The sequence below is a fragment of the Symphalangus syndactylus genome, chromosome 1, assembly GCF_028878055.3.
Source record: "Symphalangus syndactylus isolate Jambi chromosome 1, NHGRI_mSymSyn1-v2.1_pri, whole genome shotgun sequence".
Lineage (NCBI taxonomy): Eukaryota > Metazoa > Chordata > Mammalia > Primates > Hylobatidae > Symphalangus > Symphalangus syndactylus.
The window spans coordinates 26,632,478-26,704,566 of NC_072423.2; the positions used below are offsets into that span (position 1 = coordinate 26,632,478).

The following is a 72,089-nucleotide window of genomic DNA, read 5'->3' on the forward strand; positions in this document are numbered from 1 at the left end:
AATGCTTCAAAATAGAGCGTGGGGTCTGTAGAGGATCCATGGAGGCTCATCACAGCTTCCTGGTGGTGAAGACAGACAGCGCCTGCTTCAACTGGTCCCCTTGTCCCCAGCCTCACTCCCACTGTTCCCCTCTTCAAGTCTTTTCTGTCTTGGACTAGTAGATTTATCTAATCTTCAGCGATGGAAAAACTGACTCCCCTTGACCACCTATTCTTCTCAATCTTTTGCATCTTCCACCTGGCTGTTAGCTTTTAAAACTAAAAGCCAAGAGTTTGATTCTTATTTCTCGAGTTCTGCTATGACAACTGTCCCTTGAGGCAACAGAGCTTGGTTTCTCTCTGCCCAGCAGCAGGAGGTTCATGGAGTAACAGAGAATATCACACACACTAAAACCTCTCTTAATATATCAAAGCATATTCCTGCCAAACATCAAAATAAAGAGCCAGAAAAATTTTACCCCTTTTATGTTTGTTTTTGGGGAAAAAACAACCAAAGAAACTGCACATTATCTAAGGAAACATTTACAGACAAATGCAATCTGTTCTCTCATGGGAATCCCTGGCACAAAATCCAATGACTGATGTGGTCACACTGTACTCTACAGAGAGGCTGCGGCTATCGGGTGAAACAGAACTCCTCACAGAGGCCAAACAAGGTTTGTGGGTTACCAGACACTGGTGTTCTCTTACAGACAAAGTGTGGTCTTGTCAGGTGACATTCCAAAGGCGCACGTCATCTTGGGTGTTCAGGTTGAAGCTACCATTGTGGAGAAACCTCCTGTTTAGATGACAAAACAATATCAAGCACAGCTTAGAAATTCTACATTTGCAAGCCTGGCCAACCTGGTGACACCCGTCTCTACTAAAAACACAAAACTTAGCCAGGCATGGTGGCATGTGCCTGTAATCCTAGCTACTCAGGAGGCTGAGGCACGAGAATTGCTTGAACCCGGGAGGCGGAGGTAGCAGTGAGCCAAGATCGCGCCACTGTACTCCAGCCAGGATGACAGAGGGAGACTCCATCTCAAAAAAAAAAAAGAGGCCGGGCATGGTGGCTTACGCCTGTAATCCCAGCACTTTGGGAGGCTGAGGCAGGTGGATCACCTGAGGTTGGGAGTTTGAGACCAGCCTGACCAACATGGAGAAACCCCGTCTCTACTAAAAATACAAAATTAGCCGGGTGTGGTAGTGCATGCCTGTAATCCCAGCTACTCAGCAGGCTGAGGCAGGAGAATCGCTTGAACCCAGGAAGCGGAGGTTGTGATGAGCCAAGATCACGCCATTGCACTCCAGCATTGGCAAGAAGAGCGAAACACCATCTCAAAAAAAAAAAAAAGAAAAGAAATTCTACATTTGACATAGAATTAAACTATTAGCCAATTCAGAGTGGCTTATTTCCCTCTGTTTCATAGAAAGTTGATCTAGATAAAAGTCAAACTCATGGTTTGTGTTTAAATAATTAAAAACTTGAAATGATGTACAAGTAGCAGTAACTGACCAAGCTTCAAGGACAAAATAGCCTAAAATGCTCTTATTTTAAGACATTTTGGGCCAGGGGTGGTGGCTCACTCCTGTAATCCCAACACTTTGGGAGGAGGCCGAGGCGGGTGGATCACTTGAGATCTGGAGTTCAAGACCAGCCTGGCCAACATGGTGAAAGCTCGTCTCTACTAAAACTACAAAAACTAGCCAGGCATGGTGGCACGCACCTGTAATTCCAGCTGCTTGGGAGCCTAAGGCAGTAGAATTGCTGAGGTGGAGGTTGTAGTGAGCCAAGATTGTGCCACTGCACTCCAGGCTGGGCAATAGAGACAGACCCTGTCTCAAACAAACAAACAAAAAAAAACTGGATTTGAGACATCAGGAAGCCACCAAGTGACTATCAATATTTTGACCCCAACTCTGAGTATTGTTTGGGGTAGGTTATATCCTCAGATTTTTTTACCCTTCCTTGCCAGTGGGAGCCTCTAAAAACGATCAGAGAATCTTCCTCCAGTTCAGAAATAGCCAAAGATCAGCACAAACTAACACAAAGCAGCAGGAAGAACTGTTTTCTACTGCTGGAATACCAGAAAATCTGAGCAGGAGACAAGAAGTGTTGCCAGGACATGGCTTTACTGGTTGGGTTGGTTGGGTAGGCAGGTGGTTTGGTTTGGTTCTTTCCCCTGTGTTCAACTTATAAATTAGGTGGCAAATGACAAGAAAATTGGCCAAGATGATGAATCATTCATGAGAGTTAAGGAATTACCCCCGCCCAACCTAACATTTTCTAGACATAGAAATTGACATCTGGAGAAGGAGTGACTGTCCACCATCCCTTAGCAACTTAGTTGCAACACTTGGAACAAGAACCCTGTTCTATCTCTGAGTCCAAGACTGTTCCCACTTCAAAAGTGATCATGGGCTTCATCATAAAAATCTACCTACCAGCTCTGAGCCTAGCCATCTTCCCTCACCCCCACCACAACCACAAACCACAGCTTCTGCTTGACAGCCCTACTATATCATCATGATGAAAACTCAGGAGAACAACAGCATGGAAGTTCAAGGTTCAAACTGAGACAGAAACTGGATGTACAGCATGTAGTAGGTGGTGAATAAATAGTTTATTAATAAATTAATGAGCGATCATGTGAATAAGGTTGGTGTATTGTCAGGGCATTAGACACATAATGAGAGCAGCTTACAGTGTGTAATGGGCTTCCTCTTAGGGTTTACTTTCTCAAAATATTTGGATAAGGGTTACCTGATAATGCTAAACATTCATAACGGTAAGTATAGACTTCAAATTAGGCTCACCCCACTGTTCAAATTCTTTAAGTAAAATGTCAAAATTCAGAACATCTGGGATGCAATAAGGCTTGGTTAGTCTTTGTAATTAAAATACTCTTAAAATTATATTAAAAATCAGGCCAGGCACCGTGGTTTACCCCTGTAATCCCAGCGCTTTGGGAGGCCAAGGTGGGCAGATAACCTGAGGGCAGGAGTTAGAGACCAGCCTGGCCAACTTGGAGAACCCCATTTCTACTAAAAATACAAAAGTTAGCCACGTGTAGTGGTGGGCACCTGTAGTCTCAGCTACTGGGGAGGCTGAGGCAGAAGAATCGCTTGAACTCTGGAGATGGAGGTTGCAGTGAGCTGAGATGGCACCATTGCACTCCAGCCTGAGCAACAGAGCCAGACTTTCTCTCAAAACAAACAAACAAAAATGATATTAAAAATCAAAACGGTTTTAAATGTATTAGTGGTTGTTGCTGGGACTGCCATTAGGGACGTATTTCTCCTCCCTTTTTTTACCTTTCTCTATATGCTGAATTTTGTAATATTAAAAATAAGATTTAGGGCTGGACGCAGTGGCTCATGTCTGTAATCCCAGCGCTTTGGGAGACCGAAGCGGGTGGATCACGAGGTCAGGAGATCAAGACCATCCTGGCTAACACAGTGAAAGCCTGTCTCTACTAAAAATACAAAAAAAAAAAAAAGTAGCCGGGCTTGGGGGCGGGCACCTGTAGTCCCAGCTACTTGGGAGGCTGAGGCAGGAGAATGACGTGAACCCAGGAGGCGGAGCTTGCAGTGAGGGGAGATGGCGCCACTGCACTCCAGCCTCGGTGACAGAGCGAGACTCTGTATTTAAAAAAAAAAAAAAGAAAAAGAAAAAGATTTAAAAGGGCAGGCAGGGCTTGGAGCTCATGCCTGTAGTCTCAGCACTTTGGAAGGCTGAGGTAGGTGGATCACTTGAGGTCAGGAGTTCCAGACCAGCCTGGCCAACATGGTGAAACCCCTTCTCTACTAAACATACAAAAATTAGCTGGGTGTGTGGTGGCACACGCCTATAATCCCAGCTACTTGGGAGTCTGAGGAAAGAGCATTGCTTGAACCAGGGAAGCGGAGATTGCAGTGAACCAAGATCGTGCCACTGCACTCCAGCCTGGGTGACAGAGGGAGACTCCTCTGTCTCATTAAAAAAAATAAAAATAAAAATAAAGGGCAACCCAGTTTGAGAACAAACTGAAAGAGGTCAAGCATGGCAGCCCCTATTGCCTTGCCTGCCAGCTTCTTGATCTGGGAGATACAGCAGTGCATGGAAGAGCCCAGGCTTTGGCCCTCAGGGCCCTACATTCAAGAGAGGACATCAGATGACCAGCAAATGAGCAGGTCTATATCAAGTGGTGAAGAAGAATAAAGCAGGTTGGGATACAGTGAGTGATGGTAGGGGGCATAGTCTTTCAACAGGTACTCAAGTGTTCTCTGATAAAATGCCATTTGAGCAGAGATCAAAGAGGAGTAAGGGCAGAAGTTGGAGACCAGTTAGGAGGCCTCTATAGCACCCAAGTATGGAATGATAGTGGCTCTGTGTCCTGGGCAATAGAGAAGGGTCATACTCTGTCCATACTCAGAAGACATAGCTGTCAGGATTTGCTGAAAGAGTGACAGAATGTGAGGTCTATAGAAAGAAAGGGTTTTGGATGAGGCAAGATGCCTGAGCTTGGCCTGAGCCTCCTTTGCTCCAGAACCAGTCCATCCAAAATCCAGGTAGCTTGTGAAAGATGAATGAAGCTTCACTTTTTGAGCACCTGTTACTTTTCAACACACCGTCCCCATCCTTTCTCTCGTCTGGACTCACAATAGTCTTTTAATAGCTGAAAAAAAAGATGTTATCCCAGACTACATAAATCAGCCATGATCACACCACCAGTAAAGGATAAAATGGAGACTAAAACAAACAGGTCGCAATTTCCCTGGGTGGTCCCCCTAGAGGATACTGAGCCCTTGATAACAGGGGCCACATGTTTCAGCCCTGCATTCTCCACCATGCCCAGCAAAGCACCTGGCATGCTGTAGGCCCTCAACAAATGCTCACTGAATTAACTCCCCACGGGGAGAGGCCACGGGTGGCTACATTGTGAGGCTTGAGGACATGCATTAGAATCAGACCGTTCTAATATTTGTCACTACCTCTGCATTCAGTCCTCTGACTTTGAGCAGGCTTTTAAACCTCCTAATCTTCAGTGTTCTCTCTTGTTTTTTACAAAAAAAAAAAAAGAGAGAGAGAGAGAGAAGAAAGAAATGAAGATAATGATACTTAGCCCTCAGAGTTGGTGGAAGGATTAGATGAAATTATATTTGCAAAGCACTAGCTATAGAAGTTGGCACACATCAAGGAATCCGAAAGTGTAAACTATTATTAAACCAACGACCTCGAGACTATGCAATCCCTCCTCACTCCTCAGCCAGTACTTCAGTTCCTACCAAACCTGTTAGAAGACCCTGTAACTTAAAATAGAGCAACTGGGGAAGATCTCTTCTGCTCCATTGCCCTCAGCCCCACCCTGCCTGGCCTCGCTATGTTGGCTGCAGCACACAAGCTGAGTCATGCCAGCTGCCGGCAGGGCAATTTTAAGTCCCAAGGGGCCATGTCCGTCACCCGATCCACAGTACAGCCACACCTAGCTTTCCTGTCTGCAGAGATAAATGGCAAATGGGGGAGGCCATGTGTCTTTCTGGGTATCTGGGCCATCAACTGTGGAATGGCCATTTTATTTGAGCGTCTATCAGCCTTATCAGTTTGTGTATCGGTGTCAGAGAGACACCTGGATTATACAATGTCAGTCTGCAGACAACAGTAGAGAAATGCGAATCACTAGATTATTTTTTGTGGATAGCTAATTAAGCAATTAATGCTAATCTCCATATCTAGCATAAGAAACTGAAAAGGCTGGGGGCAATGGCTCATGCCTGTAATCCCAGCAATTTGGGAGGCCAAAGCAGGAAGATCACTTGAGCCGAGGAGTTCAAGACCAGCCTGGGCAACATAGGGAGACTCTATTTTTTTTTTTTTTTTAAGATGGAGTCTCACTCTGTCGCACAGGCTGGAATGCAGTGGCACCCTCTCAGCTCACTCCAACCTCCACCTCCGGGGTTCAAGCGATTCTCCCGCCTCAGCCTCCTGCGTAGCTGATTACAGGCACACGCCACCACGTCCAACTAATTTTTGTGTTTTTAGTAGAGACAGGGTTTCTCCATGTTGGTCAGGCTGGTATTGACCTCGTAACCGCAGGCGATCCGCCCGCCTCAGCCTCCCAAAATGCTGGGACTGCAGGCATGAGCCACCGCACCTGGCCTCCTGTCTCTATTTAAAAAAACAAAAAAGAAACTGAAATATTTTTCAGTCTTAGTAACTTGTCTGTTCATTTGATGCCCTTCACTGGCTCATTAAAAAGAAACAAAAAAATGAAGAAAAAACACTTCCTGAAAAGTAACCTGCTGAGTCACCCTCCAAAGGCAACTATGGCCTGTGCTCGGGAGCTGGCTCACTTTTCCGATTCGCACTGCATAACCCCATCCCCAGCACCTCTTGCTTGCCACCCGCTTTCTCTTTGACATTCCCCCTCCCACTCTGGAGGCTCGCTTGGCAGCCCCTTTGGCCCTCTCAGTGCATCCCCGTTGAAGCTCCACAGTGACTTCCTCTGTAGAGCTGATTTTCCCTGAATGCACAGTGGTATGGGAAGCAAAGGAGAGATGCCCCAGGAGCCAGCTCCCCACCCCAGTGCAGCAGAGGAGTACAGCAGAAGCCTAAGAGAATGTCTTGAAATGCATGCCAGAAGTATATTAAGTCCTAATACTCAGGCCCTAAACAAGCCCTCTCCCCAGGGCAATGGCAGTTTTGATGGGATATGCCATATTATTTATGTAAAGAGTAGAGAGCATCAGAATCTGAATATTAGTGCCAAAAGGGTGGGTGTAGGAATCGTCTGGTGCTGTGGTACCCAACTCAGCTGCACACCAAGATTACTAGAGGAACTTAAAAAATACTGATGGATAAGCCCTCTCCCAGACCAATTGAATAAGAGTCTCTGGGATTCAGATGGGGCATTTGCAATCTCTGCAGGTGACTCTAATGTGCAGTTAAATGCAGGAAATCCAGTCCAGTGGCTCTTAAGTGTTACTGAGTCACAGACTCCTGTGACAAGTACAATAGATTTCATCTAGAAAAAAAAACACAAACAACTCTTTTATGCACAATTTCAGGGACACACTGACATCCTGAGGCTCCCCTATCAGGTCAGACTTTTCTTTGGGCAAATGATGAGTGAGGCCAAGAACAGTTAAGAAACCTCAGCCCTTCGTAGTGGCTCACACCTGTAATCCCAGTACTTTAGGAGGCCAAGGCGGGCGGATCACCAGGTCAGTAGTTCAAGACCAACCTGGCCAAGATGGTGAAACCCCATCTCTACTAAAAACACAAAAAATTAGCCAGGTGCGGTGGCAGACGCCTGTAATCCCAGCTACTCAGGAGGCTGAGGCAGGAAAATCGCTTGAACTCGGAGGGCAGAGGTTGCAGTGAGCCGAGATAGCACCACTGCACTCCAGCCTGGGCGACAGAGTGAGACTCCGTCTCAAAAAAAAAGAAAGAAACCACAGCCCTAGGCCAGGTATGGTGGCTCACACCTATAATCCCAACGCTTTGGGAAGTTGAAGCGGGCAGATCTCTTGAGCCCAAGAGTTTGAGACCAGCCTAGGCAACATAGTGAGACCCTATCTCTACAAAATGTTTAAAATTAGCCAACCATGGTAGTGCATGCCTGTAGTTCCACCTACTTGGGAGACTGAGACAGGAGTATCACTTGAGCCCAAGAATTTGAGGCTGCAGTTAGCGGTGATCATGCCACTGCAGTCCAGACCCTGTCTCAAAAAAAGAAAAGAAAAGAAAAGAAAAAAAGCCTCAGCCCAGCCAATAAGGCCTGTGAGCTAGCAAAGGCCAAGGCCAGGCCAATATGTTTTCTCCTTTCTCAGTGATGAGCACTTGTAAGAAACAGTTTTCTCTGACCTAACATGGCACCATAGATATGGAGAAAAGCAACGATTACCATCTGTCTTATCCAATTCATTTATTGAGCAGATGTCAGGCGAATCCTATAATAATACTAAAATTCATCCATCTACTGAAACTGTCCTTAGTGAAGTTTTACTAATTAATTTTAAACAACTCCTGTTATGAGTTGAACTGTGTCCCCCAAAAAGATATGTTGAAGTCCTAACTCCCAGTCCTTGTAAATACGGCCTTATTTGGAAATCAAGTCTGTATATATAATCAAGTTAACATGAGTTCATTAGGATGAGTCCTAATCCAGTATGACTGGTGTCCTTATAAGAAGACGACAAAGCGAATGGAAGGCCGAGGCACACAGGGGAAATGCCATGTGGCAACAGAGGCAGAGGTTGGAGTGATGCATTTACAAGCCAAGGAACGCCAAGGATTGCAGAAACCACCAGATGCTAGGAAGAGGCAAGGAAGGATTCTCCTTTTCAGGTGTCAGAGGGAGCATGGCCCTGCTGACACCTTGATTTTGGACTCTAGGCTGCAAAACTGTGTGAAAGAAGAAACTCCTGCTGCTTTAACCCACCCAATCTGTGGTACTTTGTACAGTTACCTTAGGAAATGATAGACCTTGGGCCGGGCACGGTGGCTCACACCTGTAATCCCAACACTTTGGGAGGCTAAGGCGGGAGGATCACAAAGTCAGGAGTTCGAGACCAGCCTGACCAACATAGTAAAACCCCATCTCTACTAAAAATACAAAAATTAGCCAGGCGTGGTGGCACGTGCCTGTAATCCCAGCTACTCAGGAGGCTGAGGCAGGAGAATCACTTGAATCCGGGAGGTGGAGGTTGCAGTAGGTTGCAGTGAGCAGAGATCACGCCACTGCACTCCAGCCTGGGCAACAGAGTGAGACTCTATCTCAAAAGAAAAAAAAAATGGCAAATGATAGATCTATTAATTGTTCCAAGCAAGCTGGGACACCTAAGCCACAGAGGAGAGCTGCTAGGAATCTGCACCCCAGCCTTCCTGCCTGACTTGGTAAAAGAGATTTCCTTGATGGAACCTCTAAAACTGTTCCCCTGCTCTGCTTTTTAAAAAGATTCCACTTGAATATTTTGTGCCCTCTTAGTTTTGCTCATGGCACTTTCTGCATTTACTTTGGGTACTTGTAACTATCTCCAAGGTCCATCTTACCCACTGGACTATAACTTCCCTAGGGGAAGGAAAAATGTCCGTCTTGTTCATGGACCATACCCAGCTCAGTGCCCAGTAAATAAAGAATTGAGTGAATGAATGAATGTGAAAGTGGCATTCAATCTTTATCCTGTTGGATTTCTCTGCTGCATCTGACCACCTCTCATCCTTTGACTTGAATGATGGGATCTTTCTATGTTTCCCAGACTGGCCTCAAACTCCTGGGCTGAAGCTTTCCTCTTTCCTTGGCTTTTCAAAGTTCTGGGATTAAAGGTGTGAGCCACTGTACCTGGCCAATATTTTCTCTTGGTATTCATTTCTGATTGTTCCTTCTTATTCTTTCAGCTCTCTCTTTCTCTGTACATTTTTTTTACATCCTTCTATTACCCAGATTCATTTTCATCTCATTCTCTGTTCAACTATTCTAGTTGTACCCACCACTGATATTTATATGACTCGCAAACTTGGGGCTAAGTTCTTTCCTGAACTTCATAGATATATATCCACATGGTCTGAAAGACGTTCTCCCTAAGTGTCCCCAGATGTAACAAATAAAATTCAACCCACTTTACCTTTTTGATATCTCAAGCCTATTTCCTCTTCTCCTACCCTAAAAGACTGCCAACACTGAGGTCTTCATCATGTTTCTATAACAATCCCCATTTGGCTTCTCAGATTCTAGATTTATCCCTTTCAAATCTATCTTCTATCTAGGCACCAGATTGAGATATCTAAAATGTCAACTTTCCAGTTACTCCTTCTCATACTAGCCCGATGAACTTACAAGATAAAGTCCAAGCCCCTTCATATGACAAACCAGGCCCTGCTTAACTCTCCAGCCTCGAATCCTTCATCTCCTACTTTAAACTTTAAAACCCAGGAGCACCAAAGTGTCTCCTATGCATGTTGCCATATGTATTCTCTTCATCATGCATTTGCCTGAGCAAGATGTCCTGAGTTAACTTCTTATTCTTTAAGACTCACTGTGGTGGCAGACAGCCTTTAATAATGGATCCTTGGTCAGGCACAGTGGCTCACACCTGTAATCCCAGAACTTTGAAAGGCCAAGGAAGGAAGAAAGCTTGAGGTCAGTAGTTTGAGACCAGCCTGGGAAACAGAGAGAGATTCCATCTCTACTAGAATTTTAAAAAAATATTAGCAGGGAGTAGTGGCATGCACCTATGGTCCCAGCTCCATGGGAGACTGAGATAGGAGCATCACTTGAGCCCAGGAAGTCAAGACTGCAGTGAGCCGTGATCAAAACACTGCACTCCAGCTTGGGTAACAGAGTGAGACCCTATGTCAGAAAAATGAATAAATAAGCATAAAATTTTAAAACCTTAGCCAGACATGGTGGCACACATCTGTGGTCCCTGCTACTTAGGAGGCTGAGGTGAGAGGATCCTTGAGCCCAGGAGGTCAAGGCTACAGTAAGCTATGATTGTGCCACTAAACTCCAACCTTGGTGAAAAAGCAAAACCCTGCCAAAAGGAAAAAAAGAAAAACTCAAGAATCCCCAACTCCTACTTTTCACATCCTGTGTGATCCCTTTTCCTCAAGTATAGGTCTGACCTGGTGACTTATTTCTAGGAAATAGAATATAATGAAAGGGATGAGAGGTCACTTCCATGATTAGATTATACATGACTGTGACTTCCATCTTGTTTGTACTTTTTCTCTCTGGTTCTCCTCAAATGTTTGTGTAGAGGAAGCAGGCTGGAGAGGCCTAGGTGGCAAAAAATAGAGGATGGCCTCTTGACAACTGCCAGTTAGGAACTGAGGCCTTCAGGCAACAACAGTGTCAAAATCAAGTCCTTCCAACAATCACAAGAGAGCTTAGAATGAATCCTTCTCCATTGGAGCCTTCAGTTGGGACCACAGCCCTAGCCAACAACTTGATTGCAGCTTTGTCAGAGACTCTGAAGGAGAAGATCCAGCTAATCCACGCCCAGAATTTTGATCTACAGAAACTATGAGACAATAAATGCATGCTGTTTTATGCTGCTAAATTTCTGAGTAAATTGTTACAGTAACATGTAACTAAAACAATCATTTCAGGTAACCTCTATTCCATGAAGACTTCGATCCCTCCTGCCAGACTCACACACACATACACACATTTTGTGAGCCTCTTCAGAGCTTCCACAGTGCTTTCTACTCACCTCCTGGCACTGTATTTAAAGGTTTAATTATAATTAAGCCTTTAATTAATTTTTGAATTGTTCCCACTAGACTTTGAGACATTTGAGGCTGTAGTATGTCCTCCTGGCTACTCTATCTCAGTATCTCTATGTCAAATAGTTCTTGGCACATCTGGTCAAAAATTATTTTATGGATGAGTGAATGAATGAGTGAACAAATGAATAATAGTCATTTTGCTAAGTGAAGCAGGGGGAAAAATAAATTAGATCTATGTTGTAACTACAGGAACATATAATCAAGTTGAAGAGGCAGACAAAACCTATTATGCCTATAATTTCATGTGCTTTATTGTATTGTACAAGTCTTTTTTTTCAAATGGGAAAAGAGGGGTATTTTTCTGACAAATTAATGAATGTGTGTTTCTTGAAGACAGCGCACGTGGGAGCCTCCTACTAAAAAGTAACCTTCGTGAAATCAAAGAATTTCATAATATAACCACCCATTTGTCCCTGCCAGGTGCCCAATACTTGTCCATAATGAATCAACAATGAAGTAAGGATCTGGAAAAGAAAAATGTGCTATGGGAATCTAAAAGATAAAATGTCCTTTCTGTTCTGATCAATCTGAAAAGAATTATCAGAGGAAATGGATTTTGACATGGACCTTGAATGATGACAGAGCTTTGAGCAGCAAAAATGAGAAAAGAAAGAAATCCAGAGCTGATAAAAAGCATAAACAAATCCTTAAAAGGGAAGCAGAGAGACAGAGCTTGGGAGAGGGGGAGAGAAGCCAGATGAAAGATGAAAACTGGAAATCAGTTAGCTTAAAGAGGGCACATGAGGTCATTACTCTTAGATAATACGGTTGAAAGATGAACCTTGTGAAACTTAAGGAACAAAAGGGAAGAGGAACTTGCTAAGTAGAGTTAAGAGGGCTCGAGGTGCATGGAGACAAGAGCCAATCACTTTACATGAGTTTGAAGGAAGAGATGACTCTCAGAGGTTTAGCATGATGCAACGTAAAAAGAGGCCTTTGGATGCGGCAATTAGACCACCAGTGACCTTTAGGAAAACAGTAACTGTGGAAAAAAAAAATGGAGATGCAAGACAGATTACAACATGGCAAAAGTACAGTATATTTGAGGAAGTCAACAAAGCAACTAGTTTTTGGGAAAGCAGTCCCAATAATAACTTGGTAGACCTGCTCATTAATTAAGTCACTAGTGATTTTGACAATAAAATAACTTATCTGATTATGAAATAAACATCTTTCTTTACCTGAAATAAAAAGTAACTGATATTACCTAACTTTTTTTTTTTTCTTATTTTGAGACAGTCTTGCTCTATGGCCCAGGCTACAGTGTGGTGGCACGTTCTCAGCTCACTGTAGCCTAGACCTACTGGACTCTGGCCATCCTCCAGCCTCATCCCACCAAGTAGCTGGGGCTACAGGCACACTCCACCATGCCGGGTAATTATTTTTAATTTTTATTTTTTGTAGAGACAAGGTTTCCTCCTGTTGCCCAAGCTGGTCTTAAACTCCTTGGCTCCAGTGATCCCCCGACCTTGGCCTCTGAAATTGCTGGGATTGCAGCAGTGAGTCACTGCACCCAGCCATTTTTTCTTTTTTCTAGTGAATACTTTCTTGGCTTATAACTTTGAGTTCTGAACCATTTGCAGATATTTCATCTGGTTGGGTTCATCTGTCTTCTCAACTGTAAAGTCCATAAATCAGGAGGAATGCCTTTATCTCTTCACTCATTTTGTACTTAATAATTCCAACAACTATGATAACATCTGGCTTTTGTAAACTCTCTGTAATCCTACAGAATATTTTTTTTAGCCGTTTACTGGTGGCTTATGAACAGTCATGCCGTGGGCTGAGAGCTTTGACTCTGTGGTGTCTTTTAATCCCCTAGTGAAACTTGTGATAGGCAGGGAATAATGATTATATCCTTCTCACAACTGAGTCAAAAGTGCTGAAAAAAAGTAAGTGGGGGCCGGGTGTGGTGGCTCACGCTTGTATCTCAGCACTTTGGGAGGCTGAAATGGGCGGAGGTCAGGAGTTTGAGACCAGCTTGGCCAACATGGTGAAACCCTATCTCTACTTAAAATACAAAAATTAGCCAGGTGTGCTGGCACTCACCTGTAATCCCAGTTACTAGAGAGGCCAAGGCAGGAGAACCCCTTGAACCCAAGAGCCTAGAGGTTACAGTGAGCTGAGATTGTGCCACTGCACTCCATCCTGGGTAACAGAGCAAGACCTTGTCTCAAAAAAAAAAAAAAAAAAAAAAGTTAGTAGGATATAGCTACTTAGATGTAGATTCTTAGGGTTAAATCTACTAACATTTCACATGGAATCACATTACAACCTTACAAGGGTGACTCACCTGATTTGCCTGGAAGTGAAAGCATTTCCAGGACATGGTACTTTCAGTTTTATTTTATTTATTTATATTTTATTTTATTTTATTTATTTTATTTTATGAAATGAAATCTCACTCTGTCTCCCAGGCTGGAGTGCAGTGGCATGATCTCAGCTCACTGCAACCTCCACCTCCCGGGTTCAAGCAATTCTCCTTCCTCAGCCTCCCAAGTAGCTGGAACCACAGGAGCAGCACCACCATGCCTGGCTAGTTTTTGTATTTTCAGTAGAGACAGGGTTTCACCATATTGGCCAGGCTGGTCTCAAACTCCCGACCTCAGGTGATCCACCCACATCAGCCTCCCAAAGTTTTGGGATTACAGGCATGAGCCACCACACCCAGCCTGTTTTTATTTATTTTATTTATTTTTGAGACGGACTCTTGCTCTGTCACCCAGGCTGAAGTACAGTGGCTCGGTCTCTGCTCACTGCAACCTCTGCCTCCCGGGTTCAATCAATTCTGGTGCCTCAGCCTCCCAAGTAGCCGGGATTACAGGCATGTGCCACCACGCCTGGCTAATTTTGGGATTTTTAGTACAGATAGAGTTTCACCACGTTGCCCAGGCTGGTCTTGAACTCCTGGGCTCTTGTGACCCGCCCGCCTTGGCCTTCCAAAATGCTGGGATTTCAGGTATAAGCCACAGGCACCTGGCCAAGGGACTTTCAGTTTTAAAAGCGAGACAGTCAGAGGCAAGCCAGTACCAAAGAAATTTCCATATTCATTAAGGATGAAACAATAAAAAGCTTTCATAAAGAAAAGGGCCAATATCTGTGGCCTCCCACAATATTTTTAAAGAAAAAATTTCAGTGTAAGTGTAGGATAACTTACAGGAAAGTATGTTTTAAGCAAGTATATATACTTTTTAAGTTAGCCAATTTATTCTAAAAATAGTATGGTTGGCAAGTAACACACTGACGCCTTGTTACTGCCCTTTGTCCTTGTTTACGTTAATTTAAAGTTCAGAAAAAAAGCCTAGATTTATCATCCAGACTAGGTGCTTTCCAAGACTCCAGGAAAGGTCACTGAATACCAGGGTAGCCCAGGAGTCATTGATAAGTTATTAGCCTGACTTCCTTCTATTCCTCTATAATGACATTTTGAAAGTTAAAGTTCTAGTCTTGACTTGCTAGTTCTCAGAAACCTGTTCATTTTAATATAACATCAGTAAAGATTTCGAAAGGGGTGAGGGAGCTGTTTTCTTACTTCAGTGGCCAGCACTGTATTGTGTCATTTGTATTCAGATAGGAAAAGGGGAGTGTTTTCCTGATGAATCAATAAATGCGTGTTTCTCGAAGACAGCATTTGGGAATCTCTTACTAAAAATGCAGGCTTTGTAAAACCAGAGGATTTCACAATATAACCACCCGTCGATTTCTGACGGGTTCCCAACGCTTGTCCAAAATGAATCATCACAAACATACACTGGTTAGTCTAGATATTCTCTGTTGTTTGATTTTTGTTAAAGTAGTGGCAGCCGTTTATTCTTCCTTCCTGACTTCTACCTAGACTTGCTGAAATAGGGTGGATACTGCAGGGGAGCCGAAGAAACACACCCGTTGCTGTTTTGACTGGCTTCTTTTAATAACTTTCTTTCCATTTACAAATAGCTCGTGCAGGTCTGTTTTGGCTTAAGTTGGTAAAAAGCAAGCCCATGAATGCTGTTTCTTTCAGAATTAATTCTATTCTCCTCCACCACAAAATCCCTCTGGGAGTGAGATGCCGCATGACTGTGGCTGACTGGCTTGCTCTACCTACCTTCTTGGATTAACGTGAGACAGTTTATAGGGTTAGTCTCATTTATTGCTGTGGTTTGGAAAGCCCCTATACCAGATGAGTGCAAATAGGGGCTGCAATGATCAGTCTTTTTTTTGCCTATCAGCTGGCTTAATCATCAGCCTTCCTTGGAACACCCAGAGGTGTAAACCTTGGTTGTAATTAATGACATGCAGGATGGAAAACAAACTAGCGTTGCTCTGGGACGGGGATCCTGCCTCCAGCCCCACACTGGGAAGCAGTCGCGTTGTGGTAGGAAGATAAAAGAATTTTGCGTTCAGAAAGACATAAGTTCAGGCCAGGCGAGATGGCTCACGCCTGTAATCCCAGCACTTTGGAAGGCCGAGGAGAGCGGATCACTTGAGATCAGGAGTTCAAGACCAGCTTGGCCAACATGGCAAAACACTGTCTCTACTAAAAATGCAAAAATTAGCCAGGCATGGTGGTGTGAGCCTATAATCCCAGCTACTCAGGAGGCTGAGGCACGAGAATCGCTTGAATCAAGGAGATGGAGGCTGCAATGAGCTGAGATTGCACCACTGCACTCCAGCCTGGGCAATAGAGCTAGGTTGTCTCAAAAAAAAGAAAGAAAGAAAGAAAGAAAAGCCCAAGTTCAAATCCTGTGACTTCTCCTCATTTGCCAATTGACTACTTTGGGACCTTGAGGACACTACTGATTCTCTGAAGCTGCTTCCTAGAATGAAAAAGATAATCATACCTTCCGAATAGGAGTGTCTGAGCACCAGATGGATTAATAAAGTTATGTTTTGAAAGTATTTGGCACATGATGGGTTTGTCAGTGAGTAGTATTTATCTAGTGGAAGTTTTGCTCCTATTAGTATATACTCATATGTGTATATATGTACATACATGTATATGTAAGTATATATGAGTCATATGAGTATAGTGTTAACGTAGCAGTGTTGCACCCCTGTGGATGTGTGCAACTGACTCCCTAAAGCCAAAAACAAAGGCAGCTGGGGTTTGACCTGTGTTTTCCAAATTAACACTTCTTTTTGGTCTTATCTCAAGGAAAGCATTTCAAGATTCCCTCTTGAAAAATTACTGTACCCAAATCTAGCCTTACCCCAGTCAAAAATAACTAGACCGGAACTTTCTTTCTACTTCCTGAGATGTTATTATGTAAATCAGGACCTGAATTTTTATATGAATACATGCAAGGGGCTTTGGACAATTCAATAGTGCTTGTGAAAGCTGTTGTATACCAGGTGAAAAAAAAAAAACGGTTTACCATTACTAAGAGTTTATAAATTAAAAGCAGATGGCCTCATCAAGGGAAAAACTGCCACTTCCCCTCCAGTTACACCACTGCCCTACCCGTCTTTCCTTTGAAAGGTTTCGTTTCAGTCTAACAACCTTAATTGGGTAAGATCTTCCATAGCTTTGTAAGAAAGCTAATCTCTAACCCTCCCTCCACCTTGTCAGGAAAGTTAACTCACACTTACTGGACACTGACTGTGAACCAGGCACTATATTCATCTCATCTAATTTGATTTTCAATGATGCTTTGAAATAGATATATTTTAGACCAGTTTATAAGAAAACAGAGATCCAATATTTATCCAGAGTTGCACAAACTGGCAAAATGACAATTCTGAAGCCAGAGGCAGAGGCAATGACAGCGACAATTGTGGGAGAGGGACATAGTCGTTTTGAAAATGGCTGAGTAAAGATGTGAATTTGGAAATGGGCAAATGTCATAGGCTCTGCTAGAGATCATAGTGAGAGAGCATGAGAAGAACAATAGAGGCCTTTTCATAAAACACAAGAAATATCAAGGAGTTATTTGCACATTCTTTGTCGTTCTATTCTATCTTATTGCACAGTGTAAATCCAAGCTGAGCCTTCTCGCACTGAGCAATGTCTAATGGCAGAGAGCATAGATTACACGGACTGTATCGGGGCGGGGGATGGTTGGGAGGTGCCCAGAGCATGTGGTTAATTACTTGCTAAATTAAAGAATCCAAAATCCCCATCTATAACTCTTATCAACTCTCCTGTTTTTCTGGTGATTTGAAGAATGGTATATTTGGAAGAAAACCATAAGGGAATAGATCATGAGCATGAATGTATCACCCTGAATTGGCTAAACAGATTTCTGAAAGTTTTTACAAGAGAAACTAAAGTTAGTGCCTGGGCCGTATTGACAAATGTTTTGCTCTTTAACCATGAACTATTACTTGAGAAAATTCATGTGATGACACCACAAGGTGTGTCTATCAGGTGACCCTATCTATTTTCAGCTCCACCTAAGAAGGAATTCTGGCAGTGATACCATCACTGGGAAAGCTTGAATGCATACCAAACTCTCCTTTCTAAGAAAATACAAGTCCAAGAGGTTCCCATTCAACCTCCTCTAAGATTTAGAATCAATGTTTGGGAGAAGAATCCAGAAAACAGAAATTTTGGGGGGTCTTTTAAAATCCCACTCCCCTGCTTCTTTTTGCAAACCCTTAACTTTCCTCTTACAGTGTCTGAAATAAGCTCAGGAGTGGGGGCCAACAGACTTGGAACTGTGGTGGGATACCTTCTTCAGACTCCTCTGCCATCCCATTTTATGATTCAAACTTCAGGGGACCTTAAAGATGATCTAAGTCCCAATTTCAGATTAACTGTAGCTCAGAGAGGTTGTCTTGCTCAAGGTCACACAGCTCATTCATGATTTTGCCTTGAAAGTCCAGCTTCAAGATTCTAAAGTGGGATACTCCTTGTATCACAGCACTTCCAGTCACTATTCTATTTTTAAGGTGTTGGTTCTCTTCCTGATGATGATGGATCGTCCCCTTTGACGATTGACAATGAGATTTACAGGATTTTTGACCCTTTAGGTGGTTTCTGCTCCGTGATTGAGGAGAGGAAGTGGGGCAGGGAGGAGTTTGCAGAGTTATTGCAATGGATTCCAAAACCCAAATCACAGCACACAGTTCTTTAAACTGAAGGACAACTTATTCACTGAAAGATATTTTCTTTTATAATATAAATGCAAATTTAAAAGCTAGCAGTTTTTGTCAGTCAACAGATAGAATTGCCTGAACATCTTGGACATTTTCTAACATTAAAATATGGTTCTCAAAAAAATATATAGCTCTAATACCTGAAGATCGCGAATCTGTGCCTAAGCCCTCATGTGTTACTCTTTATATAAAGGAAGAGCCTGAGGTACACTTTTTTTCCTTATTTGTTTTCTAGTGGTGGCAAGAACTAATAAGGCGCACTTTTAGCAAACAATTCTGGCTATGCGAACAGGCTTAGAGACAGGAGTTACTCTTCCAGTGATTCTCAAATCAAATCATGCAGTTTGTCCCCACCCTTTCTGAAGGCAAGCTCCCACCTCCACCCCACTTTCCCAGACAAAAGCCTTTCCCTCCAGGCATTGTTGTGTATCTTGTCCATAACCCTGCATCCTTCAGCTCTCTGGTTCTTCTTTTCCTCTATAACTCCTCCTTCTTCCCTCACGTTTCCCATTTTAGGAAGACAATTTACATTCTAAGGTGTCAGCTGACTCCCTGGGCAGAGCTGGGGTGAAGATGTGGCTCCCAGATTGAAGCTAAAAACTAGGGGTATCTTTTAGTTCTCACACTCAAACAGGAAGGCCATTGAGTTACACCTACTTTTGCACATGACTAACCTCAGATGAAGCAATCTTTGCTACTCTAGGGCTGGAAGCAGAGGAAGAAGTGTGAGGTCGCCAAAAAGGAAACTGCACTGCAGCTCCTCTTGCCAGACAGACCCAGGAGAAGTCAAGGGTGCCAGCTCACAAAACACCTCTAATTAGATCATGAATCTCTATAGGCTGTAATCCCAGCACTTTGGGAGGCCAAGGTGGGCAGATGACTTGAGGCCAGGAGTTCAAGACCAGCCTGGTCAACATGTTGAAATCCCCGTCTCTACTAAAAACACAAAAATTACCCAGTGTGGTGGCGTGTGGGGGAGGCTTTCGCATGAGAATCACTTAGACCCAGGAGGCAGAGGTTGCAGTGAGCCAAAATTGTGCCAATGCACTCCATCCTGGACTACAGAGCAAGACTGTCTCAGAAAAAAAAAAAAAAAAAAAAAAGGGACCTATGTCGGGCATTCATTTCCTATTTTTCACTATTTCCCCTCCCAATTAAAGTGTAAGTCCCTTGACAGCAGAAATCATGCAAATTCTCCTATATTTTCTACTCCAACTACTGGGAGGAGACAGTGTGGTCAGAAGGTCAGAGGATGTCTGCTGATGGAAATCAGTTAAAATACTTTGGCTTGATAATGAACACTTAGTAGTTAGTAGTTTACAAGATGAAGACAAAATTAACACACAGAAAAGAACAGTGAAAACTTTTAATAGTTTACTGCCACAGTATCAACTTTTATATGTGTACATATGTTTAAATACAGGTTAGACCATAAATACCAGATGGTAAGATATCTGCCTCTCGGCTGAAAAAAAAAAAACTCTCTACCACTAAATAAACAATCTTAAGTAATACTGAGGAAAACAGATGTGAGGTAATCTTACATCTAAAGTGACTACAACCTACATTAAGACATTTCAGCTAAAAATTCAAGTAGTTATAAGACTCTTGTAACTCAAAAATGTAACTTTAATACACATTTTCAAACTAAAGAAAAATACTTTAATTATAAATAAGCAAAATAAATAAAATTATTTCTACTGAAATAAAATCAAGACTTTATGTTATTTGAGGACTGTATATAGCTCAGATAAAAACAATGAAACTTACTTGAGACCCTACTAAGAATCTATATAATACTATAATACAAATTATCTATACAGATACCCACATAAGTATGTAAGTATGTGTAGACATATATATTCACCAATGCATACGTGGAACTTTCATTCTAGATGAGAACTAACTGTTCCTTTTTTTTAAGAAAAGTATATTCCAATTATGAAAATATTCTTAATTTACATTAAGAGATCACTTTTTGTAGGATGCACACTAACTAACATGACAAGGAGCATTTTCCAAATCTTTAGAAACTTCTTTAGAAACATTCATTTCTTATCAAGTTACTTCTGAATATTTGTTTTACTAAGTTTCAAAAACATCAATTAAAAATCAACTTCTTTTTTCTTTTTATTATCCCTGGTTATACAAAATCCCCATGTTCTTTTATTATATTGAATGTTCAGTCTACTGATTTACTGGCCCCAAGTAACCCTCCTATACTTCTATCCAATTTTTTCAAAGTTATTTTCCAGTTTTCCATAGTTTCTAGTAATGCCCAACAGGAACACATTGAATGAAAGATCATCTGAACAGAAGCAATACAATTTGAGTCAAAAGAAACAGATGATTTTACGTTGTGTAGTGACCGAAGAAATCAACATTGACTATAACATTTCAGTGTTCTCAGAATGAATTTTTTCATTATAACAAGGTAATATGTATAAACCGAATCATATACATTGTGCTGAGTTGACACTGAAAAGCAAAACACCAAAAACAGCAACAACAACAAAGCACTGAACTGTTTCTCCCCAGCTGCCCAGTCTAATGATGGGTCATCTCCCTTCACAGTAGGCCAGCAGTAATCTTCCGCAAAAACACTAGAACAATTCTCTAAGTAAAAAAGAAATGTGTCAATAATTATTTCCTTATTTTCAAGGATCTTCCATTCCTGCTTTAAAATAAGCAAAGTGGTTTTATAATGTTCTCTCATCCCAAAGAATGATAATCTGGGAAATCTTGAACAGAAATTCACTTTGATGTATTCCATCTTCCGTTTCCAAGGGCACCCGTGAATGCGCCTTCACATTCCTCCCAATTACAATGCAATCTTTCTTCAAATTGATGAAATGTGCGCCTCCTGAGAAAACTCTTTTGAAGGAGTCCCCTCATGCAAGTTTTTGATGCAGTCAGGTTCCTGAGCAGAAGAGTTTGGATATCAGATTCAGAAGTTTCTGCCGGAAGTTCAGTTTGTCTCCAAATCTCCTGAGTTGATTAGCACACTCAACCTCCAGCTCTGAGAAGGAAAGCAAAACATGGACATGAACATTGATGATATCACAAACTGTAACCAGCAAGACCTAATACGCCCACACTAGTGACAAATTGAGGATCCCAGGAAGCATTTCTCTTAACTTTGGCTTTATGTGCACCTGTTTTCCAAATGTGACACACACACACACACACACACACTTACACACATTGTGACTCACCGAAAGCAATCGTTAAGGTAAGAATAAAGACATTTACTTTGAGGTTTTTAAAAACGCATCCTGGATGAGGCAAGTGTTACCTTTCTTTATGTCAAATACTACGAAGAGTAGCATTATCATTCTTTGAGATGTGAGAACATTATAAAACCATTTCATTTTAAAAGCAATGCTACAAAGAGTAGCATAAGTCACCAGCCTTAGATGATGTCATCTTTTTCTGTTTCATTTAAGGTTGGCTAGGAAACAGAAGTCAAGTTCTGTGTGGCTTTCAAGTAGGATTTGATTTTCAAATGGCAATAATTTACAGCTTAGGTTATACTCTCATTATATAGGCAAATCTAGAGGTATTCTTTTTCTCATTAAAAAACTCTGATATTTTTTCATAGAAGACTCATAAAATCTTATTCTAAAATTAAGTCCACATTCTCCAAAATAATTTAAACATTTCTATTTTAATGTAAACCCACTTCTTCCTATAACACCATTATGTACCAATCCATTGCCTTCATGGAAATGAGAGGAGCAGAAAATAAGCAATGTTTAATTCACATGTTTACTACTTTTTGGAATTGAGTTATTCTAACTGAATATTAAGAAAAATAATGCTTATAATATAATTTCCAAGTACACTTTTTTTCAGTAAGTGCAGTTAATACTATACTGACTATAATATTGTATCTATACTGACTATAATTTCAATTTTCTTGAATATTTCAAAGGGCAGCTTGAGGTCTTTCGGGTACACTGCATGATTACAAACATTAAAAATCATGATTACAAATTAAAATCTGGTCTATTTTATAAATCGACCCTGAAAATACCGTATTTAGGCTCAAAATGAATCAAAGCTGTCAATATATAGTAAAGCAAAATCTTAAACCTATATTTCAACCAATTTCTCTCTACAAGAGGTGAGTGAAATCTTTCCTAACTCCTACACCAAGAGACCTAATTAATCTCTTAAGATGTTATTCTTTATGGGCTACAGGATCAAACATGTTGGGAAGTATTTACATAGACATGTTGTCTGCAGAGATTGAGATATATTAATATACAGTTCTAAAAGAAAAACCAAATACCACTCAGCATCCGACACTGGAAGCCCTGAATTCTAAGTGGAAAAGTTATCCCTTTCACCAAAAATGTAGAAAACAAGGCAGAAAATACTTCCCGGTCATTTCCTTAATTTTTTAAAAATTGCAGTTACACACCTATAAATGTATTAGTATCAATCAAATCAAGTTTAAGAAGGACTTTGTGCTGCTTCCTGTTCTTGGGAATTAAGTCGGACCAGAAAGTGCTGTGCACAGGTAAGATCCTTCAGAAAGAAACAAGGTCAGAATCCTAAGACATCACAAAAGGTAGACAAAGCTTTTTCCATCCTACACAAGCGCCAGAGACAGCAGCCTGTTGTTACCATCTTAGGCATGGTCACATTTGCAATGCACCACTTCCTTAGCACGCCCCAGGAGCTCTATAAAATGAAAGTAACTTAAAAGGTGGGGGGACGTATAATCGTCTGATGCAACAGCAGTATGGCCCACACAGATTTCGGGCTCTGGGCAGTGACTGGGTTCTCTGTTTAGATTTAGAAAAAGGATGGGGCCGGGGCGCAGGCCTGAAAAGTTATGATGGAGTTGTATGTATCGGGGTGGGGAGTGGGAATGAATGAATGAAAAAAAGGAGCGGACTAACTCCTATTCTCCTATCTCCACATTCCACAATATCGATTATTAAATGTTACAAGATTTTCTAGGCTCCTGAACACAGGGGCCCTTATGGGGCCGTCTCTGGAAGCACTGGGAGTCCAGGCGGTCCCCGGGGCTCTCTCCTGCCCCTTCTGCCGCGATAATGACTTTCTCCCAGAGGCAGCCGCCTACACTTGCACTTGTTCCTCGTGGCCCCGGGGAAGGGCAAGTGGCGAGGAGGAAAGAGAGGAGGAGAGGAGCTTTTTGCCCCTGGTGAAACGCAGCTGCATCCCAATCCCAAATCCGGCTTGGTTCCTCGCCGTCCCCGCCGTCCTGGGGAAAACCCCCGAAGAACTTTCTGGAGGCTCCCCTAAGGCTCGCGCCAGGGCACAGACCTGGCCCGACCTTGAGCCCGCGTGCAGTCTGTGCTTGAGCCCCGACGAGCTGAGCCCGCCCCAACCGAGACCTCCACCCCGGCCCCGACCTCGCCCGGCCTGGGTCTTCGCTGGCCCCAGCGGGTCGGTACCTGCTGGAGCCGGCGCGGGGCTCGGTTGAGCGTTCCTGCGCGCTTTCTTCCCAGGCATCTCCGCGGGTGCCGCCGCCCACTCAGCTACAGAGCCCGGGAACCTCAGCCTCCAACTGGAGCACCTCGGACGTCTGCAGGACGCGAGCTGAACACGAACAGTGCCGCAGGAAGGGGTACCGGGATCGGGTGTCCGGACGCGCGGAGATGCCAACTACACTCGGTGAGTGCCCGGGAAACTCTGAGGTCCCCGCGCAACTCTGAGGTCCCCGCGCCTCTCTAAGGTCCCCGCGCCAGAGACCACGCTTTTGTCCAATGAGAACTTCCCTGGTGACGTAGGGAAACTAGACGCCGGGCCCGCCCCTGTCCCCGCCCCGCAGACGGCGTTAGGTGAGCTGACGCGGGACCCAGGCGGGCGGGGAAGTCCCCCGCTGAGCGCGACCCGCCTGGACACGCTCCCGACCCGCTGCGGCGCCGACCCGCGGCGGGGGGCGTAGAGCGCTCGGCCCCGAAATTACTTCCTTACAAAATGGGGTGGGAGGAGAAGGGGGTCGGCTTTGACCATCTGCAAACACTGGACGTCGTCAGCTGCAGTGGTGGCGGGAGCTGGGAGTGGCGGGAGCTGGGAGTGGCGGGAGGGGAAGGGTTTAACCAGGAGGAAAGTTGTGGGTGGGGAGAGACCAGAGGCCTTGGCAATTAGAGACTTGGGTAAACAAGCCCGGAAAAGAGATTAGAAAAGGAAACTTATCGAACTTGAAGAGTATGGGTAGTAACAGGGAAGGGAAATGAGAAGAACCTTAATCACCGCAGAGGAGATGCCAGAGGCCCTGTGAGAAAGCGCCGGGTCCCAGGAAGTCGCTGCAAACAGAAGCCCTGGTGCCAGCCAGAAAGAACATCGTGTTTGAGTTGGGAAGGGATTCGTATGTGTCCTTCCAGATAGGTCGATATCGCCCATTCTGGATGTTTAGCAAAAACGAGTGGATCGTTATCATATGGAAAACGTTCAAATCTTTTGTGGGAGGGATGAGCTACCTGGGAACGTGAAATTATTTGCACAATATTTGGTGAGGCCATGAGTAATTCTACTATTATGAAGAGGGGTAATGAGGAGTGGTTAACGGTTACTGAGAGCCGCTTCATGCTAAGGGCTTTGGCATGCATTTTCTCATTCTGGCCTCAGAACAACCGTTGCTACTTTACAGGTGCAGAAACTGAGCTTTGTAGAAAATTCCCAAGTTCGCTTAGGCAGAGAGCACTGCGCTGATCCCGACCCAGGCGGGCCCACAGAGAGCAAGACCTCTTACCCACTGTAGCCTTCCCAGCAATCATTTTCTTAGAAAATGTGTGTTTCCGCCCAACGCAGTTGCTCACGCCTGTAATCCCAGCTCTTTAGGAGGCGGAGGCTGGTGGTTCGTTTGAGACCAGGAGTTCGAGACCAGTCTTGCCGATATGGTGAAACCCCGTCTCTACTGAAATACAAAAGATTAGCCGGCCTTGGTGGTGCACGCCTGTCGTCCCAGTTGCTTGGGCGGCTGAGGCACGAGAATCGCTTGAACCTGGGAGGCGGAGGTTGCAGTGAGCCAAGATCGCGCCACTGCATTCCAGCCTGGGTGACAGAATAAGACTCTGTCTCAAAAAAGAAAAAGAAAAAAAAAAGCGTGTTTTCATCTTAGCTGTGCTGTTTAATGAAAAGATTGCAAATTCGTTGCAAGGGCTCCCTAGAAGTGCTTAGTTTGGTTTACAGTATTGGCCTTCAAAATGTATTGTAAAAATTTGAATTGATTACCAACATCTTAAACATTGAGGGATTGCATGAAAAACCCAGATTCCAGCATCTCTTGGAAAACCAGAAGCTCTGACAACCTGGGATCCGTTTTCCAAAAGTGCAAAATAGGCTTGAAGTGTGGTCGAAGCCACAACCTTTAGAGGAACCTAGGGTGCTCCTGTTCACCACACTCCCTGCTGTTTACTTTTCCCATTTACATTATCTGGCCTCAGTAGGCATTTGAGGTTGTTTATTTATCTTAAATCATTCAGTCAACACAAACCAGCAAATATTTATTTATGGCTTGGCCCTGCTGAAGGTATGGACAACAATATAAGCATGGAACAAAACTGCTCTTGAGTTTAAACAACATAGTTTCGAGGCTGATGTTGGCTGTTTTTGAGTGGTTTATATACAAACGGGTAAGAGTGGACAGAATTTAGGAATCATCAAAAGATGCAGGAAGCACAGTGGAGATGCTGCCTTGAAATCTATTATCCCCAAGCGGTAATTCAAAACCGCTCCAGGCTCATTTTGACTTACTTAATACATAAGGAACACCGTTAACTTTTTGGTTGCATCAATTATTAAATTTCTGTCGTTCAAATACGCACCCTGAAATGCAGAGAATATACTCAACAACCACCAAAAAAAAAAAAAAAAAAAAAGTGAATCATAACATTGTTTACCTACAAAAGGTATGCTAATCCCATCCTCTAACATTTTCATTAGAAAAGAATTGGTCACGTGACCCATACTGGATACAAACCTTAGGCAACTCTGTTTTTTAGGGAATTGCAAATTCAGCTTGCAAGGAGGAAAAGGGCGGAAAGAAGTCAGGGGAGGGGGGTTTGGGACATGGGTCAAATTCAGCTGGTTTATAGAGGACTTTTAAAGATTTGGGATTTGAGATGGTCCATAAACTCTTTGGCAGATCTAACGTTCTCTAAAGAGAATTGGCCGGGCATGGTGGCTCACACCTGTAATCTCAGCACTGTGGGAGGTGGAGGCAGGGGGATCGCTTGAGTCCAGGAGTTGATGACCAACCTGGGGAACATGATGAAACCCCGACTCTGCAGATAATACAAGTACAAGCTGTAGTGTCAGCTACTCGGGAGGCTGAGGTGGGAGGATTGCTTGAGCCAAGGAGGAGGAGGTTGCAGTGAGCTATGAGCCAGCCACTCCACTCTAGCCTGAATGACAAGCAACAAAGGGAGAACCGTGTCTCAAAAAAAAAAAAAAAAAAAAAAGAGCTAGAAGCAGAGTGAATAGCTTCTTTTAACTGTATATCCTCTGGAAAAGGGAGGTATCATTTAATGTTGGGCTTGCAACAAATATAAACATGGAGATATTTGACCAAACGAAATAATTAATAAAAATGTATCATGAAGCGTTAGAATTCCCTACTATTTTTTTTTAAGTAGGACTGGTGAAAATGACATTTTAAAAAACTATTAGATAATCCTTTCTCGTAAAACACTGTCAAAAATGACAGTGCACATCTGATCATTTCGATGTCAGTGTTTAAAAAAAAAGGAAAATGTATATGTATGTATATATATATATATGAACCACAATGACAAAACAAGATAAGCATAATTAGTAACAGAATAGTCATTCATATATTTCTTGCAGAAAATAGGATTTGACAGTTAAACAAGAGGACATGAGATATAAATGAGGCATATTTAGAGTCAACCTGGGATAAAATATACAGGCTGTAGATCTGATTGTGTTTGTTCTAATAAAAGTGTTTGTTGTTGTTGTTGTTTTCCCGTATAGCATGTTTGTTAACAGGAAATTAGCCAGAGTATTTGATGGATTATATCTCTCACGCCTGTAATCCCAGCCCTTTGGGAAGCCGAGGCCGGCAGATCACTTGAGGTCAGGAGTCTGCCAGCCTGGCCAATGTGGCAGAACCCCATCTCTACTAAAAATACAAAAATTAGCTGAGCGTGGTGGTGCATGCCTGTAATCCTGTAATCCCAGCTATTCAGGAGGCTGGGCTGAGACAGGAGAATTGCTTGAACCCAGGCAGAGGTTGCAGTGAGCCGAGATGGCGCCACTGCACTCCAGCCTGGGCAACAGAGTGAGACTCTGTCTCAAAAAAAAGAAAAAAAAATCTCTCTTTAAGACAGACACTGAGGCCAGGCACAGTGTGGCTCACGCTTGTAATCCCAGCACTTTGGGAGGCCGAGGTGGGTGGATCACCTGAGGTCAGGAGTTCGAGACCAGCCTGACCAACATGGTGAAAACCCATCTCTACTAAAAATACAAAATTAGCCGGGTGTGGTGGCACATGCCTGTAATCCCAGCTACTCAGGAGGCTGAGGCAGGAGAACTGTTTGAACACGGGAGGTGGAGGTTGCAGTGAGCTGAGATTACACCATTGCTCTCCAGTCTAGGCAACAAGAGCAAAACTCCATCTCAAAAAAAAAAAAAACAGACCAGGCGCAGTGGCTCACGTCTGTAATCCCAGCACTTTCAGAGGCCAGGGCGGGCGGATCATGAGGTCAGGAGATCGAGACCATCCTGGCTAACACGGTGAAACCCCATCTCTACTAAAAATACAAAAAATTAGCTGGGCATGGTGGCGGGTGCCTGTAGTCCCAGCTACTCAGGAGGCTGAGGGAGGAGAATGGCGTGAACCTGGGAGGCGGAGCTTGCAGTGACCTGAGATCACGCCACTGCACACCAGCCTGGGCGACAGAGCGAGACTCCGTCTCAAAAAAAAAAACAAAAAAACAAAAAGACAGACACTGAGCTAGGCCAAGGGAAGGCATTGCTGCCAGCCCCTATGCAATCTTTGGTGGAGAGACCAGTAACTCAGAAATTTCATGTGCATAAGAATCACTTGAGTATGTTCTTAAAATGTGCGTCTGATTCTGATGCTCTGCTCGGACCTGAGATTCTGCATCTTTCATGAACTCTGGCGATGTTGCTGCTTCTGCTCTGTGGACAACTTTGAGTAGCAAGGCCAGAGGGTGATACAGACAGTAATGAAGCAGGTGCAATAAGATGTGTGTCAGTCCTGAGCCAGGGAAATTAGAGCAGATTACAGGGCTGCCTGGGAGAGCAATCAGTAGGAAAGGGCATCAACATAGGGACCTGAGGCTCGAATAGAAGTTGGCCAAGCACCGGGCGCGGTGGCTCACGCTTGTAATCCCAGCACTTTGGGAGGCCGAGGCGGGCGGATCACGAGGTCAGGAGATCGAGACCATCCTGGCTAACACGGTGAAACCCCGTCTCTACTAAAAATACAAAAAATTAGCCGGGCGTGGTGGCGGGCGCCTGTAGTCCCAGCTACTTGGAGAGGCTGAGGCAGGAGAATGGCGTGAACCCGGGAGGCGGAGCTTGCAGTGAGCCGAGATCGCGCCACTGCACTCCAGCCTGGGTGCCTGGGTGACAGAGCGAGACTCTTTCTCAAAAAAAAAAAAAAAAAAAAAAAAAAAAAAGAAGTTGGCCAAGCAATCACACCAACCAAAGGGAAGAAGGACATTCTTGGCAGAGACTGACAGCAGTGTGAGGCCAGGAGTGGCGAGAAGTGATGGGGAGAAAAGCCACTGGAGGAGTTTGGATGTTATCATGGGGGCAATAGGGAATTACAGAAGGTTTTTAGCAGGTAGTTGATGTAATAAAACTCTAGAAAGTCACTCTGACTGCAGTGTGAGTAGATTAACCAAGCTAAGACCCAAGACAGTGTGACTTGTAAAAATATTATGGTAATTCTAGTATAAAATGGCAGTGTCAGCAAAGACAGTCACTGTTTCAACCTATCTTATTAAAACTCCCATATTTCCTGACTAGGGTAGAACCACATTGTGGTAGAACATGTCTTGATTTTTTGTTTCAGCATCATTGTAATTGACATTTTATCCTATGCTAGCTTCCTAGGGCTGCTGTAACAAAGTACCACACACTGGGTGGTTTAAAACAATAGAAATGTATTCTGTCAGGCCAGGAATGGTGGCTCATGCCTGTGATCCCAGCACTTTGGGAGGCCAAGGTGGGCGGATCACTTAAAATCAGGAGTTCGAGACCAGCCTGACCTACATGGTGAAACCCCGTCTCTACTAAAAATACAAAAATTAGCCAGGCGGTGGTGCACGCCTGTAGTCCCAGCTACTTGGGAGGCTGAGGTAGGAGAATCACTTGAACCCAGGAGGCAGAGGTTGCAGTGAGCCGAGATCAGGTTGCAGTGAGCCAAGATCATGCCACTGAACTCCAGAAGTCCAAAATCAAGGTGCCTTCAGGGCATGCTCTTTCTGAAGCCTCCAGGGGAGAATCCTTCCCTCCCTCTCCTAGCTTCTGGTGGGTGCCTACAGTCCTGGCATTTCTTTTCTTCTTTTCTTTTTTTTCTTTCTTTTTTTTTTTTTTTTTTAGATGGAGTCTCGCTCTGTCGCCCAGGCTGGAGTGCAGTGGCACAATCTCGGCTCACTGCAACCTCCGCCTCCTGGGTTCAAGTGATTCTCCTGCCTCAGCCTCCTGAGTAGCTGGGATTACAGGTACCTGCCACCACACCTGGCTAATTCTTATAATTTTAGTAGGGGTGGAGTTTCGCCATGTTGGCCAGGCTGGTCTCGAACTCCTGACCTCAGGTGATCCCCCCTACCTAGGCCTCCCAAAGTGCTGGGATTATAGGTGTGAGCCACCGCGTCTGGCCTGCATTCCTTAACTTGTAGGTGTGTCACTGCACTCTCTGCCTGTCTTCACATGACCTTCTCCCCTGTGTGCCTGTGTCCAAATTTCCCTCTTATAAAAACATTAGTCCTCTAGGACTAGGGTTCACCACAAATTAGTAAAACCTCACTTTAACTTGATTACATATGTAAAGACCCTATTTCCAAAGAACTCACATTTATAATTTGTTGTGGGGGGGATCTAGGACTTCAACATATCTTTTTTGGGGGACGCAATTTAAGCCTTAACATCTCCTTGTATCAACTGCCTTTTAAAAAAAGTTCTATATATACATTTTTTTCTTTTTTTTCTTCAGTTATTTTTATATTTACATATCATAGGTATTTTCATTTCCCATGCTGTTGGCATATACATTTTTCATCCTCTTTACAATTTGGGCCGGGTGTGGTGGCTCATGCGTGTAATCCTAGCTCTTTGGGAGGCCGAGGTGGGCAGATCACCTGAGGCCAGGAGTTCGAGACCAGCCTGGCCAATATGGTAAAACCCCATCTTTACTAAAAATACAAAAATTAGCTGAGCGTGGTGGTGCACACCTGTCATCCCAGCTAGTCGGGAGGCTGAGGCAGGAGAATCGCTCAAACCTGGGAGGCAGAGGTTGTGGTGAGCCGAGATTATGCCACTGCACTCCAGCCTGGTGACAGAACAAGACTCCAGCTCAAAAAACAAACAAACAAAACCAAACTGCACATTTTGCAAATCATAAGGCCCTTAGTATACTTGACAATGAATTTAAAGCAGCCTGAAATACTCAAGCGCAGTATAGACAAGATAAGGAGTAAGAGGACTTCTGAGGGAGTAGGCTTAGAACCTCTGTCAGCCAAGAAAGTATGTGTCCTACATATTCTTAGTTGGAAGTTATGGTGTGACTCCACCCTCCGCCCACACCCGGGCTTCCCACTTACAAGGCCAAGCAAGTTTTCAATAAATTCCCTGAAAGAGCTTGAAAGTAAATTTAATTTCTATTAGTGCAACATATAAGTACATTATAAAATGTGGGTAACAGAGAAAAAAACTTTTACATCTCTTTTCATCTCAGCACCTTAACACAACCATTATGAGGATTTGGAGATGGGGTGTAATGGCTCGTGCCTGAAATCTCAGAGCTTTGGGAGGCTGATGAGGCATGATCACTTGAGGCCAGCAGTTTGAGACCAACCAGTCTGGGAAAAATAGCAAGAAAAGACCCTGACTGTGGTTTTAAATGTATTGTTAAGAAACATTAAAAAAAAAAAAAAAAAAAGAATTTCAGCCAGGCACAGTGGCTCACTCCTGTAATCCCAGCACTTTGGGAGGCCGAGGTGGGAGGACTTCTTGAGCCCAGGAGTTTGAGACCAGCCTAGTCAACATGGCGAAACCCCCATCTCTATCAAAAATACAAAAATTAGCTGAGTGTGATGGTGCATGCCTGTGGTCCAGCTACTGGGGAGGCTGAGGTGGAAGAACCACCTATACCTGGGGAGGCTGAGGCTGCAGTGAGCCATGATTGTGCCACCACACTCTAGCCTGGGCGACAGAGTGAGACTATCTCAAAACCAGACAGAAAAGAAAGGATTTCAGTATATACTTCTGGTCTTATCTTCAGTGAGTGTTTCTAAAAATCATAATTGCATGCAGTGCATGTAAGATTCTGTATTCTGTTTCTCACTTACATTATATCAAATGTTATTTGCTGGCCTTCATGTGCACCATTTTTCTTGCTTCCCAATAGTGTGATCAAGTGGACAGCTCACAGCTTACTTGGCCATTCACTCGTTTGTAGTACTCTGGGGTTTGTCTCTTTCTCTTCTCTCCTGGATGTCCCCACCCTGCCCCCTTACTTCCTTTCTCTCTCCTTTTTTATTATTTATTTATTTATTTTGAGACAGGCCCTTGCTCTGTCACCCAGATTGGAGTGCATTGGCAAGATCATAGCTCATGGCAGCCTCAACCTCATGGGCTCAAGTGATCCTCCCACCTCAGCCTCCCAAGTAGCTAAGATCACAGTTGCACACAACGTCTGGCTAATTAAAAAAAAAATTTTTTTTTGAGATGAAGTCTCGTTCTGTGGTCCAGGCTGGAGTGCAGTGGCATGATCTTGGCTCACTGCAACCTCCGCCTCCCGGGTTCAAGGGATTCTAGTGCCTCAGCCTCCCGAGTAGCTAGGATTATAGGTGCCTGCCACCACACCCAGCTAATTTTTGTATTTTTAGTAGAGACAGGGTTTTGCCATGTTGGACAGGCTGGTCTCGAACTCATGACCTCAGGCAGTCTGCCCCCTCTGGGCCTCCCAAAGTGCTGAGATTACAGGCATGAGCCACTGTCCCCAGCCAAAAAAAAAAAATTTTTTGTAGGGACAGGGTTCTTGCCATGTTGCCCAGGCTGGTCTTGAACTCCTAGGCTCAAGCAGTCCTCCCCACTTAGCCTCCTAAAGTGCTGGGATTATAGGTGTGAGCCACCACATCCAGCCCTTCCTCCTTTCTCTTTGTTACTTGCAGATTAATTTCAGTTTAATTCCTTTTGAAATCTAGATACAACTTCGTTGTATGTATGCTTCTGAGGGAGAGAAAAAGTACTAAAAGTTGACCCCTCAGGCTGGCCCTGTCTTGCTTTTCATTGCCTCTTCTACTTTTCTCTTTGGATAATTCAGTACATTCAGCACCCAAAGTCTCTCTTCTTCATTTTATTCTCTCTTGTTATTAACTTTTCCCCGGCCTTCTGGATTATTGCAGATGATGACAATTGAGCATGTTTGTGCTTTTGTTTTTTTCTGCAAAGATTTCAGAAGAGAAGCAGGCAGAGGTATGTTTCAGAAGCTGCCCGTGGAATGAAGGGAGTTTGTCAGTACTGCCTGAATATTTAAATTAGCTTAATTACTGACTTTTAGCAATGAAATAAATCCAATTAGTTTAGAAGATTTAATTGAAGAGACTTAGTAAGTGCTGTGCTTATCAGAACTGTTAATGTCTGGTGATAAAATGATTTTTAGGTAGTTACTGAAGAACTACTAGTTATGTAATTTATTCTTATGGGAGAGTAGAAAGCAATGAGTGTCTAAGTGTAGCTCCTGTACAACCTCAGAACTAATTGATGACGTTATTTAAAATACAGACCTTTCCTCAGACTTGGTATTTTCACTTTAAAAAGCTTCTCGGGTTACATAGAGACACTAATGGAGAGAATGAAAAGTCACTTAAGAAATGATACCTGACCTCAAGTGGCTCACAGTCTAGTTAAAGACAGTACCTGTGAATTAGCAGCAGATAATAGAAAATAGATTATAATTTTTGGGTGAAATTATGTGACATGGAAATATTTTTACAAAACAGCTAAGTGAAAAAATTTATAATGATTTATTAATAGTAACAAATAATGTAAAATGAATTACCAATCTGCATATTTATACTTTGTGTGCTTTTCTGGTTTAGTGTTATGTTTTACGGTTTTCTTTTTTTTTTTTTTTTTGGTGACAAAGTCTTGCACTGTCACCCAGGCTAGAGTACAGTGGCGTGATCTTGGCTCACTGCAACCTCCACCTCCTGGTTCAAGCCATTCTCATGCCTCAGCCTCCCGAGTAGCTGGGACTACAGGTGTGTACCACTACACCTGACTAATTTTTGTATCTTTAGTAGAGACAGGGTTTCACCATGTTGGCCAGGCTGGTCTCTAACTCTTAGCCTCAAGTGATCCGCCCACCTCTGTCTCCCAAAGTGCTGGGATTACAGGCGTGAGCCACCGCACCGGCCTGTTTTACAATTTAAACAAACTATGGAGGGAAAGGAAAAATAAAAAGTCCAGTTTATTATCATCAGGAGGCAAAAGAATCCTAGGCCTCCTGGATAAATAGTCTTAGGCAAAAAGAATGAAAACAGTAATAATACACACACACACGAATACAATTGCCCCATAGCATTTGTCCCATGGAATAGGGAAAAGATAGTCATGATTTACAAGAGGCAGCAGGAACAAGACAAGATACACGTGTTGAGAAGGGAATGGATAATTGGAAGATGCTTTTGAGTTTGCAGAAGCTTTGAGTGTTACTACTAACATGCAGAATTATTACCCAGCTGTGTAGATAATCAGTGATTGCTGCCTTTAGTAAGAGGTATAGGCCGGGCACGGTGGCTTATGCCTGTAATCCCAGCACTTTGGGAGGCTGAGGTGGGCAGATCACAAGGTCAGAAGATCGAGACCATCCTGGCTAACGCGGTGAAACCCCGTCTCTACTAAAAACACAAAAAAATTAGCCGGGCGTGGTGGTGGGCGCCTGTAGTCCCAGCTACTCCGGAGGCTGAGGAAGGAGAATGGTGTGAACCCAGGATGCGGAGCTTGCAATGAGCCGAGATCACTCCACTGCACTCCAGCCTGGGCGACAGAGCAAGACTCCATCTCAAAAAAAAAAAAAAAAAAAAGAAAAAGTAAGAGGTATAATTTCACCATGGAAGATAGATTTGGAAGTTGAGGGAGGCTGCATCCTATCTATCTGTCTGTCTGTCTGTCTGTCTGTCTGTCTATCTTTCTGTCTATCTTTCTGTGATGGGGTATGGCTCTGTTGCCCAAGCTGGAGTACAATGGCTCCATCTCGGCTCACTACAACCTCTGCTTCCCAGGCTCAAACCATTCTCCCACCTCAGCCTCCCGAGTAGTTGGGATTATAGGCGTGAGCCACCATGCCTGGCTACTTTTTGTATATTTGGTAGAGACGGAGTTTCAGAGCCTGGGTGATAGAGCAAGAACCTGTCTCAAAAAATAATAATGAAATAAAATAAAAAAATATAAACGGAGCAACTGCAGACCTTGGGAAGACAGTGGGAGATCAAGACATCTGATCCAACCTCCCCCGGCCTTCTTTCTGAAACACACTGAGCACCTTCCTCCTTCATCCTCCAGGTAGGTTCGTGGTTTCCACACCCAGGACCATCTTCGACATCCCTCCAGCTGTTCCAGCCGGAGACCCAGGTCTCCCTCTCCGCCCCTCCCTCTTTTTCACCCCACAGCCAACCAGGGCGAAGTCATCTTGAATATCCCTGGGCTCTGATCATTTCTTTCCACAGTCTAGGACATCACTTCCTCTGGCCTGAACCACTGCAGGTGCCTCCTTTTTGGCCTTCCCGCTTCCAAACCTGCCCCTCTTTCATCTATTCTCGCTGCAGCCAGAGTGCTTTTCTTTAATGCAAATGTTCCCAGGTCCCTTCTTAAAACTTTTCTCTCCATGGCTTCAAAGTGATCAATTTTTGTTTTTAATTTGTTTTTTATTATTTTTGTTTATTTATTTATTTGAGACAGGGTCTCACTCTGTTTCCAAGGATGGAGGCAGTGGTGCCATCATAGCTCACTGCAGCCTCGAACACCTAGGCACACGTGATCCTCCCCACCTAAGCCTCCAGAGTAGCTGAGACTACAAGCATATGCCACGACACCCAGCTAACTTTTTATTTCTTGTAGAGATGGGATCTTGCTATGTTGCCCTAGCTGGTCTCAAACTCCTGGCTTCAAGCAATCCTACCATCTCAGTCTCCCAAAGTGCTGAGATCACAGGCGTGAGCCACCAGGCCCGAACCAGATTTTTATTTTTAAAAGACAGAGTCTCTTCTCTGTTTAAATGTTGTCAGAGTTCTCCAGTTGCCCTAGCATCAAATCCAATTGCCACAGCAAAAGGGAAAAAGTGAGTGACAGTTTGTTCTTATGTCCAGATAGGGTGGGGGAGGGGCCAGTGCCCAGGAGGACATGTCCCAAACCATCGAAATGGAGAAGGGGACAGATGGGAAGTGAGTAAGAGAGAGAAGAAAGGGAGAACGAGAGAATGAGAAAGAGAGGTGGCCTAAGGAACATAACTAGCAGCCCCACCACCCTGGTACACCTGTCAGGAGAGTTGAAAAATGAGAAAGACTTTAGAAATCATGAGATTTCAGTCAGGCTAGATATCACATTAGCTTTTTTTTTTTTTGAGTCGGAGTCTCGCTCTGTCACCCAGGCTGGAGTGCAGTGGCATGATCTTGGCTCACTGCAAGCTCCGCCTCCCGGGTTCACGCCATTCTCCTGCCTCAGCCTCCCAGGTAGCTGGGACTACAGGCGCCAGCCACCACGTCTGGCTAAGTTTTTTTGTATTTTTAGTAGAGACGGGGTTTCATCATGTTAGCCAGGATGGTCTCGATTTCCTGACCTCGTGATTGCCCACCTCGGCCTCCCAAAGTGCTGGGATTACAGGTGTGAGCCACTGCGCCTGGCCTCCATAAGTGGTTTTGAGATGATTGATTATACATTCAGAAAAAATAATTAATGTCAGTTTCCAACCTCATTATCTGCATCAAAACAAATTCCAAAATTTCACATGTTTAAATGTAAATATCAAACACGTTAAAACGTTGTTAAATAAATCATAGGTGAGTATTTTCATCATTTTAGGATTGGACATGATTTTGAAAGCCTGCTGTGAAGATTAAATCCCAAGGACACATTTGACTTCTTAGGAATATAAAAGTTTGGATCAGTAATGTAGAAAGTAAAAAGTTTCCCTTCAAAGCTTCCCTTCTTGTTAAAAAATAAATCATAAATGATAAAAATAATAATTTCTTTTAAAGACTAACTTCCTTCAAGCCTCCTCACTTTATGCTAATAACTCTTTGTTGGGCCCTATCCTAGGTAGCTGTTAAACATGCTCACAGGCACGTAATACATTCTATGTCCTTGTACCTTAACCAAGATACTTGTGCTGGACATATTCACAGGCACCTTCCAGCTCGCAGCCTATGCTCCTTCCCTATTTGGCATAAGCAACTTCCTCTTTTTGTTTGTCTTTCCATTACTTTTACCTATTTAAAAAAGTTTCAAACTGTTAGCCAATCGGGTTTTAGTTTAGATTGTGCTGTGTGGCTCCAGCCAATGGAGACAGGACACAGTAGCAGGGACAAACTGCGTAAGGAATAAAAATTGTTTCCCTCCTTTGTTTGGATGTGCCGTTGCCATTGTTCCATCTGTGATGAGCACCCTTTCTGCAGAAAGTAAAAATGGCCTTACTAAGAAAATTAAATTTATGTTCAAGTGCTATTTCTTTGCAGCACCAGGGAACAAGCATTCTGTTTCCAAATAAACATTTTACATATAACAAGTAAAATAACACTATGAAAAAAGTCAAAAGACCATTCCTAAAATGAGGGGAATAGGGCAAGTAAGTGGGGCAGTTCCACCCCAAAAGTCCCTGGAATAAATTTTAAAATGGTGTATTCTTCATTTCAAACACAGAAGCCGTTCCTGGGAAACCTTGCAAGCCACAGTGCTTGGGTGGAAACATGACAGGCCAAATTGCAACCAGAATTCTTTGATTATAAACAAAAGCATTTTTGTTTCAGAGAAGAAAAAAAAAAAAGGTGACAGAGAAAGGAAACTAAAAAAGAGGAAATGAATCACTTTCTGAACATGAGACCTCAAGTGCACAAACAGGCTGGGGAGTGGAGATGAGTTAGCTCAGTCATCATCAGTACGTAATTTTTTTAAAGCTGTCTCTTGGGGAATATGCAAAAACCACATACCCACATTTATCTGATTGAGTGACTTTCTGGCAGGAAAGGAGCATGGGATCTCCAACTTTCGTCGGGAGGCATGAGAGTTTCCCCCTTTCCTTTCAGGGTCCCAGGAACTCTGCCCTATTGGAGATCTGGAGCTTTGGGCTAAAGGAGGCTTGGGTCCAGCACAGATTCCCTGGGCAGCTTTGGCTCCCAAGAGACACAGGAGCCCTAGGTACCAGGCACTGTCAGTTTTGACATTGTTGCTGTCAGATATTAACTCTGATTCCTTAATGCAGGAAGTAACTAAAACTAGTTACTTAGTTTTAGCCAGAAATCTGGATTTACTCCTAATTCTGCCGTTGGAAACCCAACATGTTCTTAGGCAAAGGATTGACTTCTCTGGGGCTTAGTTACCCCATCTGTTAAATGGTTGTCTTAACTCTGTGCCTACCTCCTCAGTTTGGGGGAAGATTAAATAGTGAGAGTAAATAAAAGTATGTTGTAAACTATAATGTCATACATGGTTTGTTAGTATTATTAGGACCGCAGTTCAATCAATTAGGATGTGTTTATAAAGATGTGATTGCAACTGATAAAATGTGATAGTTCCAAAAATGAAAAAAAAAGCTATTTTTTATTTACTTATTTATTTATTATTATTATTTTTTGAGATAGAGTCTCGCCCTGTTGCCTAGGCTGGAGTTCAGTGGTGTGATCACGGCTCACTGCAACCTCCGCTGACTGGATTCAAGTGATTCTCGTGCCTCTGCCTCCCAAGTAGCTGGGACTACAGTCATGTGCCAACACACCTGGCTGATTTTTGCATTTTTAGTAGAGACTGAGTCTCGTAATGTTGGCCAGGCTGCTCTCGAGTTCCTGAGCTCAAGTGATCTGCCCGCCCCAGCCTCTCAAAGTGCCACAGGTGTGAGCTACTGTGCCCAGTGCTATATATATATATATGTATATATATTTTTTTTTTTTTTCATGAGAAAAGGATAACAGTAAGATTCTCAGAAGGAGAATGGAGTGGTTGGTGGTCAGGAGTAGGAGGGACAACTATTTTCTATTGTACACTCTTCTGTAACTTTTGAATATTTTAAAGCATATGTTTGTGTTAATTGCTCAAAGAATATTCAAATACAATTCAAATTTATGTGGTCTGAGTTATTTCCTTCCCAGTTATAAATAGAAATGTACATACATGTTCACCAAAAGGCATGTCCAAGAATATTCATAGCAGCCCTAATTGTAGTGGCCCCAAGCTGGAACTCTGTCTAAACGCCCAACCCCTATAAAATGCATAAACTGTAGTCTTTTCCCACATTGAAATACTATATAGCAACTACAGTAAGTGATCTATAACTATGGGTAACAATGTGAATGAATATGACAAACATGTGGAGTGAAAGAAGTCAGACACAAAAGAGTACATACTTTGTGGGTTCATTTATAAAAGATTCAAAGGCAGGCAAAACTACTATAAGACATTAGAAGTCATAATAGTGGTCCCCCTTACAAGGTTTTGTAACTTAAGGGGTCAAAGAAGGGCTTCTGGAGTGTTGATAACATTCCATCTCTTAACTGGGGCACTGCTGTTTGCATATGTGTCTTCAATTTGTGAAAATTTATAACACTGTTTTCTGTATGTTACACATCAACTGAAGGTTTAAATAAATAAATAAGAAAGATTGGATAGGGCAGGAACCATCTAATGGGACTCACAATAAAAGAACAGAACAATAAAATAAATTTTGCTTTGAGCTTTTCCAGTGATCTCCAAATGGTATCCATTTCATTCCGTCTCTAAGGGGCAGTTTCAGAAATTCACAGAGGCTACCATTTGTTAGTGGCAGCAGAAATTAAAATATAGAGCAAAGGATGATGTTAAAATCAGAGTCAGGTGTATTAGCATCTTTTTCAGTACTATCAAGCAACAGTACAATGAAATAAAGATATAATGTATAATTGGAACCGTGTCAAGATCTTAAAATGAAGTCACAGAGTTAGCAATGTCCAAGTATTAGAGTTTGGAAAGTCAGTATGAGAGTAAAAGACATTTTTATATTCCTCAGAACTGAAAAATGTCACTGTATAGCACAGGAAACTTAGCAATAAGTATCCAAAACAGAAGTCAAGTGAAATGTAAATGGATGAATTCTAATCTCAAAGGCCATTAGATGAAGACAATATCTCTAACCACTATCTCTTATGACCTCAAAATCCCCCCGCTCAGGAGATACATAGGCCAGAGAGCTGGTAGGTTATGGAGCCAGGGTTTGAACCCAGATCTTGAAAGTCCAATGTAAAGCACCATGACCTTTTGTCAGTTACTGGACCACATGCAGCTTTCTTTCCTCAAACTTCTACACGTATTCACACCCTCATGTCGAGGTTGGCACCTTCTCATCCTCCAGATCCCAGCTGAAATGCCCTGAGGCTTCTTCTGCCACCTAATCTGAAGTCGTTCTCCTTCTTTATCTATATGTCCTGTTTTCTTTCTTCATAACGTAGCAGAAGTCGGAGTTGCTTCATTTACTGGGGAGTGGTCCTTGATCCTGTATTCACTTACCAGTCTCCCAGCTGGACTATAAGCTCCATGAGATGACAGCCACATCTATTGTGTCTCCAGCTCTTCCTCCTGCACTTGGCATGCTAGGGATGCTCAACAGATGACTATTTTAAATGTCAGTCATGGCCAGGCGTGGTGGCTCACGCCTGTAATCCCAGCTACTCAGGAGGCTGAGGCATGAGAATCGCTTGAACTTGGGAGGCGGAGGGTGCAGTGAGCCGAGATCGTGCCACTGCACTCCAGCTTGGGTGGCAGAGTGAGACTCGGTCTCAAATAAATAAATAAATGTCGTAATGAGTGCCAGGAGAATGTGAATTGGCGGATCTCAGAGGAGACCTGGGAAAGTAGTGGTTGCCGTTTACCTCTGCTGTTTACCTTCTGTGTGATCTCAAGCAAGGAGCTCCCATCTCTGGACCATGCTTTCCTCATATGTAAAATAAAGGCTGATTACTTACTTTCTAAATTTCCTCCATTCTAATTCCCACTCACTAAATTAAACTAATTCACAACAATGTGTGAATGGCTGATGGCTTATTACCATTCCCAGAGGGAGGTGTATTTTTAAAAGATAATGTTCCACATTAATCTCTATTTTTAGGCTATCAGCTTGGTAAGTGAAAACAGTGGAACTGATTGGAGAGAGATAATTTTCTGCTGAGAGCAAATGAACCTGAGATTCTGCCCCTGTGAGTCAGCTGCCCTATTAGTTCCTGCTTTTCTCAGCTTCTTCCTCTCTCCTTATTTCAACTCAGGCTTCAAAAGAATGGAAACTTTTTTTTTTTTTTTTTTTTTTGAGACAGTATCGCTCTGTCGCCCAGGCTGGAGTACAGTGGCGCAATCTCAGCTCACTGCAAGCTCCGCCTCCCAGGTTCACACCATTCTCAGCCTCTCCGAGTAGCTGGGACTACAGGCGCCCGCCACCACGCCCGGCTAATTTTTTGTATTTTTAGTAGAGACGGGATTTCACCATGGTCTCGATCTCCTGACCTCGTGATCCACCCGCCTCGGCCTCCCAAAGTGCTGGGATTACAAGCGTGAGCCACCGCGCAAACTTTTTTTTTCCACCTCACACCCTCCCCAACTGCTACAGTACACGTGGCCATGGGGCTTCTGCTGTGATCAACGTTAGAGAGTTGTAAGCTATCCTCAAGTGAGGCCACAGCTTTGTCTGAAGTTGTATGGTCCCCGTGGGTTTGGTTTCTAGAAACCCCAGGATTCCTTTCTGTTTCCAAGTGTGGGGCTCTAGGAGGTTGCCGGGCATTGTGGTTTTGCAGACAGGGCAGTATTTATCTCTCCCTGAGCCTTAATTATTCATCTTGTCGTCTTTCCGGAACTCAGAGTGTCCTACCAGGAAAATGAGTGTCTAGGCAGAGAGGACAAAGGTTGGCTCAGAAGAACAAACAAAGAGAGGAAGCACTCAGTAGTAATCACAACACTAGGTAGAGCAGCAAATAGTAGAATTGGGCCTGTGTTTACAGAATGGCTCTGTGCAGCCTTTTCTTTCGTTGTTTTGATCCAACATCTCTAATCTGAATCCTCCAGAACTCTAGCCAAGGGCTGGGTAATCCACCCAGCTGATCCTAGCTCCTGATGAAAGTGAGAGTATATTTTGCCTCTTCATAGGGGCCCCACCCTTGTTTTTTCCTTTGACTATCATGTTCCTCCTGGCAGCTGGGCGTTGAGGTGGCCTCCTTTGATGCCTGGCTCATAACTCACCCTGAGGGATGTTGCTGTCAGGCCTTACTGGGGACCTGCATCCACACTCACCAGCACTGAAGTGACGATTGAGTGGCTTTGGTCATTGTTTCTTCAGCCAGGGCTTTCTTTCATCTTAGCCTCAAAATTCCCTGCCCTGAAGGTTTATTACCAGAAGAGTTTATTTAAATAAACAACTACTAGGCCAAACTTCACTGGATCCCACCTTGGGAAGAAGGTCCCCCCTTTTTTTTAGGTGAGGTTGCACTCTGTCACCCAGGCTGGAGTGCAATGGTGTCATCTCAGCTCACTGCAACCTCCGCCTCCCAGGTTCAAGCAATTCTCCTGCCTCAGCCTCCTGAGTAGCTGGGATTACAGGAGCACGCCTGGCTAATTTTTGTATTATTAGTAGAGAAGGGGTTTCACTATGTTGGCCAGGCTGGTCTCGAACCCCTGAGTTCAGGTAATCTACCTTCTTCGGCCTCCCAAAGTGCTGGGATTACAAGCGTGAGCTACCACGCCCGGCCAGAGCCCCTTTCTTTTACCCAAATTTCAAGGGATCCAGGCAATCTGCAGTGGAGTCACCATTAATACACTGAATGACAGAGATCTAAGAAAAGGCGGTAGTTCAAATATAGGAGATTCATCAGTGTTGTGTGACTTGGGAAAAACTTGCACACACCTCCACCCCAGAATGGTTTTTAGGAAAGGAAAATCCCACATACAGAATGCCTTTACTTTTCTTATGAGATCTTGCCTTACGCATTTTTGCCTCCAGAGCAAAATTAAACTCTAGTTCTGGCTTGGTCTAACTCACTGCTACCATCCTTGCCACTCAGTATGAGAAGGGGTGTAAGGACGTCTGCATCTTCTAGGAGCTGAATTAAAATGCAGAATCTCACGCTCTGATCCAGGCTGGCTGAGTCAGAATCTGCATTTTAACAAGATTTTCATGGGATTCATATTCACCTTAAAGTTCAAGAAGCCCCTCTGGCCTCCTTCACTGTTAGTTCTCATTTTATTTTTTTATTTAAATTTTAATTTTGTTGAGACAGGATCTCACTCTCAGCCAGGCTGGTGTGCACTGGTGGATAACAGCTCATTGCAACCTTGAACTCCTGGGCTCAAGGGGTCCTCCTGCCTCAGCCTCCCAAGTAGCTGGGACTACAAGCGTGCACCACAAGGCCCAACTAATCTTTAAAAATTTATTTGTAGAAATGGGATCTCACTATTTTGTCCAGGCTGGACTCAAACTCCTGGCCCCAGGTGATCCTCCCACCTCAGCCTCCCAAAGTGCTGGAATTATAGGCATGGGCCACCGGGCCCAGTACCTCACCATTAACTTTTAAACTAGTGTCATGCAATCTAAGAGAATTGAGGTGGCATTGTTGTGTTCATAACATACTGAGGTCAGAGCATTTACAGAGCAATTGGAAACAAGAAAATGCAAGAGCAGTTTAAAAAAAAAAAAAAAAAACTTTGGCAGGCGTGATGACTCACACCTGTAATCCCAGCACTTTGAGAGGCAAAGGTGGGCAGATTGCTTGAGCCCAGGCGTTCCAGACCAGCCTAGGCAACATGGTGAGACCCGGTGTCTACAAAAAAAATACAAAAATTAGCCCAGTGTGGTGGAATGCACTTGAAATCTCAGCTACTCAGGAGGCAGAGGTGGGAGGATTGCTTGAGCCCAGGAGGTGGAGATTGCAGTGAGCCCAGATCATGCCACTCCACTCCAGCCTGAGTGACAGAGCAAGACCCTGTCTCAAAAACAAAACAAAAAACAAAAAAAAACCTCTGATACCTGTTGGGATAGTGTAAAACTTTTATTTTCTCGTCCTTTTCTTATTGTATTGTTTGAGCTTATTTGTTAAAGGAAGATTTAGGTTTTGTCTTATTTTTATCTTTTTTTTTTTTTTTGAGAAAGAATCTCTCTCTGTCACCCAGGCTGGAGTGCAGTGGCACAATCTCAGCTCACTGCAACCTCCACCTCCCAGGTTCATGCCATTCTCCTGCCTCAGCCTCCTGAGTAGCTGGGAATACAGGCACCCACCACCACACCCGGCTAATTTTTTGTATTTTTAGTAGAGATGGGGTTTCACCGTGTTAGCCAGGATGATCTCGATCTCCTGACCTCGTGATCCGCCCACCTCAGTCTCCCAAAGTGCTGGGATTGCAGGCGTGAGCCCCTGCGCCCGGCTTTTATCATTTTTGTTTAAGAAAGTGAGTAGAAAACATGATTTGCTCTCAGTCCTAACAAAATCCACAGAGGTAGAAAGTTTTGATAAATGTTACATGTTACAAGTGCTATTGTAAAGTAAGTAAATTAACAAACAGGATGCTTAATATTAGTTACCTTTGTGAATAGCACTGCTGATTAATTGGGCATTTGGGGGCTGGGAGCAGTGCCCAGAGCTGGCCCATGTTAACTATGGGCATCAGTGGAAGTAAGATACCTTTCAGGTGACCACCATTTTGTTTTGTTTTGTTTTGTTTTGTTAACACAGGGTCTAGCTCAGTGGCCCAGCCTGGAGTGCAGTGGCATCATCATGACTGACTGTAGCCTCGACCTCTCAGGCTCAAACCATCCTCCTGCCTCAGCCTCTCATGTAACTAGGATGAACTACAGGCTTGTGGCATCATACTCAGCTACTTTTTAAAATATTTTTTGTGGAGATGGGGTCTTTCTCTGTTCCCCAGACTGGTCTTGAACTTCTGAGGTCAAGGGATCCTCCTGTCTTTGCCTCCCAAAGTGTTGGGATTACAGGTGTGAGCCCCCTGGTCCAGACAACCACTCTTGTATGGTCATGCAGTGCAGGCTTAAATGGGGACCCTTTGACTAGATCTTGAACTGTTCTGATCTGACTCACTGTGTAGATCACTTTCATATTTGAAGAGTGTGTGGAGGTGGGGAATAGGGGCTTTGGAGTCTGCTGAGCCAAAGTGGAGTAAGGAGGAGTTGCCTTAGTAACTGTAATTTAAAATTAGGCCCAACTTTCGTAAACACTAACTACATATAATAACATATACGTCCAAGTTTCTTACACATTCTACTTTCTTAAACATACATAGAATAACAGATATGGTACACTCTCCTCACAGTATATTAATCCTAAAGATTTTATTCTCTTAAACATTTGTATACCTAATACACATTCTTCTCCTGGTAGAAAAATATAATACAAAGGAAACTATCTTTTCAAACTATCTAAATCTAGGGTTTATCTTTCCATGTAATTTTTGGGATTGGTATGCTCGTTGGACTGTCATCAGGCATGGTGACAGAGCATCCTGAGCCTTATTTATAGTCTGTAACAGGGACTTCATAATTTGTGGGTCTGTAGCCTATTGTGACCTCTCACTTCATGCTCTTCTACCTGTGGGGCTCTGCAATTCTCACCTGAATGATCTCTTGATTTTGCATTTCATTGGTTCTTAAGACATGTAAATGGGCTTTTCATCTCACCTGAATATGCTTTTTTTTTTTTTTTAATTTTTGAGACAGAGACTGGCTCTGTTGTCCAGGCTGGAGTGCAGTCGCGCGATGTTGGCTCACTGCAGCCTCCGCCTCCCAGGTTCAGGCGAGTCTCCTGAGTCACCCAAGTAGCTGGGATTACAGGCGTATGCCACCATGCCAAGCTAATTTTTGTATTTTTAGTAGAGATGAGGTTTTACCATATTGGCCAGGCTGGTCTTGAACTCCTGACCTCAAGTGACCCACCCGCCTCCACCTCCCAAGTGCTGAGATTATAGGCATGAGCCACTGTGCCCAGGCTTGAATATACTTTTCATAAACATCCAATCTCAGGACTATGTAACACTCAGTGATAAAATGTGTCTAATTAGATTTAGGGATAGAGCTATGGCTTTCGATGGTAATTTAGTCACAATGTCCAAGATTGTTTTACTGATATTACTGATAGACACACACACACACACACATACACACACACGGAGGCATGCACAGGTCAAATGAAAATAGTTATACAAGGGAACTATGTCTGCTTTCTCAGAAGCCCAGAAATCATTTTAAACAAATCAATATATTTCTAACCAACATCATTGAAAACTACAAACAGAAAAATGACATCTGGAAGCCCAAGGAATGCTTGTGTAATGGAATGGTTTCTTAATTGGGCAAGATCTAGTAAAAAAGGGGAAGTCATCTATTCTTAGTTCCTTGGATATCCATCTATGTAAAAGAGGAAGGAAAAACTCCTGCACCCCAAAAGCATTAACTTTACCTTAGGACAAGTCAATAAAATTAAATATGTTCTTTCTATAATTTATCTGATTACAGTCTTTCTTTTTTTTTACTGCAATGTCTTAACTTGTATATATAATATGTTAACTATTAATTTGATTGATAAATAATAATTATACGTATTTATGGGGTCCATAGTGATGTTTTGATAAATATATTGTGATCAGACTGGAGTTAACTAGCAATGTCCATTATCTCAAACGTTTATTATTTATTCTGTTGGGAACATTCAATATCCTCCTTTTGGTTATTTGAAATTATATATTATTGTTAGCTATGGTAATGCTACAGTGGTATAGAATACCAGAATTCATTCCTTCTATCTAGTTGTAATTTTGTAACCTTTTTTTGTTTGTTTGTTTGAGACAGAGTTTCACTCTTGTTGCCCAGGCTGGAGTGCAATGGCGAGATGTCGGCTCACTGCAACCTCTGCCTCCCAGGTTCAAGCGATTCTCCTGCTCAGCCTCTCTAGTAGCTGGAATTACAGGTGCCTGCCACCAACCCACCTAGTTTTTTGTATTTTTAGTAGAGACCGGGTTTCACCATGTTGGCCAGGCTGGTCTTGAACTCCTGACCTCAGGCGATCCACCTGCCTCGGCCTCCCAAAGTGCTGGGATTACAGGCGTGAGCCACCGTGCCCGGCCTGTTCTGCTTTTTACTTCTATGAGATTAACTATTTTTAGCTTTGCCACAAGAGTAAGAACATGTTGTGTTTAACTTTCTGTTCCAGGTTTATTTCCCTTAACATAATATCCTCCAGTTCCATCCATGTTGGTGCAAATGACAGGATTTCATTCTTTTTTATGGCTGAATAGTATTCCGAGGTGTGTATGTACCACATTTTCTTTATCCATTCATCTCTTATTGGAATCAATGATTCCATATCTTGGCTCTTGCAAATACTGTTTGAATAAATGTGGAGGTGCAGACTATCTGAAAATAACTTTGGCACTAGAGCACAAAATTCTGACCAGTTGAGGCTGAAGAGTGACGGCTAGCATAAAAGACACCCATTTTTTGAGACTGTCTTTTGTGAGATTTCTATCAGTTCCATATCTTGAGAAAATTGTTTGTGGCTATGGTTTCTGATGTCACTTTCCAGTGCCGGGTAATCTCTCCTAGGTGCTATTTTCATCTGAGGATTTGTTTTTAACTCACAAGTTTCAGTTCAACATTGTTATTCACCAAATATGTCTCCTGTTTTTGCTTTTTATACCTATAGGCTCCCGGATAACTAGGATAATGTAAATGGATTAGACTGTAATTTCAGGGGCACAAATCTCATACAGTGTCTTATTTAACTTTCACTGCCACCCTGTAAAGTAAGAATTGTTTCGATTTTACAAGATATGAAAACTGCCCTTGGCTAAATAGCTAGCAAAAGCAGGGCAGAGTTGAGATTCAAATAAACAAGGTTCAACCTGGAGGACCTTATGCTAAGTGAAATAAGACACACAGAAAGACACATGCTGTGTGATCTCACTTCTATGTGGAATCTTAAAAAATCAACTCACAGAAGCAGAGTAGAATGATGGTTGCCAGGGGCCAAGGGGGATGGTGAGAGAAATAGGGAGAAGACAGCCAAAGAGTACACACTTTCAGTTACAAGACGAACGTGTTCTTGGCCGGGCGCAGTGGCTCAAGCCTGTAATCCCAGCACTTTGGGAGGCCGAGGCAGGCGGATCACGAGGTCAGGAGATCGATACCATCCTGGCTAACACGGTGAAACCCCGTCTCTACTAAAAAATACAAAAAAAATTAGCCGGCCGTGGCGGCAGGCGCCTGTATTCCCAGCTACTCGGGAGGCTGAGGCAGGAGAATGGCGTGAACCCGGTAGGCGGAGCTTGCAGTGAGCCGAGATTGCGTCACTGCACTCCAGCCTGGGAGACAGCAAGACAACGTCTCAAAAAAAAAAAAAAAAAAAAAAATACATTCTATATATCATAGTGACTATAGTTAAGGATACTGTGTTGATTACTTGAAATTTGCTAAGAGAGTAAGCTTAAGTGTTGTCACACACACACACACATTCACATGCACAGAAAATGGTAACTTGGTGAGGTGATGGATGTATTAATTAATATGATTGTGGTAATCATTCCACAATGTATACATATATCAAATCATTATGTTGTAAACCATATATATATATATTTTATTTTATTTTTTATTTTTTTAAATTGAGACAAAGTCTCTCCCTGTCACCCAGGCTGGAGTGCAAACTCACTGCAACCTCTCCCTCCTGGGTTCAAGCGATTCTTGTGCCTCAGCCTTCCGAGTAGCTGGGATTAAAGGCATGTGCCACCCCACCAGGCTAATTTTTTTTTTTTCCACATAGAGTTTCGTTCTTGTCACCCAGGCTGGAGTGCAGTGGCGCAATCTCGGCTCACTGCAACCTCCACCTTCCGGGTTCAAGTGATTCTCCTGCCTCAGCCTCCCAAGTAGCTGGGATTGCAGGCGCCCGCTACCACACTCAGCTAATTTTTTGTCCTTTTAGTACAGATAGAGTTTCATCATGTTGGGCAGGCTGGTCTCAAACTCCTGACCTCAGGTGATCTGCCCACCTCGGCCTCCCAAAGTGCTGAGATTACAGGTGTGAGCCACCATGCCCAGCCTAATTTTTGTATTTTTAGTAGACAGGGTTTCACCATGTTGGCCAAGCTGGTCTCGAACTCCTGATCTCAAGTGATCTTCCCACCTCAGTCTCCCAAATTGTTGGGATTACAGGCATGAGCCACCACGCCTGGCCATGAATATATATAATTTTTTTTTTTTTTTTTGTCAATTTTACCTCAATAAAGCTGGGGGAGTAAAACCAAAACCCAACAAGATAAATATAAGAGGTTTTCATTTTAAAATTCAGGCTAAGGCCGGGCGCGGTGGCTCACGCTTGTAATCCCAGCACTTTGGGAGGCCGAGGCGGGCGGATCACGAGGGCAGGAGATCGAGACCACGGTGAAACCCCGTCTCTACTAAAAATACAAAAAAATTAGCCGGGCGTGGTGGCGGGCGCCTGTAGTCCCAGCTACTCGGAGAGGCTGAGGCAGGAGAATTGCTTGAACCCGGGAGGCGGAGCTTGCAGTGAGCCGAGATCGCGCCACTGCACTCCAGCCTGGGTGACAGACCAAGACTCCATCTCAAAAAAAAAAAAAAAAAAAATTCAGGCTATTTTCTGATACCGACGTTCTTTGCACTGGTCTATACCACCTCTCAAGTCTGTTTTCATGGATTTGTCTCAGGCAACTCTTAAAGAGAGGTGATCTACCTCTAAACTTGAATATCAGTAGTAAAGTGTGCAACAGTGGTCAGTGCGTTCTGGGTGCATGAGACACGTCAGCCTTCGACGATGAGTCACATCAGTAGTTTATGAATTCCACCAAGGAAGATGAAGTCCAGGCCATTTGAAAACAAACCAGCATGATGTAATTTCTCCTTTGATCGCTCAAATGACCAAATATGTGTAAAATCCCTTCGTAAACCCTAAGACAATTTTATGAAATTAAACGGATTTATTGTAGTTATATTTTGGTTTTAGTTGGTTGTTGTTTCTTCAGTCTTCAATTGGAGCTGTTCTGTAAAAGTGTCATTCCAAATAGATATTGTAATTAAAAGAATCTAATACTTTCTAATGGAATCATATCCATTTAGAGTTTTGTCCCAAAAGGATTTATCTCACCCAATAGCAGAGTTTTCTGAACAGCCTCTAAAGTAGGAAGTGTTTTGGTGGCTTCCTCCATCTTTATCTGGAAAATTTTCAGGCTTTTTCACATTGTTTTCTAGGATTCTTGGTGGCAGATGCAGAACACAATTTGGAGTAAAATCTGGACTTTCATTCTAACAGACTGAACTTTCCATAATGCCTACTCCTTTCTAATGTTTGTATACATATAAGGATGTGACCCAGTTGTTTTTAGATCAACGTCAGATATAATCATTTCCTGCCCCAGATGCACAGAAGAAGCTTGGAAATTTGTGCTTGTCTATTTTAAAAAAGAATCAAGAGTGAAAGCCAAAGATTTTGTTTGTTTGTTTTTGTTTTTTTTGAGATGAGATCTCACTCTGTCAACCGACTGGACTGCAATGGAGTGATCTAGGTTCACTGCAACCTCTGTCTCCTGACTTTAGCGATCCTCCCACCTCAGCCCCCTGAATGGCTGGAACTACAGGCGCATGCCACCACATCCGGCCATTTTTTTGTATTTTTGGTAGAGACAGGGTTTTGCCATGTTGCCCAGGCTGGTCTCGAACTCCTGAGCCCAAGCAATTCGGCCACCTCGGCCTCCCAAAGTGCTGGGATTACAGGCATGAGCTGCCGCGCCTGGCCAAAAGCCAAAGGTTTGATCGTGAAGGCCCTGTGTTACTCAATATTGGGATAGATCTACTAGCTGGATATTAGTTGTCAGTTCAAGTGGCTTGAACTCTGTTTTAATACTAACAGTGGCATTGAACAAAATAGCAAGAAGTAGCATAATTATTCAAATAAGGCAAATTATTAAGAATTTTAGAAATGCAAATATCTAGCTTTAAAAGCTAAAAGCCAGGCCAGGTGCAGTGGCTCACACCTGTAATTCCAGCACTTTGGGAGGCTGAGGCGGGCAGATCACCTGAGGTCAGCAATTTGAGACCAGTCTGGCCAACGTGGTGAAACCCGGTCTCTACCAAAAATACAAAACTTAGCCGTGCATGGTGGCACGCACCTGTAATTCCAGCTACTCTGGAGGCTGAGGCAGGACAATCGCGTGAACCCGGGAGACGGAGGTTGCAGTGAGCCAAGATTGCACCACTGCACTCCAGCCTGGGCAACAAGAACAAAACTCATCTCAAAAAAAAAGAAAAAAGAAAAAAAAAAGGTAAAAGCCAGCTTTGTGCCAAAATCCTTTATGATTGGCTGATTTCCTTTACAAAATTCAACATGTTTTCACTGAGTGTATTTTTCAAACCCAAGGTTTGTAAATAGACATTTATGAGCCCAAATCTCTTTCTGAGATTCTCCTTTGTGAGATTTCTAGAACCTCCCCTGCCCCCTATCAGTTCCATTATCTTGAGAAAATTGTTTGTGGCTGTAGTTTCTGATGTCACTCTCCAGTGCAGGGAAATCTCGCCTAGATGCTATTTTCAGCCGAGGATTTGTTTTTAAGTCACAAGGTTCAGTTCTACATTGTTATTCAGCAAATAGTCTCCTGTTTACTATTTTAAGTGGTATACAATAAAAAGGAGTTCTCAAAATTTCAAGAAAAATAAACCTTTACATCCTTTATACATTTCAGAACTTCATATAAAATGTATATAACTCATTAATCTTTGAAAAGAAAAAAGAAAATAGTGAGAAGCTATACCTAAAAACACTTGTGTGTGGTTTTTTTGTTTGTTTGTTTGTTTGTTTGAGATGGAGTCTCACTCTGTCGCCCAGGCTGGTCTCCAACTCCTGGGCTCAAGAAATACTCAGGCCTCTGCCTCCCAAAGTGCTAGGATTGCAGGTGTGAGCCACAGTGCCCGGTCAGCACTTAAGTTTTAAAGAGGCATTGAATTCCAAGCTTAAAGTCATTTCAGCTGGGTGCAGTGATGTGTGCTTTTAGTCCCAGCCACTCCATAGGCTGAGGTGGGAGGACGCTTGAGCCCAGGAGTTCAGGGCTGCAGTGTGCAGTAATGGAGCCTGTGAATAGCCACTGCACTCTAGCATGGGCAAAAGAAGGAGACTCTGTCTCAAAAAAAAAAAAAAAATCATTTCATAAAATACTGAAGGGAGTAAAGGGAAACAAGTCTAGGGTGAAGAGCCTTAGAGTCTAGTCCCGACTCTAACTCAGCGTGTGATCTTAGGCAAGGGATGTGTCTGAACTACAGGTGATTTAACACTTAGTTGAATACATGTTTGCCAGGACCTGAGTTGTGTTTATTCAAAGTATCAGACTCCTCATCTTCACAGTCAAAAATGTTTTGAAAATAGAACTCTCAGTCTTCAGGTTGCAGGTTACAATAAGAGCAATTTCTTTTTCTTTTCTTTTTTTTTTTTTTTTTTTAAGACAGGGTCTCACTCTATAGCCCAGGCTGGAGTGCAGTGGCACAATCACCGCTCACTGCAACCTCAACCTCCTAGGCTCAAGTGATCCTCCCCCCTCAGCCTCCTGAGTAGCTGGGACTACAGGCGAGTGCCACCACGCATGGCTAATTTTTGTATTTTTTTCATAGAGACAGGGTGTCAATATGTTGCCCAGACTGGCCTCGAACTCCTGGGCTCTAGCGATCCACCCACCTCAGCCTCCCATAGTGCTAGAATCACAGGCGTGAGCCATCACACCCAGCCCTAAGAGCAATTTTCAATACAGCAAAAGTCTTCATCCAAATTTACTGTGAGAAAAGGGCCTATGTAACTACTGTTTTTTAAATATTTTTTGAACTATATTTACTTGTTCGGGACAGAGTCTCGCTCTGTCACCCAGGCTAGAGTGCAGTGATGCAATTATAGCTCACTTTAACCTCTAACTTCTTGGCTCAAGCAATCCTCTTGCCTCAGCCTCTCAGGTAGCTGGGACTACAAGTTTGCACCACCATGCCTGGCTATTTTTACATTTTTTATAGGGACAGACTAGCTATATTACCAGGGCTGCTGGTTTCAAACTCCTGGGCTAAAGCAATTCCTTTTCTTTTCTTTTTTTTTTTTGGAAGAGGAGGATATAGAGGGGAAGGGAAAGGGAGGGAGTCCCTTTTCTTGACATGTATTCATTACCTCACCCCACTCTCATGTCATAAAATAGCTATGACTCAGTAATATTGAGATGTTTTTAGCCAAGTTCAATAGTAGTGAAATTCCTTTTTATTTCCACATGCTCTCTTTACTACTTGAAAGTGTGTGTTCTTTCTTTAACAACAATGTTGGTTTTAAAAAATGAAAATATATAACAAAAAATGAAAATAAGAAAAAGTGAATAAAAAAATTAAAGACTGTTGCATGCATACAATACTAAAGATGCTGGTGACATGAACTTCCTCCTCTCATTTGTGATCTCTAACTGACACTTTTAAAATGAAATTTGGAGAAACTCATTTACTGGTCAGGTGCAGTGGCTCACACTTATAATCCCAACACTTTGAGGGGCTGAGGTGGGAGGATCACTTGGGCCCAAGAGTTCGAGACCAGGCTACGTAACATGGCAAAACTCTGTCTCTACAAAAAATACCAAAATTAGCCAGGCATGATGGTCTATGCCTATAATTCCAGCTACTCTGGAGGCTGGAGATGGAAGGATTCCTTGAGTCTGGGAGGCTGAGGCTGCAGTGAGCAGTGATTGCACCACGGCACTCCAGCCTGGGCAACAGAGTGAGATTCTGTCTCAAAAAGAACAAAACAAGGTCAGGCGTGGTGACTCACGCCTGTAATCCCAGCACTTTGGGAGGCTGAGGCGGATAGATCACGAGGTCAGGAGATCGAGACCATCCTGGCTAACATGCTGAAGCCCTGTCTCTATTAAAAATACAAAAAATTAGCCGGGCGTGGTGGTGGGTGCCTGTAGTCCCAGCTACTCGGGAGGCTGAGGCAGGAGAATGGCATGAACCCGGCAGGTGGAGCTTGCAGTGAGCCGAGATCGCGCAACTGCACTCCAGCCTGGGCAACAGAGGGAGACTCCCTCAAAAAAAAAAAAAAAAAGAACCAAACAAAACAAAAACCCATTTCCTGTGTCCCCTAATGTTGCATTATTGTTGGATGCATAACAGGAATTTGTAAAATACAAAATAGAAGAAAGACTAGGGGGAAGACAGAATCCTATATTCGCATTTTTTAAAAATTAAATGTAAATATACTTTCTCATTATATAAGCTTAATGTCCCACCTACTTGGGAGGCTGAGACAGAAGGATCACTTGAGCCCAGATGTTTGAGGTCCAGCCTGGGCAACATAGCAAGACCCCATCTCTAAAGAAATTATATGTATATTACATATATATGTAATCCATTTTATTGTCTGTTCAGAAAACTCAAAAGCATAGAAATGTAAGAAGTGAGAAGTAAATCCCCAAAGATAACTTATTATTTTTAGTATATAGTTTTAGACTTGTTTATATTAATATACAAACATATATGCACATATACCTATATATTTAATAGAATAGATTATTCTGCATATCTTGTTTAGTAGACTTTTTTTACACTTAGAGATATATGTTAACATCTTTTCCATATGTCTGTTTCATTAAGTGGCGTAACAGAACATGCAATCATTAATAACCAGTCTACTAGTGATGAACATTTTGTGTTCAGTATTTCGCATTATATACGTTCTACAAAGAACATCCTTGAACCTAGTTATCTTAAGTTCCTAAGATATCTTAAGAACCTAGTTCCTATCTTAAGAACCTAGTTACCTACTTCTGTACATACATTTGGGTAGATAAATTCTTTTTTTTTTTTTTTTTTTGAGACGGAGTTTCGCTCTTGTTGCCCAGGCTGGAGTGCAGTGGTACGATCTCAGCTCACCGCAACCTGTGCCTCCCAGGTTCAAGCGATTCTCCTGCCTCAGCCTCTCAAGTAGATGGGATTACAGGCATGTGTCACCACGCCTGGCTAATTTTGTATTTTTTAGTACAGATGGTTTCTCCATGTTCGCCAGGCTGGTCTTGAACTCCTGATCTCCAGTGACCCACCCACCTCAGCCTCCCAAAGTGCTGGGATTACAGGCATGAGCCACCGTGCCTGGCCTGTGTAGATAAATTCTAAGCATTTGTCTCTCATACACACTGCAAAAATTATTTTCTCTAACTTGATGTTTGTGTTTAACTTCATATTTTTGCCATTTAGAGTTTTTTAGGTAGTCAAATTTGTCTCTTTCCATTTATAAGTTTTAGCCTTGGTGCTATTCTAAGCAGGTCCTACCTCTATCAAGCTGTAAAAATCTTTTGGGCTGGGCATGGTGGCTCACGCCCGTAATCCCAACACTTTGGGAGGCCAAGGCAGGAGGATCACTTGAGGCCAGGAGTTAAAGTTAGCCTGGACAACATAGTGAGACCTCATCTCTACAAAATTAAAAAATTAGCCAGGTGTAGTGGTGTTCTTCTGTAGTCTCAGCTACTAAGGAGGCTGAGTGGCGCTGGATCACTTGAGCCCAGAAGGTTGAGGCTGCAGTAAGCTATGATTGGCCACTGCACTCTAGCCAGGGTGACAGAGTGAGGACTGTCTCAAAAAAAACCACAAATGCCTGTTTTCTACCACTATATCGTTACATTGTTACATTTTTACTTGCTACATTTTTATATAACAAATGAAATGTTTGTTACCTGTTTAAGTTGTTAAGGTCATCTGTGCAGTTACTTCTTTCTTTTTCTTTGCAGAGGAAAACACTTTGAAATAAACTGTCCTTCAGAAAGGCTCCCACCAGCAGTGAATGACAATATCAATTCTCACAGTCCTCCATTATTCTGCATACTGTCTTTCTTTATACTATTTGTCAATTTGAAAAGAAAAAAAAAACTTTCCTTCTTCTTATACTTTACATCTTCTTTGTTTTTCACAAAATCAATCCTTTGTTTTTTGTTTCTGTTTTTGAGACAAGGTCACTCTCTGTTGCCCAGGTTGGAGTGCAGTGACGCGATCATAGCTCACTGCAGGCTTTACCTCTCAGGCTCGAACAATCCTCCTGCCTCAACCTCCCAAGTAGCTGGGACAACAGGTGCATGCCATCAAGCCTGGCTAATTTTTTTTTTTTTTTAATTTTTGTAGACAATGGGGTCTCACGACGTTGCCCAGCCTGGTCTCACATTCTTGGGCTCAAGCAACCCACCCACCTTGGCCTCCCAAAGTGGTGGGATTACAGATATGAGCCAACATGTCTGGCCCAACCTTTTAAGATATGTTTATTTACAATTATTATTTTTTTCTCTTGAAAAGTATTTAATTACATGCTTGGTTTATTTTTCTCCTGGGCTTTAAAAAAAATGAATTTGCAAGAGTTTGTTGTATTTTCATATACATTTAGAACAAGATCCAGAAGAATGTGAAGGATATGGACCCTTTTTAAATTGTATCTGTTGCAAATATTTTGAATTGTATTCCAAACTGTATGTGATAGTCTGGAGATAATCCCTGAGATTGTGCAATTTTAGCTGTTGCCCAGAGGTAAACACGAAGGGGGCGTGAGGGGGCGGTGCTGGGTAGAGAAAACTTTCCAAGGAGTTTATGCTAAATAGCAAGACAAAACAAGTCCACAAACAGCAAAACATGCAAGCACAAAGCATGACTCATTCTCATGTTAATATTCATCTATTGATGGTGTCTTCAGGTGTATGAGTCCAGTGGGCTCATGCCAAAAACAGCCTGGGAAAACAGACTGAGGAGAAGAGGAGCTAGAAAGAAGGGGAGAGAACCCAGAGGTCTTGGGGGCTCTCCAAGCCTATGATACTTTATAACATGCTCTTGGGGCACACTTGGAGATTGCTGTAGACTGAGAGAGTGCATTGTGTTTCTGCTTTGATTTACCCATGTGATGCATGGATGAGAACAGAGAATTATATACATAAAATACTGTGCAATGTCATAGAAATGTGTTTTTTTTTTTTTCCCTTAAGCCAGAGCTCTAGGATCATAAAGATATTTTGGCTCCAAATTACACCCTCTCCTCTCACCCCCACCACCAGCAATCGGAGACCAGTGTATTCTACTCACCGTGGAATCAGGGCAAAACAGAAAACAAATTGTTTTCATCTGTAAGCCTTGCCTACAATGCTCAAAGTCTCAAGACTTGGGATTTTGCATCTCACTGTTTCCAAGGTCTGGACTCTCACAGGGACACCTAGCTATGTGTGACATCATCATCAGCACTTCTATGTTTTATTAGAATGTGGACACATAGGTAATAAGAACATGTTTCCCATCCCACTGTACCCGTTGCCATTGATGTTGGCATACTGTCTCAATGTTAGGCCGCTGTACCGGGAAATAGCTCCTTTTCACACTTGCTACGAGAACATAGCCTCAACATATTCATGCCAGATAAAGTCTCCCTATTTGACCTTTGTCATTATTTGCAGAACTTTTTGTTTGTTATGAGCCTACTAATAACACTGTTACTTGGCCAAGCACAGTGGCCTACACCTGTAATCCCAACACTTTGGGGGGCAGAGGTGATGGGGGGGTTGTGGCAGATCACCTGAGGTCAGGAGTTCAAGACCAGCCTGGCCAACATGGCGAAACCCTGCCTCTACTAAAAGTACAAAAATTAGCTGGGCGTGGTGGCAGGTGCCTGTAATCCCAGCTACTCAGGAGGCTGAGGCAAGAGAATCACTTGAACCCGGAAGGTGGAGGGTGCAGTGAGCCAAGATCGTGTGCCGCCCTCCAGCCTGGGCGACAAGAGCGAGACTCCGTCTCAAAAATAAATAAATAAATAAATAAATACAATAACACTGTTACTTAACATTATCTGATTATTACAGTAGAATGGTTGGAAAACTTTCTGAATGACAATCAGTGTATATCCATTCACGTTTATAGTTACTGAATTTCGGTGCATCCCTGCTGTGACTCCAAGTCCCACTACAGCCCCACTACAAATCCCACTACAAATCCCACTACAACCGTGACCAGCAACAGCAAATTGATTGGAGTGTAATGGTCGTGGCTGATGTCTTTTTGCTTATTCCTGAACCTTAGAACTATTACTAGTAGTCTACATAATATATGCTAAATAGAATTAGATAAACAAAACACTCTATGCTGCTTGGAACGTTTCAGGGAAGACTCGTGATCTTCCACCACCTTGGAAGTACAGGGCAATCTCACCAAATCAAGTACTAGTAGAAAAGGGTGGTTGGCATCATCACTATGTCGTTATGAGGGAAGCACATTTATATCTTCTGTTTATGTCTTCCCAGATGGTAGATGCAAAGCTTTGTGGCCTCTGTTTCACCTCCTATTTTTTCCGTGATGCTCAAATGTGATCAGTCTTATCTAACAACGAGGTTAAGTCAAGGGGAAGAAAGATAGTGCAGAAGGAGTGGAAGAGAATGAGGAGAAACAGACAGAGGTGCATGGTAGGAAAGCAGATAAGCCTGCCGGCTGCTGTTGACATGTAGAACCTTCTAGAAACACTCCACAAACCTCTATTTCTCTCTAAAGCAACATAGGAGAAAGGCATCTTCATTTCTTTATGCCATAGTTAGGATAGAAAAGCATAATTACATAGTATGAGTACTAAGCCACTCTGAGGATAGAGTCTTAAACTCCCTGGATCCAGAGACTTAAGTCTGTGCATGTAGGGAAACACTAGCCACACTTAATTACGCCTGCGTGACCCAGAGTGACTCACTAGCTGGGGTGAGAAGTTAGGGGGCTGCAGGGATATAAAGCTGGGCACTCCAGGACAGGTGAGGGGAGTGACTGTGGAAGTCTGTACTATTGAAGATAAAGACTTTTTTTGGACTAGCAGTGTAAAATCAAGGGTTAATGCATGCTGAACTTGGATGATCCCCCAATATAAGCTTGTCTTACACAGAAAGCAGCAAACCACTATCCCATCTTTTATGACGTTTAATCTGTAAAATTTTGTGTAACTTTCCCCATCTCATCTCAGGTTTTCTTCTATAATTTCAGAATTTATTTATTTATTTATTTATTTATTTATGTAGAGTCTCACTCTGTCGCCCAGGCTGGAGTGCAGTGGCATGATCTCAGCTCACTGCAACCTCCACCTCCCAGGTTCAAGCGATTCTTCTGCCTCAGCCTCCTGAGTAGCCAGGATTACAGGCGCCCTCCATAATTTCAGAATTTTAATGATGCTTAATTCTATACCTAAGCATGAATATTGAGTCTAAACTTCCATTGGCTTTTCTAGGAACAAGATTAGGTAATAATAACTATGTTTACTAATAGTTTCTCAAGTTCTCTTTATTCACAGTCAACTGTGTAGCCACATAATCACTTTATAATTAGCACATGGTTAGGCTTTTCACTTGCCTTATATCTCACTAGCACTGTTTTAAAATGGAGTGTTTTCCCTGCTCCTTCTCTTTCTTTTTAAAACTTACTGACTCTTTTTTTTTTCCACTTCATCCTCCCAAAGTGCTGGCATTACAGGCATAAACTACCGTGCCTGGCCAGATATATTATTTTTTAACTCTTGCTTTGGCTTTTGTTCAGACTTGTATCATAAAGTCAATTAGTCATTGCTAGATAATGTACACCATTTCTGAGCTGGTTTTGAAAAGCAGGGAGTGGGAGTAATCCAATCTGTGATGCAAACTTTGTTTACCAGAAGGTTTGTTACCAGGTGGTAAACAAAGTGTTTGCCCTTATAGAAAAACACTTCCCATACAACTGAAGGTGAATACACAACAGAACAACGACAGTCTCAGAAGCTTCCCCGGGCCTTGGTGCATTGTTATGTAGATGAACTTTTGCTAAAGATGGCTGCAGGTGCAGCCAGGAGTCCCTGGAATATGCAGAAAGCTCCTGGCTTTGTGTAAATCGCTTCCAGCTGATTTAGACAGTTAGCAAAGGGCATTTATTCAGCAACTGGGGACAAAACTGACATCTGTCCTCCTTTCCTCGAGGAGGTCTGAAGCTTTTTTTAAAGATTATATTTTTAAGGCCAGGCACGGTGGCTCATGCCTGTAATCCCAGCACTTTGGGAGGCCGAGGCGGGTGGATCACTAGGTCAGGAGATCGAGACCATCCTGGCGAACACGGTGAAACTCCGCCTCTACTAAAAATACAAAAAAACAAATTAGCCAGGCGTGGTGGCGAGTGCCTGTGGTCCCAGCTACTTGGGAGGCTGAGGCAGGAAAATGGCATGAACCTGGGGGGCAGAGCTGGTAGTGAACGGAGATCCCACCACTGCACTCCAGCCTGGGTGACAGAGCGAGACTCCGTCTCAAAAAAAAAAAAAAAAGTTTATATTTTTAGGACAGTTTTAAGCTCAACATAAAATTAAGAGGGAGGTACAGAGATCTTTCACACGTCCTCTGCCCCCACCTGCGCAGCCTCCCCTATGGGCACCAGCATGGCATGTTTGTTACAATGGCTGAATTCACATGCCATTATCAAAACCCAAATACCATAGCTTATATGAGGGTCCACTCTTGGTGTTGTGTATTCTATGGGTTTGAACAAATGTATCATGGCATATATCCACCATTATAGTATACACAGTATATTCACTGTTCTAAAAATCCTCTGTGGGTCTGAAACGGTTTTGTTGTTCTAGTTTTTGGGTTTGGGTCTTTTTTGGGGGGGCGGGGGGGAGGGCAGGGTCTCACTCTGTCACTCAGGCTGGAGTGCAGTGGTATGATCATAGCTCATGGCAGCCTCAACCTCCTGGCTCAAGCAGTCCTCCCATCTCAGCCTCCTGAGTAGCTGAGAGACTACAGGCACACACCACCACACCCAGATTTTTTTTTTTTTTTTTGAGACACGGTCTCACTCTGTCACCCATGGTGGAGTACACTGGCACAATCCTGGCTCACTGCAATCTCCACCTCCTGGGTTCAACCAATTCTCCTGGCTCAGCCTCTGGAGTAGCTGGGACTAGAGGTGCGTGCCACCACGCCCGGCTGATTTTTGTATTTTTAGTAGAGACGGGGTTTCACCGTGTTGGCCAGGCTGGTCTCGAACTCCTGACCATAAGTGATCCATCTGCCTCGGCCTCCCAAAATGCTGGCATTACAGGCATGAGCCACTGCACCTGGCCTTAATTTTTATTTTTTGTAGAGATGGGATCTCGATGTTACCCAGGCTGGTCTCTAACTCCTGGGCTCAAGGGATCCTCCCGCCTGAGCCTCCCAAAGTGCTGGGATTACAGACCTAAACCACTGCCCTGGTCCAGGTCTGAAACTTTTGAAAGGAGAGTACCACTTGTTGACCGCTTTCCTTTTGATACTGGGAAGGGAGTGCTTAAGTGGGTGATGCGTCCTTTCTCAATGCAAAGGGGAGACTCTTACTAGTATATTTGGGGGTAATGGTTGCCTTTTGCCAAATGAAAGTTTGTGTCTACTGTCTGGGGAGACATAAACAGAGCCACCGATAAGCACTGTGGTTATAGCCAGAAAGGCCTGGTCCTGAGGCTAATTACACCGGGTGCAGCTCAGGCCGAATGTGCCCCAGGGACTGGAGAAGTCCCAGCTTCTTCTTGACTACTTCAGCCAGATGTCTGTGGGGTCTTCAAGATAACCGGGCCCCTCTCTTTGTTTCACTAATGGCTGCCTCTTTAGGACCTTGGCTCTGCTTGAGCGGGACCTGGAAACCTATTTACCAACCACTTTATAGGCGGAGCGTGCAGTGAGCCGAGATCACGCCACTGCACTCTAGCCTGGGCGACAGAGCAGGACTCTGTCTCAAAAAAAAAAAAAAAGAAAGAAAAAGAAATTAGGCAATTTGCCTAAAACCACATAGCTGTGAGTGGCAGGGGCACAAGGCTGTGAGGTTTGTCTCCTAAGCCCTTGGGGTTAGGTTTATCTAACCTGTTAAGACAGGTTTGTCTCCAAAGCCCTTGGAGCTTTCCTTAGATTACACTACCTTTCCGAAGTTGCTAGAGATGCACAAGATGAGGTTGCAGTCAGGAAAACTCAGTCAATGCATGACCTAGTAAAACAGGCGGTGCTGGAAAGTTCAGGAGAGGAGGGTGAATTTCTTGTCCTTAAAGTCCCTGCACAGCCCTACAGGGTGGCAGCAAAGTCCTTGGTTGGCCGTCTCCCCTTAGCCTGAACATTGGACCCTTGACACCATGTTGAAGGCCAGTGACCCACAAGGCTGCTGGCTGCCCACCCAGCCTGCCTCTTGCCTTGGAATTCTAAAAAGCAGTTGAAACAATCAAGTATTGATGTCAAGTTGGGGGAAAAATTATGCATTTCCAAACTGAAATTCAAAGTTTGTCCTTCTGAGACAAGTAAAGGAAGGGTATATGGAAATTGTCTGAGATAGCAGTTGTTCCCCCTAATTCTGCCTTAGTCTCTCAGTTGCTGACAAAAGTCTGCAGAACTGTAAGGAATTTTTGATCAGACCCCATGGCTGGCCTCGGTCTTCCCTCAGTGAATCCCTGAGAAGAGTGTTGGTCTCTTAACTCTGCCCCTAGAAAGATCTAAAATAATCTTGAATCTAGAATGACCTCATTTCTACCTGTCTCTGCCAGAGTCCAGAAATGTTCAGCTGCTATCTCTCTTCAGCCTCAAATCCCTAACCCTGGGGTGACTCACTCCTGAAACAGAGTAGATAATTTAATCCAGGGAAACCCTCTCTTTCTAGGAAGAAGGCTTTACTCCTCACCCTCTGTGTAGTCACAGGAACCTTGATTAATTTATGAACTGATAACAATGTGTATAGATTGTTTTTTAAAATTCCACTTTTAGAGTATTGCTACTGCTGCATATTTCTTCTAACTATAGCTGTTAAGCTGCTGGAGAAACAAAACTCACAGAGGTTCATAGAATGTCCTCAGAGGCAAGGGTTCAAATCATGCCTCAACCATGACATAGCCCTGCAGCCTTGCACAGACTACTTAATCCTGATTTCCTTTGTCTTAAAGAAGGAATAAGAGCAGCACTTACCTCACTGGGCAGCTGTATGTGTTGAGATCATGCAATAGTGTACATAAAGCACTTAGGACATAACATGTGCTCGGGAGCCCCTGGGATTATCATTGTTACAGGGAGTACTTTGAAAATGCTTGTCCTATAAAGAATATTTGCTGGAATTTGCCCCTAAGTCTAATCTTTTTTTTTTTTTTTTTTTTTTTTTTGCAACATTCTTGCTCTGCCGCCCAGGCTGGAGTGCAGTGGTACAATCAATCTCAGCTCACTGCAAACTACCTCCTAGGTTCAAGTGATTCTCCTGCCTCAGCCTCCCAAGTAGCTGGGGTTACAAGTGTGTGCCACCACACCCAGCCAATTTTTGTATTTTTAGTGGAGGCAGGGTTTCACCATGTTGGCCAGTCTGGCCTTGAACTCCTGACCTCTGGTGATCCGCCCACCTTGGCCTCCCAAATTGCTGGGATTACAGGCGTGAGCAACCATGCTTGGCCCCCTAATTTTAAATTTATTTGCATCTTGCATCCATTCTCTGCTATGGCTCAGTTGAGGTAAAAGGAAATAGTAATATCTTATGCTCTGCTCTTTTATTCTTATTAAATACTTTCTTATTCACTATCTCAATGCCTCAAATGATACATGCTTAAGAAATACTTTATTTTTCACACTGTCCTGGAAGACAGATGGCATAGATCGTGATGGTGCTGTCTTACAAAGGAAGGAAGTCTGCTAAGGGCTTCCAGGTGGGCCAGGCTGTATTCATTTATGCTAGGGCTGCTACAGTTGGGTGGCTTCATGTAACAGAAATGCATTATCTCAGAGCTCTGGAGGCTAGAAGTCCAAAATCAAGGTACTGGCAGGGTTGTTTCCTTCTGAGGGTTGTGAGGGAGAACCTGTTCATACCTCTCTCCTAGCTTCTGGTGTTTTGCTGGCAAACCTGGGTGTTCTTAGATTCTAATAGCATCACTCCAACAGCTGTCTGCTTCCTCACATTGCTTTTCTCCCCGTGTGTGCCTGGCTGTTTGTCTAAAGTACCCCTTTTAATAAGGATACCAGGCACTTTGGATTAGGGCTCACCCTGATAACTCATCTGAACAACATCATCTACAAAGACCCTATTTCCAAGTAAGGTCAAATTCACAGGTGCTGGGGGTTAGGCCTTCACCATCATTCAGATGGGACACAACTCAACCCACAACATGGGCCTAATGTTAATGTCATTTAAACCAGTTGCTGTTTAGATGCCACATCTCCGAGCTTCTTCAGTCTCCAGAATCAGCTATTGACTTTTTTTTTTTTTTTCAGAGATGGGATCTTGGGCCGGGCACGGTGGTGACACTGAGGAGTTGCAACAGAGGGCTCTACGCTATATTCCTGGTTTCATCCAACTCATGTTCATCCGTGGCTACCTGGAAAAAAGAGCCCAGTTCAAAGGGACAGAAATGGTTTCTGCCATCGCGTCGGCAAGAGAGGGGAAGTGGCTGATGAAAGGTGAAAGACATACACTAGTGAGGGTGATCCCTTCCGATACGCAAAACCAGTTGCCTCAGGAGTCCTGAAGCAGGAGGAGTTTTAGCCAGGAGGGGGGCACAACGTACCCGAAGTCTCAGCTACTCAGGAAGCTGAGGTGGGAGGATCACTTGAGCACAGGATTTCCAAGCTGTAGTGAGCTAGGATGGCACCACTGCACTCCAGCCTGGGTGACAGAGCAGTATCCTGTCTTTAAAACATAATAAATAAATACATTTAAAAATAAAATAAAAGATCCTCACTTGAGTCAGAAAATACAGAAAGATGTCAAAAGAAAATAAGTCTCACCTAACCCTACCATCCTGTAGTAAAACAAAACAAAACTTGATGTCTTTTTTGTATATTAAAAAAAATGCATGTTATAAGAAAATTGTTGGGAGATTTCAACCATTTGGCTCAAGAAAGAAGTCAGTGATGTTTTCCTTTCTGGAACTGCATTGTTCAACTTTCCTGTTAAGTTTACCAAGTGCTGTGTTTTCTTTCCTTTTTTCTTTGCATTTATGTGTATGTGTGTGAGTGTATGTGTGTTTTACAAATCGATCTCACTCTGCATATGCTGTTTTATATATTACTTTACTTTAATCTTAGAACATAAATCATGATTATTTTCCTAAGTCATCTGAGTTATTTTTTAGAACTCTTTCTTTGTTGTTACATGAACGGAACATTTACATCATAGAAAACTGGAAAATGCAGGCATAAAATTAAAAATAAGACCACTAATTTTTCACCTCTCAGACACTCAGATCGCTGTTATTACACCTTAGAGCCCTTACGCGTGGACACTGTTTCTAACCATGTGTTGTGTGTCTGTGTGTGTGTGTATACACAAAGCAACAAAGTGAATTGTACACTTTTTAAAATTTGTTTCTTTTTGAGATAGAGTCTCGCTCTGTCACCCAGGTTGGAGTGCAATGGTACGATCTCAGCTTACTGCAATTCTGCCTCCCAGGTTCAAGCAATTCTCTTGCCTCAGTCTCCCAAGTACCTGAGATTACAGGCGTGCACCACCAAGCCCAGCTAATTTTTGTATTTTTAGCAGAGACGGGGTTTTTCCATGTTGGAACAGGCTGTTCTCGAACTCCTGACCTCATGATCTGCCCACTTCAGCCTCCCAAAGTGCTGGGATTACATGCGTGAGCCACTGCACCTAGCTGAATTGCACACTTTAAAGGGGTGAGTTTAATGGTATATGAATTCTATCTCAATAAACTTAAAAATGTTGCCAAAACATATTTAGAGAATGATCATCTTTTGGGGAGTGTGTGTGTGTGTGTGTGTGTGTGTGTGTGTGTGTGTGTGTATACGCATGAATGTGTGTGTATCCCCTAGTATTGGAACATCCTAAATGGACCTGAACATCCAAGTTTGTCCAAAACAGTGTCCAATGCAGAATGTGTTCACTGGTTACATCCTTTAAGCCTCTGGTTACATCCTCTATGATCTTCTGTAGCGACGAATCATTAAGTTTAACAGTGACTCGTCATGCAATGATCATCTGCTTCATTTGACAGATGAGGAAACGGAGGCTCAGCAGGGCTATGGGATCTACCCAGGGCCATGGTGCTTGTAAGCTGAGTCAGGACTCTGTGAAATGGAGCACTCGCCGGCACTCAACAGTCTCCACTACATCCACCACGTTGTTCTGATGTCACCTGCTGAAGCCTCACAGAATAACTGTATTTCTCTTCCTCAAAATGGTACCCTCTTCCCCTTCCAATCGTTAGCTACTCAGCAGCTGTTTGTCTGCTGCTGGGCCCTAAATTGGGTGCTGGCGATGTAGCAGTGAAAGGTGGAGCCCTTTTCAAGAAATGGGCTAGACTGGGTGTGGTGGCTCACACCTGTAATCCCAGCACTTTGGGAGGCCGAGGCAGGCAGATCACCTGAGGCCAGGAGTTCGAGACCAGCCTGGCCAACATGGTGAAATCCCATCTCCACTAAAAAACACAAAACAAACAAAACAACAAAAAAACAAAATTAGCCAGGCACGGTGGCATACACCTGTAGTCCCAGCTACTCAGGAGACTGAGCAGGACAATCACTCGAACCAGGAGGCAGAGGTTACAGTGAGCTGAGAGCACGCCATTGCACTCCAGCCTGGGTGACAGAGCAAGACTGTCAAAAAAAACAAAAAGAAGAAAGAAAGAGAGAGGGAAGGAAGGAAGGAAGGAGAGAGAAAGAGACAGAGAGGGAGGGAAGGAAGGAAGGAAAGAAGGAAGGAAGGAAGGAAGGAAGGAAGGAAGGGGAAGAGAAGAGAAAGAAGGAAAGAAAGAAAGGGGCTGGGAGAAGCAGACAGCAACAGGCAGTAACACAGAGTGACAAGAGGGCACTCTGGGAATTAAACACAGGGGTGCTGTGTCAGTTTCCCAGGGCTGCCACAACAAAGTGCCACAAACCAGGCAACTTAAACAATAGAGTACCAGCCAGGTGGGGTGGCTCACTCCTGTAACCCCAGCGCTTTGGGAGGCCAAGACAGGAGGATTGCTTGAGCCCAAGAGTTCAAGACCAACCTGGGCAACATAGTGAGACCTCATCTCTACAGAAAAACCAAATAATTAGCCGGGCATCGTGGGGCACGCCTCTGGCCCCAGCTCCTTGGAGGTCAAGGCAGGAGCTTAAGTGCACGAGTTCAAGGCTGCAGTGAGCTGCTTTGATCTCACCATTGCACTCCTGCCCGGGACAGAGGGAGACCTTATCTTTTAAAAAAAAAATTTCTGATGGCAGACCTCACCTACAGAGATGTGATTCATTGTGCCTGGGTTAGAGGCCTGCATTATTTGAAAGCTCCCCCAGCGATGCTAAAGTACAGCCCCGGTTGAGGAACCCGGCTCCAGACCAAGGGTCCCGCACTCCGCGTGCATCACAGCCCCGGTTGAGGATCTCGGCTCCAGACCAGGGGTCCCGCACTCGGTGTGCATCAGAATCACAGGACAGGTTGCTTGCTGGGCTCCACAGCCAGGTTTCTAGTGCAGTAGTTCAGGTATGGGGACTAAGAATCTGCATTTCTAACATGCTCCCGGGTGGTCCAGGGAGCTCCTGGTTCCAGAGAGCATACTATGAGGAGCACTTTGATCCTGTCTATGCCAGTTAGCCTCAGCATCAGCAGGGATCTGTGGGAAATGCAGAATTTTGGCCCCCACCTCAGAGCTGCAGAATAGAATCTGATTTTCACAAGATCCCCCGTTGATTCCGGTGTTTGAGAACTCCTGCTCCAGTCAATTCCGTTATCAGGGAACGCATAATTTTACGCAGGTAATACCTGGCACAACCTGACACACAGTAAAACACTCAAGGCCAAGCACAGTGGCTCAGGCCTGTAATCCCAGCACTTTGAGAGGCTAAGGCAGGCAGATCACTTGAGCCCTGGAGGTCAAGAATGCAGTGAGCCATGATCACACTACTGCACTCCAGCCTAGGTGGTAGAGCAGACTCCATCTCTTTTTTTTTTTTTTTGAGACAGAGTTTCACTCTTGTTGCCCAGGCTGGAGTGCAATGGCACGATCTCGGCTCACTGCAACCCCCACCGCCCGAGTTGAAGCGATTCTCGTGCCTCAGCCTCCCCAGTAGCTGGGATTACAGGCATGTGCCACCACAACCAGCTAATTTTGTATTTTTAGTAGAGACGGGGTTTCACCATGTTGGTCAGGCTGGTCTTGAACTCCTGACCTTAGGTGATCCACCTGCCTCTGCCTCCCAAAGTGCTGGGATTACAGGTGTGAGCCACCGAGCCCGGCCAGCAGACTCCATCTCAAAACAAAAACAAAAACAAAACAAACAATAACAACAAACACTCAGTAAATATTTGTAAAATAAATGAATGCCCATGAGCACATTGAGTTTCATTCCTGTCTACTGAGTGCTTTGATAGTTGTATGTAGAAGCCTGATTATAGCACTACTTAAGCAGAACAACAGAACCCCATTGGAACTCCTGCATGAAAGACCCAGATGTGGGCCCTGGGGAGAACACAATAATCACAGCACTCTTCCATCCCTAAGCCAAGAGTTCATACATCTATTTTGGGTCAGCCCAGTACTCAGACCCTGGATATAAAATGCTGATTGACAGTCTGTTCCTGACGTGAAGGAGCTTATGACCTAGGAATCCTGAAACACTTGCTCAATTCTTGTTATGATCACTAGAGCAAAATGTTAGCACAGTACAAGAGATAGCAGGAGGTGGAGTCACATAACCGTCACCATTGGGAAGGCCAACCCAGGCGTATCCTGAGAACTTGGCAGAGCACAGGGATAGCTGAAGAAGAGCAATCAGTACTCAGGAGGCCAAAGGGCAGGCAAGCAACATGTGGAGTGTGTGGCAGGTAGCGGGGCCACCATCCAGGTGTCAGAAACAGGACTTCCTTTCTAGAACAGGGAATGACAAGAGCAGAGCAAGGGAATTTTAGATGAGTGCTGGCCGGACATTCAAGACAGAATGAAAGATGGAGACCCAGTTACCAGGACTGAAGAAAAAAGAAGGGACCACATCTTGGGATCAATCCTTAAACAACTTGGAGTTTATTCTTTCAGTAATGGGGGTGGTTCATCTAGGCAACACTGTTTGGATCTTGGGGATCAGACGGGGACTCAATTTTGGGCCTAGGGCACAAAAAAGTTTTCAGCGCCAGACCTAGTGGCCAAGGAAGGAAGAAAAGAAGGAAAGAAAGGGAAGGAAAGGAAGGGAGGGAGGGAGGGAGGGAGGAAGGGAGGGAGGGAGGGAGAGAGGGAGGGAGGAAGGAAGGAAGGAAGGAAGGAAGGAAGGAAGGAAGGAAGAAAGGAAGGAAGGGAGAGAGGAGGAGGGACGGAAGGAAGGGAGGGAGGAAGAGGGAGGGAGGAGAGAAGGGAGAAAGAAAGAAAGGGAGGGAAGGAAGGAAGGAAGGAGAAAGGGAGGGAGGGATCAATCCTTAAAGAACTTTAGGGATGTTTTCTCATGCAACAAATATTCTGCTTCACTTTATTGATGAAGAAATGGAGGCTCGGCAGTTTCCTGAATTTCCCCGTCTCTAGGAACGGATCTAAATATTCCAGTTTGACTTTCACCTGAAGGGGGGCAGGCGGCAGGCAGTATAAATATGTATAATATAGAATCCCAAGTAGTCTCTTCCTCTTCAGCTATCCTGTGCTCTGCCAAGTGCTCGGGATACCCCTGGGTTGGCCTTCCCGATGGTGGCTGTTATGTGACACCACCTCCTGCCATTTCTTGTACTGTACTAACATTTTGCCTGAGTGGTCGTAACCAGAAATGATCGATGTGGTGTCCATTTCTGTATCTGTTGCTGTTTTAGCTAAATTTAGAAAGTTCTCTGGGAGTTGCAAAGATAGTTTTTGGAGGGCCTAGGGAACATTGTGTCTTAGAGAGGCAGCCTCGTGAAGTGGGAAGCACTGTAACGGGAGCTGAAGGTTGACACAGCCCAGGTGGTCAAGGGACACAAGACGAGAGCCTTCCTGCCTGACCCTTCATTATTGATGATTGGTCCACTAAGGACCAATAAAGCGTCTAGGAGCCTCTCCAAGCTACTTAGAATTACTGAGGTGCCAGCAGGCACCAGGCTTATAAATCTGTCTTTTATTACCTGGTTGGCTTAGCCAGGTCTCCAAAAGGAACAGTAAAAGTTTTATGATGTACTTTAACGAGCTGACTTGCAGAGTCAGCCTTTGTCCTGGATGAAATTTCCCCAGCGGCAATGGAGGTCAGCTAGATCTCCTAATCCTGCTCAGAGTCCATTTGTTGTTAGACTGTTGATCAGAATCATTTTCTCATTCAAAACAGTGAAATGTCTTTTTTTTTTTTTTTTTTTTGGCAGGAGGCAAGGAGGAACACAAGCATCTGCCCCACTCCCTAAATCTCTTAATATACATTGATACGCATAGACACACAGCCTTTTTTTTTTCTTTTTAGACGGAGTCTTGCTCCGTCGCCCAGGCTGGAGTAGCAATTCTCCTGCCTTAGCCTCCAGAGTAGCTGGGATTACAGGAGCACACCACCGTGCCCTACTAATTTTTGTATTTTCAGTAAATACAGAGTTTCACCCCGTTGGCCAGGCTGGTCTTGAACTCCTGACCTCAGGTGATCCACCCGCCTTGGCCTCCCAAAGTGCTGGGATTACAGGTGCAAGCCACCACTAAAATTCACTTTTTGGATAGAAAATGTAACACTAGTGCCTAAACAGTCAGGTTATTATTGAAAATGTGTTTTGTCATTGTCTATTGGTCTGATTAATCTAGGAGTTTATCTGCCCAAAAGCAAATTCTAGTATCATTTTATCACTGGTTCCATTTACGAGCTATCAAAAATACTGATGCTCTCATTAGTTCATGCTACAGAAAAAATTTGTTAAAAATAATTATAAAATGTAAAAGCCCAATTTTAAAAGAAGCTGATCTAAAACTTTTATATCCAGGTAAGAGTAGTTACTTTCTGGGTTGTCCTCATGGTTCAGTCAATGCTATAATTGCCAAGAAAGTTCTAGAAACTTTTCTGAGCCCAGAGTTTATTCTTTGGATATCGTCTAGGGTGACAAATCTTTTTCCTTTGGAGCTTTGCTTTCCGTAAACAACTTGGAGTTTACTCTTTCGGTAACGCAGGTGCTCCATCTGGGCAACACTGTTTGGATCTAAAACCCAGTTTGGGCCCAGAGAATTCATTTTCTTGTGCAGTCTGTAAATACATTCTGAAAGCCACCCCAGAAGAGTTTCAGACATGTTTTAAACAAAGTAAAGATCATAGGTAAGAAATAGAGCTTCCCAAAGCGGCTATTTTAAAGTGATATTAATCTGGTAGAAATCACAATGCATTTTAAAAATAAATCCGTGTGATTTTATAGCCATGACTCAGACACATAAACTTCTGAAGGTGAAAATGCTTTAGGGAGAGATAGAGAAAACTTTAAAATGCTTTACTTTTCAAGTACATGCTTAGGGGAAAAATAATTATATTGCCTTCCCCACCATGCACAAAAGAGTGAGAAGAGAACTATTCCATTTCTCCCAAAGCTGCTGTTTTGCAGAGAGACTTGCAGAAGACTTGAGAACAGAAATGAGAATAACGCAGAAGTGGTGATGACCAGGAGGCCTGTAACTCAAGTTTATGATTTGGGAACCATGTTATTCTCCTCCATCATTCAATACCATCTTTCCCCTAGAAAAGCACTTATGCCAGTAACCTAAAGATCCAGCAATTGTGAGTTTAACATCATGGATAGTCCAGACCCCAAATAAAATATAGAATGGCTTGCATTTATACGTTGCTCTTTTTTTTTTTTTTTTTTTTTTTTGAGACAGAGTCTCGTTTTGTCACCCAGGCTGGAGTGCAGCGACATGATCCCGTCTCACAGCAGCCTCTGCCTCCCAGGTTCAAGTGATTCTCATTCTTCAGCCTCCCAAGTAGCTGGGACTACAGGAGCCTGCTGCCACGCCCAGCTAATTTTTGTATTTTTTGTAGAAATGGGGTTTCACCATGTTGGTCGGGCTGGTCTTGATCTCCTGACCTCACGTGATCCACCCGCCTTGGCCTCCCAAAGTGCTGGGATTATAGGCATGAGCCACCGTGCGCAGCCGCTGTAGGTTTTTTACACAACTTTCTTGCATGATTCTTCTGAGAAGTGGGCAGAACGAGGTTTTCCCCCCTTTAAAGATGGAGGTTTTAATTTTGTTTCTGTTTGTATTTATTTTTATGCATTTATTTAGAGACAGGGTCTCACTCTTTTCACCTAGACTACAGTGGTGTGATCATAGCTCACTGCAGCCTCCAACTCCTGGGCTTGAGTGATCCTCCCGCCTAAGACTTCCAAGTAGCTGGGACCACAGTCCAATACCACCACGCTCGGCTAA

The 72,089-nt window shown here is 43.5% G+C and overlaps 1 protein-coding gene across 3 annotated transcripts; it reads right to left on the reverse strand.

Moving 5' to 3' along the window:
- Positions 1-19,682: 19,682 nt before the first annotated feature.
- On the reverse strand, positions 19,683-26,564 carry PMAIP1 (phorbol-12-myristate-13-acetate-induced protein 1). Of its 3 annotated transcripts, none has more exons than XM_055297481.2 (2): positions 23,760-26,564; positions 19,683-21,349 (listed from the first exon to the last, which is right to left on the reverse strand). In XM_055297481.2, the coding sequence occupies exons 1-2, from the start codon at positions 23,815-23,817 to the stop codon at positions 21,243-21,245; spliced, it is 165 nt and encodes a 54-aa protein (XP_055153456.1). In that variant the 5' UTR covers positions 23,818-26,564; the 3' UTR covers positions 19,683-21,242. The 3 variants fall into 3 exon arrangements, with proteins under 3 accessions (XP_055153456.1, XP_055153446.1, XP_055153442.2); XM_055297471.2 differs by having other exon boundaries at positions 23,718-26,564; XM_055297467.2 differs by lacking the exon at positions 19,683-21,349 and adding an exon at positions 21,356-23,566 and having other exon boundaries at positions 23,744-26,564.
- Between the last annotated feature and the right edge of the window lie 45,525 nt (positions 26,565-72,089).

Bases quoted from the DNA above. Each gene is read 5' to 3' on its own strand.
- PMAIP1 (XM_055297467.2), bottom strand. From the start codon at position 23,817: ATGCCTGGGAAGAAAGCGCGCAGGAACGCTCAACCGAGCCCCGCGCCG. The intron at 23,567-23,743 runs GCCAGCGAAGAC...GGTTTTCCCCAG, and splicing joins GCAGGTACCGACCCGCTGGG to GACGGCGGGGACGGCGAGGA.